The sequence below is a fragment of the Mytilus edulis genome, unplaced genomic scaffold (assembly GCF_963676685.1).
Source record: "Mytilus edulis unplaced genomic scaffold, xbMytEdul2.2 SCAFFOLD_208, whole genome shotgun sequence".
NCBI lineage: Eukaryota > Metazoa > Mollusca > Bivalvia > Mytilida > Mytilidae > Mytilus > Mytilus edulis.
Window position 1 is genome coordinate 1 of NW_027269259.1, and position 60,707 is coordinate 60,707.

A 60,707-nucleotide genomic window follows, 5' to 3' on the forward strand; every position below is an offset into this window, starting at 1 on the left:
AGTTCCCTTTTAAAGGAAAGCATGTATTTAGCCAATCAAAGTAGTAATATGATGCTTTGGCTAAAACCCACGAAAGTGCAAATTCTGTAGCTAGTAAATAGGTAAGGTTGAAATCAAACATACATACATATACATATAGTAACCGCTTGGTGCATTCGTGAAAGAAAAAAAATATCTACATGAAAAGAAATTAACCTTAAAACTTTTTTTTATTAGTATTTTAATTTTTGAAGAGTGTAAAAGGTGGCAAAAATTTGCGCCGCCCGGGAATCGAACCCGGGTCGCAAGAATGGGAATCTTGCATGATACCACTACACCAGCGGCGCTTCAATATGAAGAAGTGAATTTTATCTATTTCTATATATACGGGTACCCTGTGATACTGCAACTTGTCTACTGTTCACCACAAAATAAATCAACTTGTCATATACATCTAACATTCTTGCAACAGACCTGTAGTTGAATCGAGAAAAACTGTTACGGGCAATAGGAACAAAAATTTGTTAAAAGCAAGAAGTTTTGCGTAAAAAGGTGGCAAAATCTGCCCCCAGTGAGAGTCGAACTCACGACCCCTGGTTTACGAGACCAGTGCTCTAACCACTGAGCTATAGGGGCTTTGACGCATCTTTCGCTTAATGTAGTATATGTTCATCAGGCAAAATTTCTCTCTAAATTTGATGTAAAAAGCCAAATTCAGGATAGAATACTAGAAAACTCATTTTGTTCAGTTCCCTTTTAAAGGAAAGCATGTATTTAGCCAATCAAAGTAGTAATATGATGCTTTGGCTAAAACCCACGAAAGTGCAAATTCTGTAGCTAGTAAATAGGTAAGGTTGAAATCAAACATACATACATATACATATAGTAACCGCTTGGTGCATTCGTGAAAGAAAAAAATATCTACATGAAAAGAAATTAACCTTAAAACTTTTTTTTATTAGTATTTTAATTTTTGAAGAGTGTAAAAGGTGGCAAAAATTTGCGCCGCCCGGGAATCGAACCCGGGTCGCAAGAATGGGAATCTTGCATGATACCACTACACCAGCGGCGCTTCAATATGAAGAAGTGAATTTTATCTATTTCTATATATACGGGTACCCTGTGATACTGCAACTTGTCTACTGTTCACCACAAAATAAATCAACTTGTCATATACATCTAACATTCTTGCAACAGACCTGTAGTTGAATCGAGAAAAACTGTTACGGGCAATAGGAACAAAAATTTGTTAAAAGCAAGAAGTTTTGCGTAAAAAGGTGGCAAAATCTGCCCCCAGTGAGAGTCGAACTCACGACCCCTGGTTTACGAGACCAGTGCTCTAACCACTGAGCTATAGGGGCTTTGACGCATCTTTCGCTTAATGTAGTATATGTTCATCAGGCAAAATTTCTCTCTAAATTTGATGTAAAAAGCCAAATTCAGGATAGAATACTAGAAAACTCATTTTGTTCAGTTCCCTTTTAAAGGAAAGCATGTATTTAGCCAATCAAAGTAGTAATATGATGCTTTGGCTAAAACCCACGAAAGTGCAAATTCTGTAGCTAGTAAATAGGTAAGGTTGAAATCAAACATACATACATATACATATAGTAACCGCTTGGTGCATTCGTGAAAGAAAAAAATATCTACATGAAAAGAAATTAACCTTAAAACTTTTTTTTATTAGTATTTTAATTTTTGAAGAGTGTAAAAGGTGGCAAAAATTTGCGCCGCCCGGGAATCGAACCCGGGTCGCAAGAATGGGAATCTTGCATGATACCACTACACCAGCGGGGCTTCAATATGAAGAAGTGAATTTTATCTATTTCTATATATACGGGTACCCTGTGATACTGCAACTTGTCTACTGTTCACCACAAAATAAATCAACTTGTCATATACATCTAACATTCTTGCAACAGACCTGTAGTTGAATCGAGAAAAACTGTTACGGGCAATAGGAACAAAAATTTGTTAAAAGCAAGAAGTTTTGCGTAAAAAGGTGGCAAAATCTGCCCCCAGTGAGAGTCGAACTCACGACCCCTGGTTTACGAGACCAGTGCTCTAACCACTGAGCTATAGGGGCTTTGACGCATCTTTCGCTTAATGTAGTATATGTTCATCAGGCAAAATTTCTCTCTAAATTTGATGTAAAAAGCCAAATTCAGGATAGAATACTAGAAAACTCATTTTGTTCAGTTCCCTTTTAAAGGAAAGCATGTATTTAGCCAATCAAAGTAGTAATATGATGCTTTGGCTAAAACCCACGAAAGTGCAAATTCTGTAGCTAGTAAATAGGTAAGGTTGAAATCAAACATACATACATATACATATAGTAACCGCTTGGTGCATTCGTGAAAGAAAAAAATATCTACATGAAAAGAAATTAACCTTAAAACTTTTTTTTATTAGTATTTTAATTTTTGAAGAGTGTAAAAGGTGGCAAAAATTTGCGCCGCCCGGGAATCGAACCCGGGTCGCAAGAATGGGAATCTTGCATAATACCACTACACCAGCGGCGCTTCAATATGAAGAAGTGAATTTTATCTATTTCTATATATACGGGTACCCTGTGATACTGCAACTTGTCTACTGTTCACCACAAAATAAATCAACTTGTCATATACATCTAACATTCTTGCAACAGACCTGTAGTTGAATCGAGAAAAACTGTTACGGGCAATAGGAACAAAAATTTGTTAAAAGCAAGAAGTTTTGCGTAAAAAGGTGGCAAAATCTGCCCCCAGTGAGAGTCGAACTCACGACCCCTGGTTTACGAGACCAGTGCTCTAACCACTGAGCTATAGGGGCTTTGACGCATCTTTCGCTTAATGTAGTATATGTTCATCAGGCAAAATTTCTCTCTAAATTTGATGTAAAAAGCCAAATTCAGGATAGAATACTAGAAAACTCATTTTGTTCAGTTCCCTTTTAAAGGAAAGCATGTATTTAGCCAATCAAAGTAGTAATATGATGCTTTGGCTAAAACCCACGAAAGTGCAAATTCTGTAGCTAGTAAATAGGTAAGGTTGAAATCAAACATACATACATATACATATAGTAACCGCTTGGTGCATTCGTGAAAGAAAAAAATATCTACATGAAAAGAAATTAACCTTAAAACTTTTTTTTATTAGTATTTTAATTTTTGAAGAGTGTAAAAGGTGGCAAAAATTTGCGCCGCCCGGGAATCGAACCCGGGTCGCAAGAATGGGAATCTTGCATGATACCACTACACCAGCGGCGCTTCAATATGAAGAAGTGAATTTTATCTATTTCTATATATACGGGTACCCTGTGATACTGCAACTTGTCTACTGTTCACCACAAAATAAATCAACTTGTCATATACATCTAACATTCTTGCAACAGACCTGTAGTTGAATCGAGAAAAACTGTTACGGGCAATAGGAACAAAAATTTGTTAAAAGCAAGAAGTTTTGCGTAAAAAAGGTGGCAAAATCTGCCCCCAGTGAGAGTCGAACTCACGACCCCTGGTTTACGAGACCAGTGCTCTAACCACTGAGCTATAGGGGCTTTGACGCATCTTTCGCTTAATGTAGTATATGTTCATCAGGCAAAATTTCTCTCTAAATTTGATGTAAAAAGCCAAATTCAGGATAGAATACTAGAAAACGCATTTTGTTCAGTTCCCTTTTAAAGGAAAGCATGTATTTAGCCAATCAAAGTAGTAATATGATGCTTTGGCTAAAACCCACGAAAGTGCAAATTCTGTAGCTAGTAAATAGGTAAGGTTGAAATCAAACATACATACATATACATATAGTAACCGCTTGGTGCATTCGTGAAAGAAAAAAATATCTACATGAAAAGAAATTAACCTTAAAACTTTTTTTTATTAGTATTTTAATTTTTGAAGAGTGTAAAAGGTGGCAAAAATTTGCGCCGCCCGGGAATCGAACCCGGGTCGCAAGAATGGGAATCTTGCATGATACCACTACACCAGCGGCGCTTCAATATGAAGAAGTGAATTTTATCTATTTCTATATATACGGGTACCCTGTGATACTGCAACTTGTCTACTGTTCACCACAAAATAAATCAACTTGTCATATACATCTAACATTCTTGCAACAGACCTGTAGTTGAATCGAGAAAAACTGTTACGGGCAATAGGAACAAAAATTTGTTAAAAGCAAGAAGTTTTGCGTAAAAAGGTGGGCAAAATCTGCCCCCAGTGAGAGTCGAACTCACGACCCCTGGTTTACGAGACCAGTGCTCTAACCACTGAGCTATAGGGGCTTTGACGCATCTTTCGCTTAATGTAGTATATGTTCATCAGGCAAAATTTCTCTCTAAATTTGATGTAAAAAGCCAAATTCAGGATAGAATACTAGAAAACTCATTTTGTTCAGTTCCCTTTTAAAGGAAAGCATGTATTTAGCCAATCAAAGTAGTAATATGATGCTTTGGCTAAAACCCACGAAAGTGCAAATTCTGTAGCTAGTAAATAGGTAAGGTTGAAATCAAACATACATACATATACATATAGTAACCGCTTGGTGCATTCGTGAAAGAAAAAAATATCTACATGAAAAGAAATTAACCTTAAAACTTTTTTTTATTAGTATTTTAATTTTTGAAGAGTGTAAAAGGTGGCAAAAATTTGCGCCGCCCGGGAATCGAACCCGGGTCGCAAGAATGGGAATCTTGCATGATACCACTACACCAGCGGCGCTTCAATATGAAGAAGTGAATTTTATCTATTTCTATATATACGGGTACCCTGTGATACTGCAACTTGTCTACTGTTCACCACAAAATAAATCAACTTGTCATATACATCTAACATTCTTGCAACAGACCTGTAGTTGAATCGAGAAAAACTGTTACGGGCAATAGGAACAAAAATTTGTTAAAAGCAAGAAGTTTTGCGTAAAAAGGTGGCAAAATCTGCCCCCAGTGAGAGTCGAACTCACGACCCCTGGTTTACGAGACCAGTGCTCTAACCACTGAGCTATAGGGGCTTTGACGCATCTTTCGCTTAATGTAGTATATGTTCATCAGGCAAAATTTCTCTCTAAATTTGATGTAAAAAGCCAAATTCAGGATAGAATACTAGAAAACTCATTTTGTTCAGTTCCCTTTTAAAGGAAAGCATGTATTTAGCCAATCAAAGTAGTAATATGATGCTTTGGCTAAAACCCACGAAAGTGCAAATTCTGTAGCTAGTAAATAGGTAAGGTTGAAATCAAACATACATACATATACATATAGTAACCGCTTGGTGCATTCGTGAAAGAAAAAAATATCTACATGAAAAGAAATTAACCTTAAAACTTTTTTTTATTAGTATTTTAATTTTTGAAGAGTGTAAAAGGTGGCAAAAATTTGCGCCGCCCGGGAATCGAACCCGGGTCGCAAGAATGGGAATCTTGCATGATACCACTACACCAGCGGGGCTTCAATATGAAGAAGTGAATTTTATCTATTTCTATATATACGGGTACCCTGTGATACTGCAACTTGTCTACTGTTCACCACAAAATAAATCAACTTGTCATATACATCTAACATTCTTGCAACAGACCTGTAGTTGAATCGAGAAAAACTGTTACGGGCAATAGGAACAAAAAATTTGTTAAAAGCAAGAAGTTTTGCGTAAAAAGGTGGCAAAATCTGCCCCCAGTGAGAGTCGAACTCACGACCCCTGGTTTACGAGACCAGTGCTCTAACCACTGAGCTATAGGGGCTTTGACGCATCTTTCGCTTAATGTAGTATATGTTCATCAGGCAAAATTTCTCTCTAAATTTGATGTAAAAAGCCAAATTCAGGATAGAATACTAGAAAACTCATTTTGTTCAGTTCCCTTTTAAAGGAAAGCATGTATTTAGCCAATCAAAGTAGTAATATGATGCTTTGGCTAAAACCCACGAAAGTGCAAATTCTGTAGCTAGTAAATAGGTAAGGTTGAAATCAAACATACATACATATACATATAGTAACCGCTTGGTGCATTCGTGAAAGAAAAAAATATCTACATGAAAAGAAATTAACCTTAAAACTTTTTTTTATTAGTATTTTAATTTTTGAAGAGTGTAAAAGGTGGCAAAAATTTGCGCCGCCCGGGAATCGAACCCGGGTCGCAAGAATGGGAATCTTGCATAATACCACTACACCAGCGGCGCTTCAATATGAAGAAGTGAATTTTATCTATTTCTATATATACGGGTACCCTGTGATACTGCAACTTGTCTACTGTTCACCACAAAATAAATCAACTTGTCATATACATCTAACATTCTTGCAACAGACCTGTAGTTGAATCGAGAAAAACTGTTACGGGCAATAGGAACAAAAATTTGTTAAAAGCAAGAAGTTTTGCGTAAAAAGGTGGCAAAATCTGCCCCCAGTGAGAGTCGAACTCACGACCCCTGGTTTACGAGACCAGTGCTCTAACCACTGAGCTATAGGGGCTTTGACGCATCTTTCGCTTAATGTAGTATATGTTCATCAGGCAAAATTTCTCTCTAAATTTGATGTAAAAAGCCAAATTCAGGATAGAATACTAGAAAACTCATTTTGTTCAGTTCCCTTTTAAAGGAAAGCATGTATTTAGCCAATCAAAGTAGTAATATGATGCTTTGGCTAAAACCCACGAAAGTGCAAATTCTGTAGCTAGTAAATAGGTAAGGTTGAAATCAAACATACATACATTATACATATAGTAACCGCTTGGTGCATTCGTGAAAGAAAAAAATATCTACATGAAAAGAAATTAACCTTAAAACTTTTTTTTATTAGTATTTTAATTTTTGAAGAGTGTAAAAGGTGGCAAAAATTTGCGCCGCCCGGGAATCGAACCCGGGTCGCAAGAATGGGAATCTTGCATGATACCACTACACCAGCGGCGCTTCAATATGAAGAAGTGAATTTTATCTATTTCTATATATACGGGTACCCTGTGATACTGCAACTTGTCTACTGTTCACCACAAAATAAATCAACTTGTCATATACATCTAACATTCTTGCAACAGACCTGTAGTTGAATCGAGAAAAACTGTTACGGGCAATAGGAACAAAAATTTGTTAAAAGCAAGAAGTTTTGCGTAAAAAGGTGGCAAAATCTGCCCCCAGTGAGAGTCGAACTCACGACCCCTGGTTTACGAGACCAGTGCTCTAACCACTGAGCTATAGGGGCTTTGACGCATCTTTCGCTTAATGTAGTATATGTTCATCAGGCAAAATTTCTCTCTAAATTTGATGTAAAAAGCCAAATTCAGGATAGAATACTAGAAAACGCATTTTGTTCAGTTCCCTTTTAAAGGAAAGCATGTATTTAGCCAATCAAAGTAGTAATATGATGCTTTGGCTAAAACCCACGAAAGTGCAAATTCTGTAGCTAGTAAATAGGTAAGGTTGAAATCAAACATACATACATATACATATAGTAACCGCTTGGTGCATTCGTGAAAGAAAAAAATATCTACATGAAAAGAAATTAACCTTAAAACTTTTTTTTATTAGTATTTTAATTTTTGAAGAGTGTAAAAGGTGGCAAAAATTTGCGCCGCCCGGGAATCGAACCCGGGTCGCAAGAATGGGAATCTTGCATGATACCACTACACCAGCGGCGCTTCAATATGAAGAAGTGAATTTTATCTATTTCTATATATACGGGTACCCTGTGATACTGCAACTTGTCTACTGTTCACCACAAAATAAATCAACTTGTCATATACATCTAACATTCTTGCAACAGACCTGTAGTTGAATCGAGAAAAACTGTTACGGGCAATAGGAACAAAAATTTGTTAAAAGCAAGAAGTTTTGCGTAAAAAGGTGGCAAAATCTGCCCCCAGTGAGAGTCGAACTCACGACCCCTGGTTTACGAGACCAGTGCTCTAACCACTGAGCTATAGGGGCTTTGACGCATCTTTCGCTTAATGTAGTATATGTTCATCAGGCAAAATTTCTCTCTAAATTTGATGTAAAAAGCCAAATTCAGGATAGAATACTAGAAAACTCATTTTGTTCAGTTCCCTTTTAAAGGAAAGCATGTATTTAGCCAATCAAAGTAGTAATATGATGCTTTGGCTAAAACCCACGAAAGTGCAAATTCTGTAGCTAGTAAATAGGTAAGGTTGAAATCAAACATACATACATATACATATAGTAACCGCTTGGTGCATTCGTGAAAGAAAAAAATATCTACATGAAAAGAAATTAACCTTAAAACTTTTTTTTATTAGTATTTTAATTTTTGAAGAGTGTAAAAGGTGGCAAAAATTTGCGCCGCCCGGGAATCGAACCCGGGTCGCAAGAATGGGAATCTTGCATGATACCACTACACCAGCGGCGCTTCAATATGAAGAAGTGAATTTTATCTATTTCTATATATACGGGTACCCTGTGATACTGCAACTTGTCTACTGTTCACCACAAAATAAATCAACTTGTCATATACATCTAACATTCTTGCAACAGACCTGTAGTTGAATCGAGAAAAACTGTTACGGGCAATAGGAACAAAAATTTGTTAAAAGCAAGAAGTTTTGCGTAAAAAGGTGGCAAAATCTGCCCCCAGTGAGAGTCGAACTCACGACCCCTGGTTTACGAGACCAGTGCTCTAACCACTGAGCTATAGGGGCTTTGACGCATCTTTCGCTTAATGTAGTATATGTTCATCAGGCAAAATTTCTCTCTAAATTTGATGTAAAAAGCCAAATTCAGGATAGAATACTAGAAAACTCATTTTGTTCAGTTCCCTTTTAAAGGAAAGCATGTATTTAGCCAATCAAAGTAGTAATATGATGCTTTGGCTAAAACCCACGAAAGTGCAAATTCTGTAGCTAGTAAATAGGTAAGGTTGAAATCAAACATACATACATATACATATAGTAACCGCTTGGTGATTCGTGAAAGAAAAAAATATCTACATGAAAAGAAATTAACCTTAAAACTTTTTTTTATTAGTATTTTAATTTTTGAAGAGTGTAAAAGGTGGCAAAAATTTGCGCCGCCCGGGAATCGAACCCGGGTCGCAAGAATGGGAATCTTGCATGATACCACTACACCAGCGGGGCTTCAATATGAAGAAGTGAATTTTATCTATTTCTATATATACGGGTACCCTGTGATACTGCAACTTGTCTACTGTTCACCACAAAATAAATCAACTTGTCATATACATCTAACATTCTTGCAACAGACCTGTAGTTGAATCGAGAAAAACTGTTACGGGCAATAGGAACAAAAATTTGTTAAAAGCAAGAAGTTTTGCGTAAAAAGGTGGCAAAATCTGCCCCCAGTGAGAGTCGAACTCACGACCCCTGGTTTACGAGACCAGTGCTCTAACCACTGAGCTATAGGGGCTTTGACGCATCTTTCGCTTAATGTAGTATATGTTCATCAGGCAAAATTTCTCTCTAAATTTGATGTAAAAAGCCAAATTCAGGATAGAATACTAGAAAACTCATTTTGTTCAGTTCCCTTTTAAAGGAAAGCATGTATTTAGCCAATCAAAGTAGTAATATGATGCTTTGGCTAAAACCCACGAAAGTGCAAATTCTGTAGCTAGTAAATAGGTAAGGTTGAAATCAAACATACATACATATACATATAGTAACCGCTTGGTGCATTCGTGAAAGAAAAAAATATCTACATGAAAAGAAATTAACCTTAAAACTTTTTTTTATTAGTATTTTAATTTTTGAAGAGTGTAAAAGGTGGCAAAAATTTGCGCCGCCCGGGAATCGAACCCGGGTCGCAAGAATGGGAATCTTGCATAATACCACTACACCAGCGGCGCTTCAATATGAAGAAGTGAATTTTATCTATTTCTATATATACGGGTACCCTGTGATACTGCAACTTGTCTACTGTTCACCACAAAATAAATCAACTTGTCATATACATCTAACATTCTTGCAACAGACCTGTAGTTGAATCGAGAAAAACTGTTACGGGCAATAGGAACAAAAATTTGTTAAAAGCAAGAAGTTTTGCGTAAAAAGGTGGCAAAATCTGCCCCCAGTGAGAGTCGAACTCACGACCCCTGGTTTACGAGACCAGTGCTCTAACCACTGAGCTATAGGGGCTTTGACGCATCTTTCGCTTAATGTAGTATATGTTCATCAGGCAAAATTTCTCTCTAAATTTGATGTAAAAAGCCAAATTCAGGATAGAATACTAGAAAACTCATTTTGTTCAGTTCCCTTTTAAAGGAAAGCATGTATTTAGCCAATCAAAGTAGTAATATGATGCTTTGGCTAAAACCCACGAAAGTGCAAATTCTGTAGCTAGTAAATAGGTAAGGTTGAAATCAAACATACATACATATACATATAGTAACCGCTTGGTGCATTCGTGAAAGAAAAAAATATCTACATGAAAAGAAATTAACCTTAAAACTTTTTTTTATTAGTATTTTAATTTTTGAAGAGTGTAAAAGGTGGCAAAAATTTGCGCCGCCCGGGAATCGAACCCGGGTCGCAAGAATGGGAATCTTGCATGATACCACTACACCAGCGGCGCTTCAATATGAAGAAGTGAATTTTATCTATTTCTATATATACGGGTACCCTGTGATACTGCAACTTGTCTACTGTTCACCACAAAATAAATCAACTTGTCATATACATCTAACATTCTTGCAACAGACCTGTAGTTGAATCGAGAAAAACTGTTACGGGCAATAGGAACAAAAATTTGTTAAAAGCAAGAAGTTTTGCGTAAAAAGGTGGCAAAATCTGCCCCCAGTGAGAGTCGAACTCACGACCCCTGGTTTACGAGACCAGTGCTCTAACCACTGAGCTATAGGGGCTTTGACGCATCTTTCGCTTAATGTAGTATATGTTCATCAGGCAAAATTTCTCTCTAAATTTGATGTAAAAAGCCAAATTCAGGATAGAATACTAGAAAACGCATTTTGTTCAGTTCCCTTTTAAAGGAAAGCATGTATTTAGCCAATCAAAGTAGTAATATGATGCTTTGGCTAAAACCCACGAAAGTGCAAATTCTGTAGCTAGTAAATAGGTAAGGTTGAAATCAAACATACATACATATACATATAGTAACCGCTTGGTGCATTCGTGAAAGAAAAAAATATCTACATGAAAAGAAATTAACCTTAAAACTTTTTTTTATTAGTATTTTAATTTTTGAAGAGTGTAAAAGGTGGCAAAAATTTGCGCCGCCCGGGAATCGAACCCGGGTCGCAAGAATGGGAATCTTGCATGATACCACTACACCAGCGGCGCTTCAATATGAAGAAGTGAATTTTATCTATTTCTATATATACGGGTACCCTGTGATACTGCAACTTGTCTACTGTTCACCACAAAATAAATCAACTTGTCATATACATCTAACATTCTTGCAACAGACCTGTAGTTGAATCGAGAAAAACTGTTACGGGCAATAGGAACAAAAATTTGTTAAAAGCAAGAAGTTTTGCGTAAAAAGGTGGCAAAATCTGCCCCCAGTGAGAGTCGAACTCACGACCCCTGGTTTACGAGACCAGTGCTCTAACCACTGAGCTATAGGGGCTTTGACGCATCTTTCGCTTAATGTAGTATATGTTCATCAGGCAAAATTTCTCTCTAAATTTGATGTAAAAAGCCAAATTCAGGATAGAATACTAGAAAACTCATTTTGTTCAGTTCCCTTTTAAAGGAAAGCATGTATTTAGCCAATCAAAGTAGTAATATGATGCTTTGGCTAAAACCCACGAAAGTGCAAATTCTGTAGCTAGTAAATAGGTAAGGTTGAAATCAAACATACATACATATACATATAGTAACCGCTTGGTGCATTCGTGAAAGAAAAAAATATCTACATGAAAAGAAATTAACCTTAAAACTTTTTTTTATTAGTATTTTAATTTTTGAAGAGTGTAAAAGGTGGCAAAAATTTGCGCCGCCCGGGAATCGAACCCGGGTCGCAAGAATGGGAATCTTGCATGATACCACTACACCAGCGGCGCTTCAATATGAAGAAGTGAATTTTATCTATTTCTATATATACGGGTACCCTGTGATACTGCAACTTGTCTACTGTTCACCACAAAATAAATCAACTTGTCATATACATCTAACATTCTTGCAACAGACCTGTAGTTGAATCGAGAAAAACTGTTACGGGCAATAGGAACAAAAATTTGTTAAAAGCAAGAAGTTTTGCGTAAAAAGGTGGCAAAATCTGCCCCCAGTGAGAGTCGAACTCACGACCCCTGGTTTACGAGACCAGTGCTCTAACCACTGAGCTATAGGGGCTTTGACGCATCTTTCGCTTAATGTAGTATATGTTCATCAGGCAAAATTTCTCTCTAAATTTGATGTAAAAAGCCAAATTCAGGATAGAATACTAGAAAACTCATTTTGTTCAGTTCCCTTTTAAAGGAAAGCATGTATTTAGCCAATCAAAGTAGTAATATGATGCTTTGGCTAAAACCCACGAAAGTGCAAATTCTGTAGCTAGTAAATAGGTAAGGTTGAAATCAAACATACATACATATACATATAGTAACCGCTTGGTGCATTCGTGAAAGAAAAAAATATCTACATGAAAAGAAATTAACCTTAAAACTTTTTTTTATTAGTATTTTAATTTTTGAAGAGTGTAAAAGGTGGCAAAAATTTGCGCCGCCCGGGAATCGAACCCGGGTCGCAAGAATGGGAATCTTGCATGATACCACTACACCAGCGGCGCTTCAATATGAAGAAGTGAATTTTATCTATTTCTATATATACGGGTACCCTGTGATACTGCAACTTGTCTACTGTTCACCACAAAATAAATCAACTTGTCATATACATCTAACATTCTTGCAACAGACCTGTAGTTGAATCGAGAAAAACTGTTACGGGCAATAGGAACAAAAATTTGTTAAAAGCAAGAAGTTTTGCGTAAAAAGGTGGCAAAATCTGCCCCCAGTGAGAGTCGAACTCACGACCCCTGGTTTACGAGACCAGTGCTCTAACCACTGAGCTATAGGGGCTTTGACGCATCTTTCGCTTAATGTAGTATATGTTCATCAGGCAAAATTTCTCTCTAAATTTGATGTAAAAAGCCAAATTCAGGATAGAATACTAGAAAACTCATTTTGTTCAGTTCCCTTTTAAAGGAAAGCATGTATTTAGCCAATCAAAGTAGTAATATGATGCTTTGGCTAAAACCCACGAAAGTGCAAATTCTGTAGCTAGTAAATAGGTAAGGTTGAAATCAAACATACATACATATACATATAGTAACCGCTTGGTGCATTCGTGAAAGAAAAAAATATCTACATGAAAAGAAATTAACCTTAAAACTTTATTAGTATTTTAATTTTTGAAGAGTGTAAAAGGTGGCAAAAATTTGCGCCGCCCGGGAATCGAACCCGGGTCGCAAGATGATACCACTACACCAGCGGCGCTTCAATATGAAGAAGTGAATTTTATCTATTTCTATATATACGGGTACCCTGTGATACTGCAACTTGTCTACTGTTCACCACAAAATAAATCAACTTGTCATATACATCTAACATTCTTGCAACAGACCTGTAGTTGAATCGAGAAAAACTGTTACGGGCAATAGGAACAAAAATTTGTTAAAAGCAAGAAGTTTTGCGTAAAAAGGTGGCAAAATCTGCCCCCAGTGAGAGTCGAACTCACGACCCCTGGTTTACGAGACCAGTGCTCTAACCACTGAGCTATAGGGGCTTTGACGCATCTTTCGCTTAATGTAGTATATGTTCATCAGGCAAAATTTCTCTCTAAATTTGATGTAAAAAGCCAAATTCAGGATAGAATACTAGAAAACTCATTTTGTTCAGTTCCCTTTTAAAGGAAAGCATGTATTTAGCCAATCAAAGTAGTAATATGATGCTTTGGCTAAAACCCACGAAAGTGCAAATTCTGTAGCTAGTAAATAGGTAAGGTTGAAATCAAACATACATACATATACATATAGTAACCGCTTGGTGCATTCGTGAAAGAAAAAAATATCTACATGAAAAGAAATTAACCTTAAAACTTTTTTTTATTAGTATTTTAATTTTTGAAGAGTGTAAAAGGTGGCAAAAATTTGCGCCGCCCGGGAATCGAACCCGGGTCGCAAGAATGGGAATCTTGCATGATACCACTACACCAGCGGGGCTTCAATATGAAGAAGTGAATTTTATCTATTTCTATATATACGGGTACCCTGTGATACTGCAACTTGTCTACTGTTCACCACAAAATAAATCAACTTGTCATATACATCTAACATTCTTGCAACAGACCTGTAGTTGAATCGAGAAAAACTGTTACGGGCAATAGGAACAAAAATTTGTTAAAAGCAAGAAGTTTTGCGTAAAAAGGTGGCAAAATCTGCCCCCAGTGAGAGTCGAACTCACGACCCCTGGTTTACGAGACCAGTGCTCTAACCACTGAGCTATAGGGGCTTTGACGCATCTTTCGCTTAATGTAGTATATGTTCATCAGGCAAAATTTCTCTCTAAATTTGATGTAAAAAGCCAAATTCAGGATAGAATACTAGAAAACTCATTTTGTTCAGTTCCCTTTTAAAGGAAAGCATGTATTTAGCCAATCAAAGTAGTAATATGATGCTTTGGCTAAAACCCACGAAAGTGCAAATTCTGTAGCTAGTAAATAGGTAAGGTTGAAATCAAACATACATACATATACATATAGTAACCGCTTGGTGCATTCGTGAAAGAAAAAAATATCTACATGAAAAGAAATTAACCTTAAAACTTTTTTTTATTAGTATTTTAATTTTTGAAGAGTGTAAAAGGTGGCAAAAATTTGCGCCGCCCGGGAATCGAACCCGGGTCGCAAGAATGGGAATCTTGCATAATACCACTACACCAGCGGCGCTTCAATATGAAGAAGTGAATTTTATCTATTTCTATATATACGGGTACCCTGTGATACTGCAACTTGTCTACTGTTCACCACAAAATAAATCAACTTGTCATATACATCTAACATTCTTGCAACAGACCTGTAGTTGAATCGAGAAAAACTGTTACGGGCAATAGGAACAAAAATTTGTTAAAAGCAAGAAGTTTTGCGTAAAAAGGTGGCAAAATCTGCCCCCAGTGAGAGTCGAACTCACGACCCCTGGTTTACGAGACCAGTGCTCTAACCACTGAGCTATAGGGGCTTTGACGCATCTTTCGCTTAATGTAGTATATGTTCATCAGGCAAAATTTCTCTCTAAATTTGATGTAAAAAGCCAAATTCAGGATAGAATACTAGAAAACTCATTTTGTTCAGTTCCCTTTTAAAGGAAAGCATGTATTTAGCCAATCAAAGTAGTAATATGATGCTTTGGCTAAAACCCACGAAAGTGCAAATTCTGTAGCTAGTAAATAGGTAAGGTTGAAATCAAACATACATACATATACATATAGTAACCGCTTGGTGCATTCGTGAAAGAAAAAAATATCTACATGAAAAGAAATTAACCTTAAAACTTTTTTTTATTAGTATTTTAATTTTTGAAGAGTGTAAAAGGTGGCAAAAATTTGCGCCGCCCGGGAATCGAACCCGGGTCGCAAGAATGGGAATCTTGCATGATACCACTACACCAGCGGCGCTTCAATATGAAGAAGTGAATTTTATCTATTTCTATATATACGGGTACCCTGTGATACTGCAACTTGTCTACTGTTCACCACAAAATAAATCAACTTGTCATATACATCTAACATTCTTGCAACAGACCTGTAGTTGAATCGAGAAAAACTGTTACGGGCAATAGGAACAAAAATTTGTTAAAAGCAAGAAGTTTTGCGTAAAAAGGTGGCAAAATCTGCCCCCAGTGAGAGTCGAACTCACGACCCCTGGTTTACGAGACCAGTGCTCTAACCACTGAGCTATAGGGGCTTTGACGCATCTTTCGCTTAATGTAGTATATGTTCATCAGGCAAAATTTCTCTCTAAATTTGATGTAAAAAGCCAAATTCAGGATAGAATACTAGAAAACTCATTTTGTTCAGTTCCCTTTTAAAGGAAAGCATGTATTTAGCCAATCAAAGTAGTAATATGATGCTTTGGCTAAAACCCACGAAAGTGCAAATTCTGTAGCTAGTAAATAGGTAAGGTTGAAATCAAACATACATACATATACATATAGTAACCGCTTGGTGCATTCGTGAAAGAAAAAAATATCTACATGAAAAGAAATTAACCTTAAAACTTTTTTTTATTAGTATTTTAATTTTTGAAGAGTGTAAAAGGTGGCAAAAATTTGCGCCGCCCGGGAATCGAACCCGGGTCGCAAGAATGGGAATCTTGCATGATACCACTACACCAGCGGCGCTTCAATATGAAGAAGTGAATTTTATCTATTTCTATATATACGGGTACCCTGTGATACTGCAACTTGTCTACTGTTCACCACAAAATAAATCAACTTGTCATATACATCTAACATTCTTGCAACAGACCTGTAGTTGAATCGAGAAAAACTGTTACGGGCAATAGGAACAAAAATTTGTTAAAAGCAAGAAGTTTTGCGTAAAAAGGTGGCAAAATCTGCCCCCAGTGAGAGTCGAACTCACGACCCCTGGTTTACGAGACCAGTGCTCTAACCACTGAGCTATAGGGGCTTTGACGCATCTTTCGCTTAATGTAGTATATGTTCATCAGGCAAAATTTCTCTCTAAATTTGATGTAAAAAGCCAAATTCAGGATAGAATACTAGAAAACTCATTTTGTTCAGTTCCCTTTTAAAGGAAAGCATGTATTTAGCCAATCAAAGTAGTAATATGATGCTTTGGCTAAAACCCACGAAAGTGCAAATTCTGTAGCTAGTAAATAGGTAAGGTTGAAATCAAACATACATACATATACATATAGTAACCGCTTGGTGCATTCGTGAAAGAAAAAAATATCTACATGAAAAGAAATTAACCTTAAAACTTTTTTTTATTAGTATTTTAATTTTTGAAGAGTGTAAAAGGTGGCAAAAATTTGCGCCGCCCGGGAATCGAACCCGGGTCGCAAGAATGGGAATCTTGCATGATACCACTACACCAGCGGCGCTTCAATATGAAGAAGTGAATTTTATCTATTTCTATATATACGGGTACCCTGTGATACTGCAACTTGTCTACTGTTCACCACAAAATAAATCAACTTGTCATATACATCTAACATTCTTGCAACAGACCTGTAGTTGAATCGAGAAAAACTGTTACGGGCAATAGGAACAAAAATTTGTTAAAAGCAAGAAGTTTTGCGTAAAAAGGTGGCAAAATCTGCCCCCAGTGAGAGTCGAACTCACGACCCCTGGTTTACGAGACCAGTGCTCTAACCACTGAGCTATAGGGGCTTTGACGCATCTTTCGCTTAATGTAGTATATGTTCATCAGGCAAAATTTCTCTCTAAATTTGATGTAAAAAGCCAAATTCAGGATAGAATACTAGAAAACTCATTTTGTTCAGTTCCCTTTTAAAGGAAAGCATGTATTTAGCCAATCAAAGTAGTAATATGATGCTTTGGCTAAAACCCACGAAAGTGCAAATTCTGTAGCTAGTAAATAGGTAAGGTTGAAATCAAACATACATACATATACATATAGTAACCGCTTGGTGCATTCGTGAAAGAAAAAAATATCTACATGAAAAGAAATTAACCTTAAAACTTTTTTTTATTAGTATTTTAATTTTTGAAGAGTGTAAAAGGTGGCAAAAATTTGCGCCGCCCGGGAATCGAACCCGGGTCGCAAGAATGGGAATCTTGCATGATACCACTACACCAGCGGCGCTTCAATATGAAGAAGTGAATTTTATCTATTTCTATATATACGGGTACCCTGTGATACTGCAACTTGTCTACTGTTCACCACAAAATAAATCAACTTGTCATATACATCTAACATTCTTGCAACAGACCTGTAGTTGAATCGAGAAAAACTGTTACGGGCAATAGGAACAAAAATTTGTTAAAAGCAAGAAGTTTTGCGTAAAAAGGTGACAAAATCTGCCCCCAGTGAGAGTCGAACTCACGACCCCTGGTTTACGAGACCAGTGCTCTAACCACTGAGCTATAGGGGCTTTGACGCATCTTTCGCTTAATGTAGTATATGTTCATCAGGCAAAATTTCTCTCTAAATTTGATGTAAAAAGCCAAATTCAGGATAGAATACTAGAAAACTCATTTTGTTCAGTTCCCTTTTAAAGGAAAGCATGTATTTAGCCAATCAAAGTAGTAATATGATGCTTTGGCTAAAACCCACGAAAGTGCAAATTCTGTAGCTAGTAAATAGGTAAGGTTGAAATCAAACATACATACATATACATATAGTAACCGCTTGGTGCATTCGTGAAAGAAAAAAATATCTACATGAAAAGAAATTAACCTTAAAACTTTTTTTTATTAGTATTTTAATTTTTGAAGAGTGTAAAAGGTGGCAAAAATTTGCGCCGCCCGGGAATCGAACCCGGGTCGCAAGAATGGGAATCTTGCATGATACCACTACACCAGCGGCGCTTCAATATGAAGAAGTGAATTTTATCTATTTCTATATATACGGGTACCCTGTGATACTGCAACTTGTCTACTGTTCACCACAAAATAAATCAACTTGTCATATACATCTAACATTCTTGCAACAGACCTGTAGTTGAATCGAGAAAAACTGTTACGGGCAATAGGAACAAAAATTTGTTAAAAGCAAGAAGTTTTGCGTAAAAAGGTGGCAAAATCTGCCCCCAGTGAGAGTCGAACTCACGACCCCTGGTTTACGAGACCAGTGCTCTAACCACTGAGCTATAGGGGCTTTGACGCATCTTTCGCTTAATGTAGTATATGTTCATCAGGCAAAATTTCTCTCTAAATTTGATGTAAAAAGCCAAATTCAGGATAGAATACTAGAAAACTCATTTTGTTCAGTTCCCTTTTAAAGGAAAGCATGTATTTAGCCAATCAAAGTAGTAATATGATGCTTTGGCTAAAACCCACGAAAGTGCAAATTCTGTAGCTAGTAAATAGGTAAGGTTGAAATCAAACATACATACATATACATATAGTAACCGCTTGGTGCATTCGTGAAAGAAAAAAATATCTACATGAAAAGAAATTAACCTTAAAACTTTTTTTTATTAGTATTTTAATTTTTGAAGAGTGTAAAAGGTGGCAAAAATTTGCGCCGCCCGGGAATCGAACCCGGGTCGCAAGAATGGGAATCTTGCATGATACCACTACACCAGCGGCGCTTCAATATGAAGAAGTGAATTTTATCTATTTCTATATATACGGGTACCCTGTGATACTGCAACTTGTCTACTGTTCACCACAAAATAAATCAACTTGTCATATACATCTAACATTCTTGCAACAGACCTGTAGTTGAATCGAGAAAAACTGTTACGGGCAATAGGAACAAAAATTTGTTAAAAGCAAGAAGTTTTGCGTAAAAAGGTGGCAAAATCTGCCCCCAGTGAGAGTCGAACTCACGACCCCTGGTTTACGAGACCAGTGCTCTAACCACTGAGCTATAGGGGCTTTGACGCATCTTTCGCTTAATGTAGTATATGTTCATCAGGCAAAATTTCTCTCTAAATTTGATGTAAAAAGCCAAATTCAGGATAGAATACTAGAAAACTCATTTTGTTCAGTTCCCTTTTAAAGGAAAGCATGTATTTAGCCAATCAAAGTAGTAATATGATGCTTTGGCTAAAACCCACGAAAGTGCAAATTCTGTAGCTAGTAAATAGGTAAGGTTGAAATCAAACATACATACATATACATATAGTAACCGCTTGGTGCATTCGTGAAAGAAAAAAATATCTACATGAAAAGAAATTAACCTTAAAACTTTTTTTTATTAGTATTTTAATTTTTGAAGAGTGTAAAAGGTGGCAAAAATTTGCGCCGCCCGGGAATCGAACCCGGGTCGCAAGAATGGGAATCTTGCATGATACCACTACACCAGCGGCGCTTCAATATGAAGAAGTGAATTTTATCTATTTCTATATATACGGGTACCCTGTGATACTGCAACTTGTCTACTGTTCACCACAAAATAAATCAACTTGTCATATACATCTAACATTCTTGCAACAGACCTGTAGTTGAATCGAGAAAAACTGTTACGGGCAATAGGAACAAAAATTTGTTAAAAGCAAGAAGTTTTGCGTAAAAAGGTGGCAAAATCTGCCCCCAGTGAGAGTCGAACTCACGACCCCTGGTTTACGAGACCAGTGCTCTAACCACTGAGCTATAGGGGCTTTGACGCATCTTTCGCTTAATGTAGTATATGTTCATCAGGCAAAATTTCTCTCTAAATTTGATGTAAAAAGCCAAATTCAGGATAGAATACTAGAAAACTCATTTTGTTCAGTTCCCTTTTAAAGGAAAGCATGTATTTAGCCAATCAAAGTAGTAATATGATGCTTTGGCTAAAACCCACGAAAGTGCAAATTCTGTAGCTAGTAAATAGGTAAGGTTGAAATCAAACATACATACATATACATATAGTAACCGCTTGGTGCATTCGTGAAAGAAAAAAATATCTACATGAAAAGAAATTAACCTTAAAACTTTTTTTTATTAGTATTTTAATTTTTGAAGAGTGTAAAAGGTGGCAAAAATTTGCGCCGCCCGGGAATCGAACCCGGGTCGCAAGAATGGGAATCTTGCATGATACCACTACACCAGCGGCGCTTCAATATGAAGAAGTGAATTTTATCTATTTCTATATATACGGGTACCCTGTGATACTGCAACTTGTCTACTGTTCACCACAAAATAAATCAACTTGTCATATACATCTAACATTCTTGCAACAGACCTGTAGTTGAATCGAGAAAAACTGTTACGGGCAATAGGAACAAAAATTTGTTAAAAGCAAGAAGTTTTGCGTAAAAAGGTGGCAAAATCTGCCCCCAGTGAGAGTCGAACTCACGACCCCTGGTTTACGAGACCAGTGCTCTAACCACTGAGCTATAGGGGCTTTGACGCATCTTTCGCTTAATGTAGTATATGTTCATCAGGCAAAATTTCTCTCTAAATTTGATGTAAAAAGCCAAATTCAGGATAGAATACTAGAAAACTCATTTTGTTCAGTTCCCTTTTAAAGGAAAGCATGTATTTAGCCAATCAAAGTAGTAATATGATGCTTTGGCTAAAACCCACGAAAGTGCAAATTCTGTAGCTAGTAAATAGGTAAGGTTGAAATCAAACATACATACATATACATATAGTAACCGCTTGGTGCATTCGTGAAAGAAAAAAATATCTACATGAAAAGAAATTAACCTTAAAACTTTTTTTTATTAGTATTTTAATTTTTGAAGAGTGTAAAAGGTGGCAAAAATTTGCGCCGCCCGGGAATCGAACCCGGGTCGCAAGAATGGGAATCTTGCATGATACCACTACACCAGCGGCGCTTCAATATGAAGAAGTGAATTTTATCTATTTCTATATATACGGGTACCCTGTGATACTGCAACTTGTCTACTGTTCACCACAAAATAAATCAACTTGTCATATACATCTAACATTCTTGCAACAGACCTGTAGTTGAATCGAGAAAAACTGTTACGGGCAATAGGAACAAAAATTTGTTAAAAGCAAGAAGTTTTGCGTAAAAAGGTGGCAAAATCTGCCCCCAGTGAGAGTCGAACTCACGACCCCTGGTTTACGAGACCAGTGCTCTAACCACTGAGCTATAGGGGCTTTGACGCATCTTTCGCTTAATGTAGTATATGTTCATCAGGCAAAATTTCTCTCTAAATTTGATGTAAAAAGCCAAATTCAGGATAGAATACTAGAAAACTCATTTTGTTCAGTTCCCTTTTAAAGGAAAGCATGTATTTAGCCAATCAAAGTAGTAATATGATGCTTTGGCTAAAACCCACGAAAGTGCAAATTCTGTAGCTAGTAAATAGGTAAGGTTGAAATCAAACATACATACATATACATATAGTAACCGCTTGGTGCATTCGTGAAAGAAAAAAATATCTACATGAAAAGAAATTAACCTTAAAACTTTTTTTTATTAGTATTTTAATTTTTGAAGAGTGTAAAAGGTGGCAAAAATTTGCGCCGCCCGGGAATGGAACCCGGGTAGCAAGAATGGGAATCTTGCATGATACCACTACACCAGCGGCGCTTCAATATGAAGAAGTGAATTTTATCTATTTCTATATATACGGGTACCCTGTGATACTGCAACTTGTCTACTGTTCACCACAAAATAAATCAACTTGTCATATACATCTAACATTCTTGCAACAGACCTGTAGTTGAATCGAGAAAAACTGTTACGGGCAATAGGAACAAAAATTTGTTAAAAGCAAGAAGTTTTGCGTAAAAAGGTGGCAAAATCTGCCCCCAGTGAGAGTCGAACTCACGACCCCTGGTTTACGAGACCAGTGCTCTAACCACTGAGCTATAGGGGCTTTGACGCATCTTTCGCTTAATGTAGTATATGTTCATCAGGCAAAATTTCTCTCTAAATTTGATGTAAAAAGCCAAATTCAGGATAGAATACTAGAAAACTCATTTTGTTCAGTTCCCTTTTAAAGGAAAGCATGTATTTAGCCAATCAAAGTAGTAATATGATGCTTTGGCTAAAACCCACGAAAGTGCAAATTCTGTAGCTAGTAAATAGGTAAGGTTGAAATCAAACATACATGCATATACATATAGTAACCGCTTGGTGCATTCGTGAAAGAAAAAAATATCTACATGAAAAGAAATTAACCTTAAAACTTTTTTTTATTAGTATTTTAATTTTTGAAGAGTGTAAAAGGTGGCAAAAATTTGCGCCGCCCGGGAATCGAACCCGGGTCGCAAGAATGGGAATCTTGCATGATACCACTACACCAGCGGCGCTTCAATATGAAGAAGTGAATTTTATCTATTTCTATATATACGGGTACCCTGTGATACTGCAACTTGTCTACTGTTCACCACAAAATAAATCAACTTGTCATATACATCTAACATTCTTGCAACAGACCTGTAGTTGAATCGAGAAAAACTGTTACGGGCAATAGGAACAAAAATTTGTTAAAAGCAAGAAGTTTTGCGTAAAAAGGTGGCAAAATCTGCCCCCAGTGAGAGTCGAACTCACGACCCCTGGTTTACGAGACCAGTGCTCTAACCACTGAGCTATAGGGGCTTTGACGCATCTTTCGCTTAATGTAGTATATGTTCATCAGGCAAAATTTCTCTCTAAATTTGATGTAAAAAGCCAAATTCAGGATAGAATACTAGAAAACTCATTTTGTTCAGTTCCCTTTTAAAGGAAAGCATGTATTTAGCCAATCAAAGTAGTAATATGATGCTTTGGCTAAAACCCACGAAAGTGCAAATTCTGTAGCTAGTAAATAGGTAAGGTTGAAATCAAACATACATACATATACATATAGTAACCGCTTGGTGCATTCGTGAAAGAAAAAAATATCTACATGAAAAGAAATTAACCTTAAAACTTTTTTTTATTAGTATTTTAATTTTTGAAGAGTGTAAAAGGTGGCAAAAATTTGCGCCGCCCGGGAATGGAACCCGGGTAGCAAGAATGGGAATCTTGCATGATACCACTACACCAGCGGCGCTTCAATATGAAGAAGTGAATTTTATCTATTTCTATATATACGGGTACCCTGTGATACTGCAACTTGTCTACTGTTCACCACAAAATAAATCAACTTGTCATATACATCTAACATTCTTGCAACAGACCTGTAGTTGAATCGAGAAAAACTGTTACGGGCAATAGGAACAAAAATTTGTTAAAAGCAAGAAGTTTTGCGTAAAAAGGTGGCAAAATCTGCCCCCAGTGAGAGTCGAACTCACGACCCCTGGTTTACGAGACCAGTGCTCTAACCACTGAGCTATAGGGGCTTTGACGCATCTTTCGCTTAATGTAGTATATGTTCATCAGGCAAAATTTCTCTCTAAATTTGATGTAAAAAGCCAAATTCAGGATAGAATACTAGAAAACTCATTTTGTTCAGTTCCCTTTTAAAGGAAAGCATGTATTTAGCCAATCAAAGTAGTAATATGATGCTTTGGCTAAAACCCACGAAAGTGCAAATTCTGTAGCTAGTAAATAGGTAAGGTTGAAATCAAACACACATACATATACATATAGTAACCGCTTGGTGCATTCGTGAAAGAAAAAAATATCTACATGAAAAGAAATTAACCTTAAAACTTTTTTTTATTAGTATTTTAATTTTTGAAGAGTGTAAAAGGTGGCAAAAATTTGCGCCGCCCGGGAATCGAACCCGGGTCGCAAGAATGGGAATCTTGCATGATACCACTACACCAGCGGCGCTTCAATATGAAGAAGTGAATTTTATCTATTTCTATATATACGGGTACCCTGTGATACTGCAACTTGTCTACTGTTCACCACAAAATAAATCAACTTGTCATATACATCTAACATTCTTGCAACAGACCTGTAGTTGAATCGAGAAAAACTGTTACGGGCAATAGGAACAAAAATTTGTTAAAAGCAAGAAGTTTTGCGTAAAAAGGTGGCAAAATCTGCCCCCAGTGAGAGTCGAACTCACGACCCCTGGTTTACGAGACCAGTGCTCTAACCACTGAGCTATAGGGGCTTTGACGCATCTTTCGCTTAATGTAGTATATGTTCATCAGGCAAAATTTCTCTCTAAATTTGATGTAAAAAGCCAAATTCAGGATAGAATACTAGAAAACTCATTTTGTTCAGTTCCCTTTTAAAGGAAAGCATGTATTTAGCCAATCAAAGTAGTAATATGATGCTTTGGCTAAAACCCACGAAAGTGCAAATTCTGTAGCTAGTAAATAGGTAAGGTTGAAATCAAACATACATACATATACATATAGTAACCGCTTGGTGCATTCGTGAAAGAAAAAAATATCTACATGAAAAGAAATTAACCTTAAAACTTTTTTTTATTAGTATTTTAATTTTTGAAGAGTGTAAAAGGTGGCAAAAATTTGCGCCGCCCGGGAATCGAACCCGGGTCGCAAGAATGGGAATCTTGCATGATACCACTACACCAGCGGCGCTTCAATATGAAGAAGTGAATTTTATCTATTTCTATATATACGGGTACCCTGTGATACTGCAACTTGTCTACTGTTCACCACAAAATAAATCAACTTGTCATATACATCTAACATTCTTGCAACAGACCTGTAGTTGAATCGAGAAAAACTGTTACGGGCAATAGGAACAAAAATTTGTTAAAAGCAAGAAGTTTTGCGTAAAAAGGTGGCAAAATCTGCCCCCAGTGAGAGTCGAACTCACGACCCCTGGTTTACGAGACCAGTGCTCTAACCACTGAGCTATAGGGGCTTTGACGCATCTTTCGCTTAATGTAGTATATGTTCATCAGGCAAAATTTCTCTCTAAATTTGATGTAAAAAGCCAAATTCAGGATAGAATACTAGAAAACTCATTTTGTTCAGTTCCCTTTTAAAGGAAAGCATGTATTTAGCCAATCAAAGTAGTAATATGATGCTTTGGCTAAAACCCACGAAAGTGCAAATTCTGTAGCTAGTAAATAGGTAAGGTTGAAATCAAACATACATACATATACATATAGTAACCGCTTGGTGCATTCGTGAAAGAAAAAAATATCTACATGAAAAGAAATTAACCTTAAAACTTTTTTTTATTAGTATTTTAATTTTTGAAGAGTGTAAAAGGTGGCAAAAATTTGCGCCGCCCGGGAATCGAACCCGGGTCGCAAGAATGGGAATCTTGCATGATACCACTACACCAGCGGCGCTTCAATATGAAGAAGTGAATTTTATCTATTTCTATATATACGGGTACCCTGTGATACTGCAACTTGTCTACTGTTCACCACAAAATAAATCAACTTGTCATATACATCTAACATTCTTGCAACAGACCTGTAGTTGAATCGAGAAAAACTGTTACGGGCAATAGGAACAAAAATTTGTTAAAAGCAAGAAGTTTTGCGTAAAAAGGTGGCAAAATCTGCCCCCAGTGAGAGTCGAACTCACGACCCCTGGTTTACGAGACCAGTGCTCTAACCACTGAGCTATAGGGGCTTTGACGCATCTTTCGCTTAATGTAGTATATGTTCATCAGGCAAAATTTCTCTCTAAATTTGATGTAAAAAGCCAAATTCAGGATAGAATACTAGAAAACTCATTTTGTTCAGTTCCCTTTTAAAGGAAAGCATGTATTTAGCCAATCAAAGTAGTAATATGATGCTTTGGCTAAAACCCACGAAAGTGCAAATTCTGTAGCTAGTAAATAGGTAAGGTTGAAATCAAACATACATACATATACATATAGTAACCGCTTGGTGCATTCGTGAAAGAAAAAAATATCTACATGAAAAGAAATTAACCTTAAAACTTTTTTTTATTAGTATTTTAATTTTTGAAGAGTGTAAAAGGTGGCAAAAATTTGCGCCGCCCGGGAATCGAACCCGGGTCGCAAGAATGGGAATCTTGCATGATACCACTACACCAGCGGCGCTTCAATATGAAGAAGTGAATTTTATCTATTTCTATATATACGGGTACCCTGTGATACTGCAACTTGTCTACTGTTCACCACAAAATAAATCAACTTGTCATATACATCTAACATTCTTGCAACAGACCTGTAGTTGAATCGAGAAAAACTGTTACGGGCAATAGGAACAAAAATTTGTTAAAAGCAAGAAGTTTTGCGTAAAAAGGTGGCAAAATCTGCCCCCAGTGAGAGTCGAACTCACGACCCCTGGTTTACGAGACCAGTGCTCTAACCACTGAGCTATAGGGGCTTTGACGCATCTTTCGCTTAATGTAGTATATGTTCATCAGGCAAAATTTCTCTCTAAATTTGATGTAAAAAGCCAAATTCAGGATAGAATACTAGAAAACTCATTTTGTTCAGTTCCCTTTTAAAGGAAAGCATGTATTTAGCCAATCAAAGTAGTAATATGATGCTTTGGCTAAAACCCACGAAAGTGCAAATTCTGTAGCTAGTAAATAGGTAAGGTTGAAATCAAACATACATACATATACATATAGTAACCGCTTGGTGCATTCGTGAAAGAAAAAAATATCTACATGAAAAGAAATTAACCTTAAAACTTTTTTTTATTAGTATTTTAATTTTTGAAGAGTGTAAAAGGTGGCAAAAATTTGCGCCGCCCGGGAATCGAACCCGGGTCGCAAGAATGGGAATCTTGCATGATACCACTACACCAGCGGCGCTTCAATACGAAGAAGTGAATTTTATCTATTTCTATATATACGGGTACCCTGTGATACTGCAACTTGTCTACTGTTCACCACAAAATAAATCAACTTGTCATATACATCTAACATTCTTGCAACAGACCTGTAGTTGAATCGAGAAAAACTGTTACGGGCAATAGGAACAAAAATTTGTTAAAAGCAAGAAGTTTTGCGTAAAAAGGTGGCAAAATCTGCCCCCAGTGAGAGTCGAACTCACGACCCCTGGTTTACGAGACCAGTGCTCTAACCACTGAGCTATAGGGGCTTTGACGCATCTTTCGCTTAATGTAGTATATGTTCATCAGGCAAAATTTCTCTCTAAATTTGATGTAAAAAGCCAAATTCAGGATAGAATACTAGAAAACTCATTTTGTTCAGTTCCCTTTTAAAGGAAAGCATGTATTTAGCCAATCAAAGTAGTAATATGATGCTTTGGCTAAAACCCACGAAAGTGCAAATTCTGTAGCTAGTAAATAGGTAAGGTTGAAATCAAACATACATACATATACATATAGTAACCGCTTGGTGCATTCGTGAAAGAAAAAAATATCTACATGAAAAGAAATTAACTTTAAAACTTTTTTTTATTAGTATTTTAATTTTTGAAGAGTGTAAAAGGTGGCAAAAATTTGCGCCGCCCGGGAAGCGAACCCGGGTCGCAAGAATGGGAATCTTGCATGATACCACTACACCAGCGGCGCTTCAATATGAAGAAGTGAATTTTATCTATTTCTATATATACGGGTACCCTGTGATACTGCAACTTGTCTACTGTTCACCACAAAATAAATCAACTTGTCATATACATCTAACATTCTTGCAACAGACCTGTAGTTGAATCGAGAAAAACTGTTACGGGCAATAGGAACAAAAAATTGTTAAAAGCAAGAAGTTTTGCGTAAAAAGGTGGCAAAATCTGCCCCCAGTGAGAGTCGAACTCACGACCCCTGGTTTACGAGACCAGTGCTCTAACCACTGAGCTATAGGGGCTTTGACGCATCTTTCGCTTAATGTAGTATATGTTCATCAGGCAAAATTTCTCTCTAAATTTGATGTAAAAAGCCAAATTCAGGATAGAATACTAGAAAACTCATTTTGTTCAGTTCCCTTTTAAAGGAAAGCATGTATTTAGCCAATCAAAGTAGTAATATGATGCTTTGGCTAAAACCCACGAAAGTGCAAATTCTGTAGCTAGTAAATAGGTAAGGTTGAAATCAAACATACATACATATACATATAGTAACCGCTTGGTGCATTCGTGAAAGAAAAAAATATCTACATGAAAAGAAATTAACCTTAAAACTTTTTTTTATTAGTATTTTAATTTTTGAAGAGTGTAAAAGGTGGCAAAAATTTGCGCCGCCCGGGAATCGAACCCGGGTCGCAAGAATGGGAATCTTGCATGATACCACTACACCAGCGGCGCTTCAATATGAAGAAGTGAATTTTATCTATTTCTATATATACGGGTACCCTGTGATACTGCAACTTGTCTACTGTTCACCACAAAATAAATCAACTTGTCATATACATCTAACATTCTTGCAACAGACCTGTAGTTGAATCGAGAAAAACTGTTACGGGCAATAGGAACAAAAATTTGTTAAAAGCAAGAAGTTTTGCGTAAAAAGGTGGCAAAATCTGCCCCCAGTGAGAGTCGAACTCACGACCCCTGGTTTACGAGACCAGTGCTCTAACCACTGAGCTATAGGGGCTTTGACGCATCCTTCGCTTAATGTAGTATATGTTCATCAGGCAAAATTTCTCTCTAAATTTGATGTAAAAAGCCAAATTCAGGATAGAATACTAGAAAACTCATTTTGTTCAGTTCCCTTTTAAAGGAAAGCATGTATTTAGCCAATCAAAGTAGTAATATGATGCTTTGGCTAAAACCCACGAAAGTGCAAATTCTGTAGCTAGTAAATAGGTAAGGTTGAAATCAAACATACATACATATACATATAGTAACCGCTTGGTGCATTCGTGAAAGAAAAAAATATCTACATGAAAAGAAATTAACCTTAAAACTTTTTTTTATTAGTATTTTAATTTTTGAAGAGTGTAAAAGGTGGCAAAAATTTGCGCCGCCCGGGAATCGAACCCGGGTCGCAAGAATGGGAATCTTGCATGATACCACTACACCAGCGGCGCTTCAATATGAAGAAGTGAATTTTATCTATTTCTATATATACGGGTACCCTGTGATACTGCAACTTGTCTACTGTTCACCACAAAATAAATCAACTTGTCATATACATCTAACATTCTTGCAACAGACCTGTAGTTGAATCGAGAAAAACTGTTACGGGCAATAGGAACAAAAATTTGTTAAAAGCAAGAAGTTTTGCGTAAAAAGGTGGCAAAATCTGCCCCCAGTGAGAGTCGAACTCACGACCCCTGGTTTACGAGACCAGTGCTCTAACCACTGAGCTATAGGGGCTTTGACGCATCTTTCGCTTAATGTAGTATATGTTCATCAGGCAAAATTTCTCTCTAAATTTGATGTAAAAAGCCAAATTCAGGATAGAATACTAGAAAACTCATTTTGTTCAGTTCCCTTTTAAAGGAAAGCATGTATTTAGCCAATCAAAGTAGTAATATGATGCTTTGGCTAAAACCCACGAAAGTGCAAATTCTGTAGCTAGTAAATAGGTAAGGTTGAAATCAAACATACATACATATACATATAGTAACCGCTTGGTGCATTCGTGAAAGAAAAAAATATCTACATGAAAAGAAATTAACCTTAAAACTTTTTTTTATTAGTATTTTAATTTTTGAAGAGTGTAAAAGGTGGCAAAAATTTGCGCCGCCCGGGAATCGAACCCGGGTCGCAAGAATGGGAATCTTGCATGATACCACTACACCAGCGGCGCTTCAATACGAAGAAGTGAATTTTATCTATTTCTATATATACGGGTACCCTGTGATACTGCAACTTGTCTACTGTTCACCACAAAATAAATCAACTTGTCATATACATCTAACATTCTTGCAACAGACCTGTAGTTGAATCGAGAAAAACTGTTACGGGCAATAGGAACAAAAATTTGTTAAAAGCAAGAAGTTTTGCGTAAAAAGGTGGCAAAATCTGCCCCCAGTGAGAGTCGAACTCACGACCCCTGGTTTACGAGACCAGTGCTCTAACCACTGAGCTATAGGGGCTTTGACGCATCTTTCGCTTAATGTAGTATATGTTCATCAGGCAAAATTTCTCTCTAAATTTGATGTAAAAAGCCAAATTCAGGATAGAATACTAGAAAACTCATTTTGTTCAGTTCCCTTTTAAAGGAAAGCATGTATTTAGCCAATCAAAGTAGTAATATGATGCTTTGGCTAAAACCCACGAAAGTGCAAATTCTGTAGCTAGTAAATAGGTAAGGTTGAAATCAAACATACATACATATACATATAGTAACCGCTTGGTGCATTCGTGAAAGAAAAAAATATCTACATGAAAAGAAATTAACTTTAAAACTTTTTTTTATTAGTATTTTAATTTTTGAAGAGTGTAAAAGGTGGCAAAAATTTGCGCCGCCCGGGAAGCGAACCCGGGTCGCAAGAATGGGAATCTTGCATGATACCACTACACCAGCGGCGCTTCAATATGAAGAAGTGAATTTTATCTATTTCTATATATACGGGTACCCTGTGATACTGCAACTTGTCTACTGTTCACCACAAAATAAATCAACTTGTCATATACATCTAACATTCTTGCAACAGACCTGTAGTTGAATCGAGAAAAACTGTTACGGGCAATAGGAACAAAAATTTGTTAAAAGCAAGAAGTTTTGCGTAAAAAGGTGGCAAAATCTGCCCCCAGTGAGAGTCGAACTCACGACCCCTGGTTTACGAGACCAGTGCTCTAACCACTGAGCTATAGGGGCTTTGACGCATCTTTCGCTTAATGTAGTATATGTTCATCAGGCAAAATTTCTCTCTAAATTTGATGTAAAAAGCCAAATTCAGGATAGAATACTAGAAAACTCATTTTGTTCAGTTCCCTTTTAAAGGAAAGCATGTATTTAGCCAATCAAAGTAGTAATATGATGCTTTGGCTAAAACCCACGAAAGTGCAAATTCTGTAGCTAGTAAATAGGTAAGGTTGAAATCAAACATACATACATATACATATAGTAACCGCTTGGTGCATTCGTGAAAGAAAAAAATATCTACATGAAAAGAAATTAACCTTAAAACTTTTTTTTATTAGTATTTTAATTTTTGAAGAGTGTAAAAGGTGGCAAAAATTTGCGCCGCCCGGGAATCGAACCCGGGTCGCAAGAATGGGAATCTTGCATGATACCACTACACCAGCGGCGCTTCAATATGAAGAAGTGAATTTTATCTATTTCTATATATACGGGTACCCTGTGATACTGCAACTTGTCTACTGTTCACCACAAAATAAATCAACTTGTCATATACATCTAACATTCTTGCAACAGACCTGTAGTTGAATCGAGAAAAACTGTTACGGGCAATAGGAACAAAAATTTGTTAAAAGCAAGAAGTTTTGCGTAAAAAGGTGGCAAAATCTGCCCCCAGTGAGAGTCGAACTCACGACCCCTGGTTTACGAGACCAGTGCTCTAACCACTGAGCTATAGGGGCTTTGACGCATCTTTCGCTTAATGTAGTATATGTTCATCAGGCAAAATTTCTCTCTAAATTTGATGTAAAAAGCCAAATTCAGGATAGAATACTAGAAAACTCATTTTGTTCAGTTCCCTTTTAAAGGAAAGCATGTATTTAGCCAATCAAAGTAGTAATATGATGCTTTGGCTAAAACCCACGAAAGTGCAAATTCTGTAGCTAGTAAATAGGTAAGGTTGAAATCAAACATACATACATATACATATAGTAACCGCTTGGTGCATTCGTGAAAGAAAAAAATATCTACATGAAAAGAAATTAACCTTAAAACTTTTTTTTATTAGTATTTTAATTTTTGAAGAGTGTAAAAGGTGGCAAAAATTTGCGCCGCCCGGGAATCGAACCCGGGTCGCAAGAATGGGAATCTTGCATGATACCACTACACCAGCGGCGCTTCAATATGAAGAAGTGAATTTTATCTATTTCTATATATACGGGTACCCTGTGATACTGCAACTTGTCTACTGTTCACCACAAAATAAATCAACTTGTCATATACATCTAACATTCTTGCAACAGACCTGTAGTTGAATCGAGAAAAACTGTTACGGGCAATAGGAACAAAAATTTGTTAAAAGCAAGAAGTTTTGCGTAAAAAGGTGGCAAAATCTGCCCCCAGTGAGAGTCGAACTCACGACCCCTGGTTTACGAGACCAGTGCTCTAACCACTGAGCTATAGGGGCTTTGACGCATCTTTCGCTTAATGTAGTATATGTTCATCAGGCAAAATTTCTCTCTAAATTTGATGTAAAAAGCCAAATTCAGGATAGAATACTAGAAAACTCATTTTGTTCAGTTCCCTTTTAAAGGAAAGCATGTATTTAGCCAATCAAAGTAGTAATATGATGCTTTGGCTAAAACCCACGAAAGTGCAAATTCTGTAGCTAGTAAATAGGTAAGGTTGAAATCAAACATACATACATATACATATAGTAACCGCTTGGTGCATTCGTGAAAGAAAAAAATATCTACATGAAAAGAAATTAACCTTAAAACTTTTTTTTATTAGTATTTTAATTTTTGAAGAGTGTAAAAGGTGGCAAAAATTTGCGCCGCCCGGGAATCGAACCCGGGTCGCAAGAATGGGAATCTTGCATGATACCACTACACCAGCGGCGCTTCAATATGAAGAAGTGAATTTTATCTATTTCTATATATACGGGTACCCTGTGATACTGCAACTTGTCTACTGTTCACCACAAAATAAATCAACTTGTCATATACATCTAACATTCTTGCAACAGACCTGTAGTTGAATCGAGAAAAACTGTTACGGGCAATAGGAACAAAAATTTGTTAAAAGCAAGAAGTTTTGCGTAAAAAGGTGGCAAAATCTGCCCCCAGTGAGAGTCGAACTCACGACCCCTGGTTTACGAGACCAGTGCTCTAACCACTGAGCTATAGGGGCTTTGACGCATCTTTCGCTTAATGTAGCATATGTTCATCAGGCAAAATTTCTCTCTAAATTTGATGTAAAAAGCCAAATTCAGGATAGAATACTAGAAAACTCATTTTGTTCAGTTCCCTTTTAAAGGAAAGCATGTATTTAGCCAATCAAAGTAGTAATATGATGCTTTGGCTAAAACCCACGAAAGTGCAAATTCTGTAGCTAGTAAATAGGTAAGGTTGAAATCAAACATACATACATATACATATAGTAACCGCTTGGTGCATTCGTGAAAGAAAAAAATATCTACATGAAAAGAAATTAACCTTAAAACTTTTTTTTATTAGTATTTTAATTTTTGAAGAGTGTAAAAGGTGGCAAAAATTTGCGCCGCCCGGGAATCGAACCCGGGTCGCAAGAATGGGAATCTTGCATGATACCACTACACCAGCGGCGCTTCAATATGAAGAAGTGAATTTTATCTATTTCTATATATACGGGTACCCTGTGATACTGCAACTTGTCTACTGTTCACCACAAAATAAATCAACTTGTCATATACATCTAACATTCTTGCAACAGACCTGTAGTTGAATCGAGAAAAACTGTTACGGGCAATAGGAACAAAAATTTGTTAAAAGCAAGAAGTTTTGCGTAAAAAGGTGGCAAAATCTGCCCCCAGTGAGAGTCGAACTCACGACCCCTGGTTTACGAGACCAGTGCTCTAACCACTGAGCTATAGGGGCTTTGACGCATCTTTCGCTTAATGTAGTATATGTTCATCAGGCAAAATTTCTCTCTAAATTTGATGTAAAAAGCCAAATTCAGGATAGAATACTAGAAAACTCATTTTGTTCAGTTCCCTTTTAAAGGAAAGCATGTATTTAGCCAATCAAAGTAGTAATATGATGCTTTGGCTAAAACCCACGAAAGTGCAAATTCTGTAGCTAGTAAATAGGTAAGGTTGAAATCAAACATACATACATATACATATAGTAACCGCTTGGTGCATTCGTGAAAGAAAAAAATATCTACATGAAAAGAAATTAACCTTAAAACTTTTTTTTATTAGTATTTTAATTTTTGAAGAGTGTAAAAGGTGGCAAAAATTTGCGCCGCCCGGGAATCGAACCCGGGTCGCAAGAATGGGAATCTTGCATGATACCACTACACCAGCGGCGCTTCAATATGAAGAAGTGAATTTTATCTATTTCTATATATACGGGTACCCTGTGATACTGCAACTTGTCTACTGTTCACCACAAAATAAATCAACTTGTCATATACATCTAACATTCTTGCAACAGACCTGTAGTTGAATCGAGAAAAACTGTTACGGGCAATAGGAACAAAAATTTGTTAAAAGCAAGAAGTTTTGCGTAAAAAGGTGGCAAAATCTGCCCCCAGTGAGAGTCGAACTCACGACCCCTGGTTTACGAGACCAGTGCTCTAACCACTGAGCTATAGGGGCTTTGACGCATCTTTCGCTTAATGTAGTATATGTTCATCAGGCAAAATTTCTCTCTAAATTTGATGTAAAAAGCCAAATTCAGGATAGAATACTAGAAAACTCATTTTGTTCAGTTCCCTTTTAAAGGAAAGCATGTATTTAGCCAATCAAAGTAGTAATATGATGCTTTGGCTAAAACCCACGAAAGTGCAAATTCTGTAGCTAGTAAATAGGTAAGGTTGAAATCAAACATACATACATATACATATAGTAACCGCTTGGTGCATTCGTGAAAGAAAAAAATATCTACATGAAAAGAAATTAACCTTAAAACTTTTTTTTATTAGTATTTTAATTTTTGAAGAGTGTAAAAGGTGGCAAAAATTTGCGCCGCCCGGGAATCGAACCCGGGTCGCAAGAATGGGAATCTTGCATGATACCACTACACCAGCGGCGCTTCAATATGAAGAAGTGAATTTTATCTATTTCTATATATACGGGTACCCTGTGATACTGCAACTTGTCTACTGTTCACCACAAAATAAATCAACTTGTCATATACATCTAACATTCTTGCAACAGACCTGTAGTTGAATCGAGAAAAACTGTTACGGGCAATAGGAACAAAAATTTGTTAAAAGCAAGAAGTTTTGCGTAAAAAGGTGGCAAAATCTGCCCCCAGTGAGAGTCGAACTCACGACCCCTGGTTTACGAGACCAGTGCTCTAACCACTGAGCTATAGGGGCTTTGACGCATCTTTCGCTTAATGTAGTATATGTTCATCAGGCAAAATTTCTCTCTAAATTTGATGTAAAAAGCCAAATTCAGGATAGAATACTAGAAAACTCATTTTGTTCAGTTCCCTTTTAAAGGAAAGCATGTATTTAGCCAATCAAAGTAGTAATATGATGCTTTGGCTAAAACCCACGAAAGTGCAAATTCTGTAGCTAGTAAATAGGTAAGGTTGAAATCAAACATACATACATATACATATAGTAACCGCTTGGTGCATTCGTGAAAGAAAAAAATATCTACATGAAAAGAAATTAACCTTAAAACTTTTTTTTATTAGTATTTTAATTTTTGAAGAGTGTAAAAGGTGGCAAAAATTTGCGCCGCCCGGGAATCGAACCCGGGTCGCAAGAATGGGAATCTTGCATGATACCACTACACCAGCGGCGCTTCAATATGAAGAAGTGAATTTTATCTATTTCTATATATACGGGTACCCTGTGATACTGCAACTTGTCTACTGTTCACCACAAAATAAATCAACTTGTCATATACATCTAACATTCTTGCAACAGACCTGTAGTTGAATCGAGAAAAACTGTTACGGGCAATAGGAACAAAAATTTGTTAAAAGCAAGAAGTTTTGCGTAAAAAGGTGGCAAAATCTGCCCCCAGTGAGAGTCGAACTCACGACCCCTGGTTTACGAGACCAGTGCTCTAACCACTGAGCTATAGGGGCTTTGACGCATCTTTCGCTTAATGTAGTATATGTTCATCAGGCAAAATTTCTCTCTAAATTTGATGTAAAAAGCCAAATTCAGGATAGAATACTAGAAAACTCATTTTGTTCAGTTCCCTTTTAAAGGAAAGCATGTATTTAGCCAATCAAAGTAGTAATATGATGCTTTGGCTAAAACCCACGAAAGTGCAAATTCTGTAGCTAGTAAATAGGTAAGGTTGAAATCAAACATACATACATATACATATAGTAACCGCTTGGTGCATTCGTGAAAGAAAAAAATATCTACATGAAAAGAAATTAACCTTAAAACTTTTTTTTATTAGTATTTTAATTTTTGAAGAGTGTAAAAGGTGGCAAAAATTTGCGCCGCCCGGGAATCGAACCCGGGTCGCAACAATGGAAATCTTGCATGATACCACTACACCAGCGGCGCTTCAATATGAAGAAGTGAATTTTATCTATTTCTATATATACGGGTACCCTGTGATACTGCAACTTGTCTACTGTTCACCACAAAATAAATCAACTTGTCATATACATCTAACATTCTTGCAACAGACCTGTAGTTGAATCGAGAAAAACTGTTACGGGCAATAGGAACAAAAATTTGTTAAAAGCAAGAAGTTTTGCGTAAAAAGGTGGCAAAATCTGCCCCCAGTGAGAGTCGAACTCACGACCCCTGGTTTACGAGACCAGTGCTCTAACCACTGAGCTATAGGGGCTTTGACGCATCTTTCGCTTAATGTAGTATATGTTCATCAGGCAAAATTTCTCTCTAAATTTGATGTAAAAAGCCAAATTCAGGATAGAATACTAGAAAACTCATTTTGTTCAGTTCCCTTTTAAAGGAAAGCATGTATTTAGCCAATCAAAGTAGTAATATGATGCTTTGGCTAAAACCCACGAAAGTGCAAATTCTGTAGCTAGTAAATAGGTAAGGTTGAAATCAAACATACATACATATACATATAGTAACCGCTTGGTGCATTCGTGAAAGAAAAAAATATCTACATGAAAAGAAATTAACCTTAAAACTTTTTTTTATTAGTATTTTAATTTTTGAAGAGTGTAAAAGGTGGCAAAAATTTGCGCCGCCCGGGAATCGAACCCGGGTCGCAAGAATGGGAATCTTGCATGATACCACTACACCAGCGGCGCTTCAATATGAAGAAGTGAATTTTATCTATTTCTATATATACGGGTACCCTGTGATACTGCAACTTGTCTACTGTTCACCACAAAATAAATCAACTTGTCATATACATCTAACATTCTTGCAACAGACCTGTAGTTGAATCGAGAAAAACTGTTACGGGCAATAGGAACAAAAATTTGTTAAAAGCAAGAAGTTTTGCGTAAAAAGGTGGCAAAATCTGCCCCCAGTGAGAGTCGAACTCACGACCCCTGGTTTACGAGACCAGTGCTCTAACCACTGAGCTATAGGGGCTTTGACGCATCTTTCGCTTAATGTAGTATATGTTCATCAGGCAAAATTTCTCTCTAAATTTGATGTAAAAAGCCAAATTCAGGATAGAATACTAGAAAACTCATTTTGTTCAGTTCCCTTTTAAAGGAAAGCATGTATTTAGCCAATCAAAGTAGTAATATGATGCTTTGGCTAAAACCCACGAAAGTGCAAATTCTGTAGCTAGTAAATAGGTAAGGTTGAAATCAAACATACATACATATACATATAGTAACCGCTTGGTGCATTCGTGAAAGAAAAAAATATCTACATGAAAAGAAATTAACCTTAAAACTTTTTTTTATTAGTATTTTAATTTTTGAAGAGTGTAAAAGGTGGCAAAAATTTGCGCCGCCCGGGAATCGAACCCGGGTCGCAAGAATGGGAATCTTGCATGATACCACTACACCAGCGGCGCTTCAATATGAAGAAGTGAATTTTATCTATTTCTATATATACGGGTACCCTGTGATACTGCAACTTGTCTACTGTTCACCACAAAATAAATCAACTTGTCATATACATCTAACATTCTTGCAACAGACCTGTAGTTGAATCGAGAAAAACTGTTACGGGCAATAGGAACAAAAATTTGTTAAAAGCAAGAAGTTTTGCGTAAAAAGGTGGCAAAATCTGCCCCCAGTGAGAGTCGAACTCACGACCCCTGGTTTACGAGACCAGTGCTCTAACCACTGAGCTATAGGGGCTTTGACGCATCTTTCGCTTAATGTAGTATATGTTCATCAGGCAAAATTTCTCTCTAAATTTGATGTAAAAAGCCAAATTCAGGATAGAATACTAGAAAACTCATTTTGTTCAGTTCCCTTTTAAAGGAAAGCATGTATTTAGCCAATCAAAGTAGTAATATGATGCTTTGGCTAAAACCCACGAAAGTGCAAATTCTGTAGCTAGTAAATAGGTAAGGTTGAAATCAAACATACATACATATACATATAGTAACCGCTTGGTGCATTCGTGAAAGAAAAAAATATCTACATGAAAAGAAATTAACCTTAAAACTTTTTTTTATTAGTATTTTAATTTTTGAAGAGTGTAAAAGGTGGCAAAAATTTGCGCCGCCCGGGAATCGAACCCGGGTCGCAAGAATGGGAATCTTGCATGATACCACTACACCAGCGGCGCTTCAATATGAAGAAGTGAATTTTATCTATTTCTATATATACGGGTACCCTGTGATACTGCAACTTGTCTACTGTTCACCACAAAATAAATCAACTTGTCATATACATCTAACATTCTTGCAACAGACCTGTAGTTGAATCGAGAAAAACTGTTACGGGCAATAGGAACAAAAATTTGTTAAAAGCAAGAAGTTTTGCGTAAAAAGGTGGCAAAATCTGCCCCCAGTGAGAGTCGAACTCACGACCCCTGGTTTACGAGACCAGTGCTCTAACCACTGAGCTATAGGGGCTTTGACGCATCTTTCGCTTAATGTAGTATATGTTCATCAGGCAAAATTTCTCTCTAAATTTGATGTAAAAAGCCAAATTCAGGATAGAATACTAGAAAACTCATTTTGTTCAGTTCCCTTTTAAAGGAAAGCATGTATTTAGCCAATCAAAGTAGTAATATGATGCTTTGGCTAAAACCCACGAAAGTGCAAATTCTGTAGCTAGTAAATAGGTAAGGTTGAAATCAAACATACATACATATACATATAGTAACCGCTTGGTGCATTCGTGAAAGAAAAAAATATCTACATGAAAAGAAATTAACCTTAAAACTTTTTTTTATTAGTATTTTAATTTTTGAAGAGTGTAAAAGGTGGCAAAAATTTGCGCCGCCCGGGAATCGAACCCGGGTCGCAAGAATGGGAATCTTGCATGATACCACTACACCAGCGGCGCTTCAATATGAAGAAGTGAATTTTATCTATTTCTATATATACGGGTACCCTGTGATACTGCAACTTGTCTACTGTTCACCACAAAATAAATCAACTTGTCATATACATCTAACATTCTTGCAACAGACCTGTAGTTGAATCGAGAAAAACTGTTACGGGCAATAGGAACAAAAATTTGTTAAAAGCAAGAAGTTTTGCGTAAAAAGGTGGCAAAATCTGCCCCCAGTGAGAGTCGAACTCACGACCCCTGGTTTACGAGACCAGTGCTCTAACCACTGAGCTATAGGGGCTTTGACGCATCTTTCGCTTAATGTAGTATATGTTCATCAGGCAAAATTTCTCTCTAAATTTGATGTAAAAAGCCAAATTCAGGATAGAATACTAGAAAACTCATTTTGTTCAGTTCCCTTTTAAAGGAAAGCATGTATTTAGCCAATCAAAGTAGTAATATGATGCTTTGGCTAAAACCCACGAAAGTGCAAATTCTGTAGCTAGTAAATAGGTAAGGTTGAAATCAAACATACATACATATACATATAGTAACCGCTTGGTGCATTCGTGAAAGAAAAAAATATCTACATGAAAAGAAATTAACCTTAAAACTTTTTTTTATTAGTATTTTAATTTTTGAAGAGTGTAAAAGGTGGCAAAAATTTGCGCCGCCCGGGAATCGAACCCGGGTCGCAAGAATGGGAATCTTGCATGATACCACTACACCAGCGGCGCTTCAATATGAAGAAGTGAATTTTATCTATTTCTATATATACGGGTACCCTGTGATACTGCAACTTGTCTACTGTTCACCACAAAATAAATCAACTTGTCATATACATCTAACATTCTTGCAACAGACCTGTAGTTGAATCGAGAAAAACTGTTACGGGCAATAGGAACAAAAATTTGTTAAAAGCAAGAAGTTTTGCGTAAAAAGGTGGCAAAATCTGCCCCCAGTGAGAGTCGAACTCACGACCCCTGGTTTACGAGACCAGTGCTCTAACCACTGAGCTATAGGGGCTTTGACGCATCTTTCGCTTAATGTAGTATATGTTCATCAGGCAAAATTTCTCTCTAAATTTGATGTAAAAAGCCAAATTCAGGATAGAATACTAGAAAACTCATTTTGTTCAGTTCCCTTTTAAAGGAAAGCATGTATTTAGCCAATCAAAGTAGTAATATGATGCTTTGGCTAAAACCCACGAAAGTGCAAATTCTGTAGCTAGTAAATAGGTAAGGTTGAAATCAAACATACATACATATACATATAGTAACCGCTTGGTGCATTCGTGAAAGAAAAAAATATCTACATGAAAAGAAATTAACCTTAAAACTTTTTTTTATTAGTATTTTAATTTTTGAAGAGTGTAAAAGGTGGCAAAAATTTGCGCCGCCCGGGAATCGAACCCGGGTCGCAAGAATGGGAATCTTGCATGATACCACTACACCAGCGGCGCTTCAATATGAAGAAGTGAATTTTATCTATTTCTATATATACGGGTACCCTGTGATACTGCAACTTGTCTACTGTTCACCACAAAATAAATCAACTTGTCATATACATCTAACATTCTTGCAACAGACCTGTAGTTGAATCGAGAAAAACTGTTACGGGCAATAGGAACAAAAATTTGTTAAAAGCAAGAAGTTTTGCGTAAAAAGGTGGCAAAATCTGCCCCCAGTGAGAGTCGAACTCACGACCCCTGGTTTACGAGACCAGTGCTCTAACCACTGAGCTATAGGGGCTTTGACGCATCTTTCGCTTAATGTAGTATATGTTCATCAGGCAAAATTTCTCTCTAAATTTGATGTAAAAAGCCAAATTCAGGATAGAATACTAGAAAACTCATTTTGTTCAGTTCCCTTTTAAAGGAAAGCATGTATTTAGCCAATCAAAGTAGTAATATGATGCTTTGGCTAAAACCCACGAAAGTGCAAATTCTGTAGCTAGTAAATAGGTAAGGTTGAAATCAAACATACATACATATACATATAGTAACCGCTTGGTGCATTCGTGAAAGAAAAAAATATCTACATGAAAAGAAATTAACCTTAAAACTTTTTTTTATTAGTATTTTAATTTTTGAAGAGTGTAAAAGGTGGCAAAAATTTGCGCCGCCCGGGAATCGAACCCGGGTCGCAAGAATGGGAATCTTGCATGATACCACTACACCAGCGGCGCTTCAATATGAAGAAGTGAATTTTATCTATTTCTATATATACGGGTACCCTGTGATACTGCAACTTGTCTACTGTTCACCACAAAATAAATCAACTTGTCATATACATCTAACATTCTTGCAACAGACCTGTAGTTGAATCGAGAAAAACTGTTACGGGCAATAGGAACAAAAATTTGTTAAAAGCAAGAAGTTTTGCGTAAAAAGGTGGCAAAATCTGCCCCCAGTGAGAGTCGAACTCACGACCCCTGGTTTACGAGACCAGTGCTCTAACCACTGAGCTATAGGGGCTTTGACGCATCTTTCGCTTAATGTAGTATATGTTCATCAGGCAAAATTTCTCTCTAAATTTGATGTAAAAAGCCAAATTCAGGATAGAATACTAGAAAACTCATTTTGTTCAGTTCCCTTTTAAAGGAAAGCATGTATTTAGCCAATCAAAGTAGTAATATGATGCTTTGGCTAAAACCCACGAAAGTGCAAATTCTGTAGCTAGTAAATAGGTAAGGTTGAAATCAAACATACATACATATACATATAGTAACCGCTTGGTGCATTCGTGAAAGAAAAAAATATCTACATGAAAAGAAATTAACCTTAAAACTTTTTTTTATTAGTATTTTAATTTTTGAAGAGTGTAAAAGGTGGCAAAAATTTGCGCCGCCCGGGAATCGAACCCGGGTCGCAAGAATGGGAATCTTGCATGATACCACTACACCAGCGGCGCTTCAATATGAAGAAGTGAATTTTATCTATTTCTATATATACGGGTACCCTGTGATACTGCAACTTGTCTACTGTTCACCACAAAATAAATCAACTTGTCATATACATCTAACATTCTTGCAACAGACCTGTAGTTGAATCGAGAAAAACTGTTACGGGCAATAGGAACAAAAATTTGTTAAAAGCAAGAAGTTTTGCGTAAAAAGGTGGCAAAATCTGCCCCCAGTGAGAGTCGAACTCACGACCCCTGGTTTACGAGACCAGTGCTCTAACCACTGAGCTATAGGGGCTTTGACGCATCTTTCGCTTAATGTAGTATATGTTCATCAGGCAAAATTTCTCTCTAAATTTGATGTAAAAAGCCAAATTCAGGATAGAATACTAGAAAACTCATTTTGTTCAGTTCCCTTTTAAAGGAAAGCATGTATTTAGCCAATCAAAGTAGTAATATGATGCTTTGGCTAAAACCCACGAAAGTGCAAATTCTGTAGCTAGTAAATAGGTAAGGTTGAAATCAAACATACATACATATACATATAGTAACCGCTTGGTGCATTCGTGAAAGAAAAAAATATCTACATGAAAAGAAATTAACCTTAAAACTTTTTTTTATTAGTATTTTAATTTTTGAAGAGTGTAAAAGGTGGCAAAAATTTGCGCCGCCCGGGAATCGAACCCGGGTCGCAAGAATGGGAATCTTGCATGATACCACTACACCAGCGGCGCTTCAATATGAAGAAGTGAATTTTATCTATTTCTATATATACGGGTACCCTGTGATACTGCAACTTGTCTACTGTTCACCACAAAATAAATCAACTTGTCATATACATCTAACATTCTTGCAACAGACCTGTAGTTGAATCGAGAAAAACTGTTACGGGCAATAGGAACAAAAATTTGTTAAAAGCAAGAAGTTTTGCGTAAAAAGGTGGCAAAATCTGCCCCCAGTGAGAGTCGAACTCACGACCCCTGGTTTACGAGACCAGTGCTCTAACCACTGAGCTATAGGGGCTTTGACGCATCTTTCGCTTAATGTAGTATATGTTCATCAGGCAAAATTTCTCTCTAAATTTGATGTAAAAAGCCAAATTCAGGATAGAATACTAGAAAACTCATTTTGTTCAGTTCCCTTTTAAAGGAAAGCATGTATTTAGCCAATCAAAGTAGTAATATGATGCTTTGGCTAAAACCCACGAAAGTGCAAATTCTGTAGCTAGTAAATAGGTAAGGTTGAAATCAAACATACATACATATACATATAGTAACCGCTTGGTGCATTCGTGAAAGAAAAAAATATCTACATGAAAAGAAATTAACCTTAAAACTTTTTTTTATTAGTATTTTAATTTTTGAAGAGTGTAAAAGGTGGCAAAAATTTGCGCCGCCCGGGAATCGAACCCGGGTCGCAAGAATGGGAATCTTGCATGATACCACTACACCAGCGGCGCTTCAATATGAAGAAGTGAATTTTATCTATTTCTATATATACGGGTACCCTGTGATACTGCAACTTGTCTACTGTTCACCACAAAATAAATCAACTTGTCATATACATCTAACATTCTTGCAACAGACCTGTAGTTGAATCGAGAAAAACTGTTACGGGCAATAGGAACAAAAATTTGTTAAAAGCAAGAAGTTTTGCGTAAAAAGGTGGCAAAATCTGCCCCCAGTGAGAGTCGAACTCACGACCCCTGGTTTACGAGACCAGTGCTCTAACCACTGAGCTATAGGGGCTTTGACGCATCTTTCGCTTAATGTAGTATATGTTCATCAGGCAAAATTTCTCTCTAAATTTGATGTAAAAAGCCAAATTCAGGATAGAATACTAGAAAACTCATTTTGTTCAGTTCCCTTTTAAAGGAAAGCATGTATTTAGCCAATCAAAGTAGTAATATGATGCTTTGGCTAAAACCCACGAAAGTGCAAATTCTGTAGCTAGTAAATAGGTAAGGTTGAAATCAAACATACATACATATACATATAGTAACCGCTTGGTGCATTCGTGAAAGAAAAAAATATCTACATGAAAAGAAATTAACCTTAAAACTTTTTTTTATTAGTATTTTAATTTTTGAAGAGTGTAAAAGGTGGCAAAAATTTGCGCCGCCCGGGAATCGAACCCGGGTCGCAAGAATGGGAATCTTGCATGATACCACTACACCAGCGGCGCTTCAATATGAAGAAGTGAATTTTATCTATTTCTATATATACGGGTACCCTGTGATACTGCAACTTGTCTACTGTTCACCACAAAATAAATCAACTTGTCATATACATCTAACATTCTTGCAACAGACCTGTAGTTGAATCGAGAAAAACTGTTACGGGCAATAGGAACAAAAATTTGTTAAAAGCAAGAAGTTTTGCGTAAAAAGGTGGCAAAATCTGCCCCCAGTGAGAGTCGAACTCACGACCCCTGGTTTACGAGACCAGTGCTCTAACCACTGAGCTATAGGGGCTTTGACGCATCTTTCGCTTAATGTAGTATATGTTCATCAGGCAAAATTTCTCTCTAAATTTGATGTAAAAAGCCAAATTCAGGATAGAATACTAGAAAACTCATTTTGTTCAGTTCCCTTTTAAAGGAAAGCATGTATTTAGCCAATCAAAGTAGTAATATGATGCTTTGGCTAAAACCCACGAAAGTGCAAATTCTGTAGCTAGTAAATAGGTAAGGTTGAAATCAAACATACATACATATACATATAGTAACCGCTTGGTGCATTCGTGAAAGAAAAAAATATCTACATGAAAAGAAATTAACCTTAAAACTTTTTTTTATTAGTATTTTAATTTTTGAAGAGTGTAAAAGGTGGCAAAAATTTGCGCCGCCCGGGAATCGAACCCGGGTCGCAAGAATGGGAATCTTGCATGATACCACTACACCAGCGGCGCTTCAATATGAAGAAGTGAATTTTATCTATTTCTATATATACGGGTACCCTGTGATACTGCAACTTGTCTACTGTTCACCACAAAATAAATCAACTTGTCATATACATCTAACATTCTTGCAACAGACCTGTAGTTGAATCGAGAAAAACTGTTACGGGCAATAGGAACAAAAATTTGTTAAAAGCAAGAAGTTTTGCGTAAAAAGGTGGCAAAATCTGCCCCCAGTGAGAGTCGAACTCACGACCCCTGGTTTACGAGACCAGTGCTCTAACCACTGAGCTATAGGGGCTTTGACGCATCTTTCGCTTAATGTAGTATATGTTCATCAGGCAAAATTTCTCTCTAAATTTGATGTAAAAAGCCAAATTCAGGATAGAATACTAGAAAACTCATTTTGTTCAGTTCCCTTTTAAAGGAAAGCATGTATTTAGCCAATCAAAGTAGTAATATGATGCTTTGGCTAAAACCCACGAAAGTGCAAATTCTGTAGCTAGTAAATAGGTAAGGTTGAAATCAAACATACATACATATACATATAGTAACCGCTTGGTGCATTCGTGAAAGAAAAAAATATCTACATGAAAAGAAATTAACCTTAAAACTTTTTTTTATTAGTATTTTAATTTTTGAAGAGTGTAAAAGGTGGCAAAAATTTGCGCCGCCCGGGAATCGAACCCGGGTCGCAAGAATGGGAATCTTGCATGATACCACTACACCAGCGGCGCTTCAATATGAAGAAGTGAATTTTATCTATTTCTATATATACGGGTACCCTGTGATACTGCAACTTGTCTACTGTTCACCACAAAATAAATCAACTTGTCATATACATCTAACATTCTTGCAACAGACCTGTAGTTGAATCGAGAAAAACTGTTACGGGCAATAGGAACAAAAATTTGTTAAAAGCAAGAAGTTTTGCGTAAAAAGGTGGCAAAATCTGCCCCCAGTGAGAGTCGAACTCACGACCCCTGGTTTACGAGACCAGTGCTCTAACCACTGAGCTATAGGGGCTTTGACGCATCTTTCGCTTAATGTAGTATATGTTCATCAGGCAAAATTTCTCTCTAAATTTGATGTAAAAAGCCAAATTCAGGATAGAATACTAGAAAACTCATTTTGTTCAGTTCCCTTTTAAAGGAAAGCATGTATTTAGCCAATCAAAGTAGTAATATGATGCTTTGGCTAAAACCCACGAAAGTGCAAATTCTGTAGCTAGTAAATAGGTAAGGTTGAAATCAAACATACATACATATACATATAGTAACCGCTTGGTGCATTCGTGAAAGAAAAAAATATCTACATGAAAAGAAATTAACCTTAAAACTTTTTTTTATTAGTATTTTAATTTTTGAAGAGTGTAAAAGGTGGCAAAAATTTGCGCCGCCCGGGAATCGAACCCGGGTCGCAAGAATGGGAATCTTGCATGATACCACTACACCAGCGGCGCTTCAATATGAAGAAGTGAATTTTATCTATTTCTATATATACGGGTACCCTGTGATACTGCAACTTGTCTACTGTTCACCACAAAATAAATCAACTTGTCATATACATCTAACATTCTTGCAACAGACCTGTAGTTGAATCGAGAAAAACTGTTACGGGCAATAGGAACAAAAATTTGTTAAAAGCAAGAAGTTTTGCGTAAAAAGGTGGCAAAATCTGCCCCCAGTGAGAGTCGAACTCACGACCCCTGGTTTACGAGACCAGTGCTCTAACCACTGAGCTATAGGGGCTTTGACGCATCTTTCGCTTAATGTAGTATATGTTCATCAGGCAAAATTTCTCTCTAAATTTGATGTAAAAAGCCAAATTCAGGATAGAATACTAGAAAACTCATTTTGTTCAGTTCCCTTTTAAAGGAAAGCATGTATTTAGCCAATCAAAGTAGTAATATGATGCTTTGGCTAAAACCCACGAAAGTGCAAATTCTGTAGCTAGTAAATAGGTAAGGTTGAAATCAAACATACATACATATACATATAGTAACCGCTTGGTGCATTCGTGAAAGAAAAAAATATCTACATGAAAAGAAATTAACCTTAAAACTTTTTTTTATTAGTATTTTAATTTTTGAAGAGTGTAAAAGGTGGCAAAAATTTGCGCCGCCCGGGAATCGAACCCGGGTCGCAAGAATGGGAATCTTGCATGATACCACTACACCAGCGGCGCTTCAATATGAAGAAGTGAATTTTATCTATTTCTATATATACGGGTACCCTGTGATACTGCAACTTGTCTACTGTTCACCACAAAATAAATCAACTTGTCATATACATCTAACATTCTTGCAACAGACCTGTAGTTGAATCGAGAAAAACTGTTACGGGCAATAGGAACAAAAATTTGTTAAAAGCAAGAAGTTTTGCGTAAAAAGGTGGCAAAATCTGCCCCCAGTGAGAGTCGAACTCACGACCCCTGGTTTACGAGACCAGTGCTCTAACCACTGAGCTATAGGGGCTTTGACGCATCTTTCGCTTAATGTAGTATATGTTCATCAGGCAAAATTTCTCTCTAAATTTGATGTAAAAAGCCAAATTCAGGATAGAATACTAGAAAACTCATTTTGTTCAGTTCCCTTTTAAAGGAAAGCATGTATTTAGCCAATCAAAGTAGTAATATGATGCTTTGGCTAAAACCCACGAAAGTGCAAATTCTGTAGCTAGTAAATAGGTAAGGTTGAAATCAAACATACATACATATACATATAGTAACCGCTTGGTGCATTCGTGAAAGAAAAAAATATCTACATGAAAAGAAATTAACCTTAAAACTTTTTTTTATTAGTATTTTAATTTTTGAAGAGTGTAAAAGGTGGCAAAAATTTGCGCCGCCCGGGAATCGAACCCGGGTCGCAAGAATGGGAATCTTGCATGATACCACTACACCAGCGGGGCTTCAATATGAAGAAGTGAATTTTATCTATTTCTATATATACGGGTACCCTGTGATACTGCAACTTGTCTACTGTTCACCACAAAATAAATCAACTTGTCATATACATCTAACATTCTTGCAACAGACCTGTAGTTGAATCGAGAAAAACTGTTACGGGCAATAGGAACAAAAATTTGTTAAAAGCAAGAAGTTTTGCGTAAAAAGGTGGCAAAATCTGCCCCCAGTGAGAGTCGAACTCACGACCCCTGGTTTACGAGACCAGTGCTCTAACCACTGAGCTATAGGGGCTTTGACGCATCTTTCGCTTAATGTAGTATATGTTCATCAGGCAAAATTTCTCTCTAAATTTGATGTAAAAAGCCAAATTCAGGATAGAATACTAGAAAACTCATTTTGTTCAGTTCCCTTTTAAAGGAAAGCATGTATTTAGCCAATCAAAGTAGTAATATGATGCTTTGGCTAAAACCCACGAAAGTGCAAATTCTGTAGCTAGTAAATAGGTAAGGTTGAAATCAAACATACATACATATACATATAGTAACCGCTTGGTGCATTCGTGAAAGAAAAAAATATCTACATGAAAAGAAATTAACCTTAAAACTTTTTTTTATTAGTATTTTAATTTTTGAAGAGTGTAAAAGGTGGCAAAAATTTGCGCCGCCCGGGAATCGAACCCGGGTCGCAAGAATGGGAATCTTGCATAATACCACTACACCAGCGGCGCTTCAATATGAAGAAGTGAATTTTATCTATTTCTATATATACGGGTACCCTGTGATACTGCAACTTGTCTACTGTTCACCACAAAATAAATCAACTTGTCATATACATCTAACATTCTTGCAACAGACCTGTAGTTGAATCGAGAAAAACTGTTACGGGCAATAGGAACAAAAATTTGTTAAAAGCAAGAAGTTTTGCGTAAAAAGGTGGCAAAATCTGCCCCCAGTGAGAGTCGAACTCACGACCCCTGGTTTACGAGACCAGTGCTCTAACCACTGAGCTATAGGGGCTTTGACGCATCTTTCGCTTAATGTAGTATATGTTCATCAGGCAAAATTTCTCTCTAAATTTGATGTAAAAAGCCAAATTCAGGATAGAATACTAGAAAACTCATTTTGTTCAGTTCCCTTTTAAAGGAAAGCATGTATTTAGCCAATCAAAGTAGTAATATGATGCTTTGGCTAAAACCCACGAAAGTGCAAATTCTGTAGCTAGTAAATAGGTAAGGTTGAAATCAAACATACATACATATACATATAGTAACCGCTTGGTGCATTCGTGAAAGAAAAAAATATCTACATGAAAAGAAATTAACCTTAAAACTTTTTTTTATTAGTATTTTAATTTTTGAAGAGTGTAAAAGGTGGCAAAAATTTGCGCCGCCCGGGAATCGAACCCGGGTCGCAAGAATGGGAATCTTGCATGATACCACTACACCAGCGGCGCTTCAATATGAAGAAGTGAATTTTATCTATTTCTATATATACGGGTACCCTGTGATACTGCAACTTGTCTACTGTTCACCACAAAATAAATCAACTTGTCATATACATCTAACATTCTTGCAACAGACCTGTAGTTGAATCGAGAAAAACTGTTACGGGCAATAGGAACAAAAATTTGTTAAAAGCAAGAAGTTTTGCGTAAAAAGGTGGCAAAATCTGCCCCCAGTGAGAGTCGAACTCACGACCCCTGGTTTACGAGACCAGTGCTCTAACCACTGAGCTATAGGGGCTTTGACGCATCTTTCGCTTAATGTAGTATATGTTCATCAGGCAAAATTTCTCTCTAAATTTGATGTAAAAAGCCAAATTCAGGATAGAATACTAGAAAACGCATTTTGTTCAGTTCCCTTTTAAAGGAAAGCATGTATTTAGCCAATCAAAGTAGTAATATGATGCTTTGGCTAAAACCCACGAAAGTGCAAATTCTGTAGCTAGTAAATAGGTAAGGTTGAAATCAAACATACATACATATACATATAGTAACCGCTTGGTGCATTCGTGAAAGAAAAAAATATCTACATGAAAAGAAATTAACCTTAAAACTTTTTTTTATTAGTATTTTAATTTTTGAAGAGTGTAAAAGGTGGCAAAAATTTGCGCCGCCCGGGAATCGAACCCGGGTCGCAAGAATGGGAATCTTGCATGATACCACTACACCAGCGGCGCTTCAATATGAAGAAGTGAATTTTATCTATTTCTATATATACGGGTACCCTGTGATACTGCAACTTGTCTACTGTTCACCACAAAATAAATCAACTTGTCATATACATCTAACATTCTTGCAACAGACCTGTAGTTGAATCGAGAAAAACTGTTACGGGCAATAGGAACAAAAATTTGTTAAAAGCAAGAAGTTTTGCGTAAAAAGGTGGCAAAATCTGCCCCCAGTGAGAGTCGAACTCACGACCCCTGGTTTACGAGACCAGTGCTCTAACCACTGAGCTATAGGGGCTTTGACGCATCTTTCGCTTAATGTAGTATATGTTCATCAGGCAAAATTTCTCTCTAAATTTGATGTAAAAAGCCAAATTCAGGATAGAATACTAGAAAACTCATTTTGTTCAGTTCCCTTTTAAAGGAAAGCATGTATTTAGCCAATCAAAGTAGTAATATGATGCTTTGGCTAAAACCCACGAAAGTGCAAATTCTGTAGCTAGTAAATAGGTAAGGTTGAAATCAAACATACATACATATACATATAGTAACCGCTTGGTGCATTCGTGAAAGAAAAAAATATCTACATGAAAAGAAATTAACCTTAAAACTTTTTTTTATTAGTATTTTAATTTTTGAAGAGTGTAAAAGGTGGCAAAAATTTGCGCCGCCCGGGAATCGAACCCGGGTCGCAAGAATGGGAATCTTGCATGATACCACTACACCAGCGGCGCTTCAATATGAAGAAGTGAATTTTATCTATTTCTATATATACGGGTACCCTGTGATACTGCAACTTGTCTACTGTTCACCACAAAATAAATCAACTTGTCATATACATCTAACATTCTTGCAACAGACCTGTAGTTGAATCGAGAAAAACTGTTACGGGCAATAGGAACAAAAATTTGTTAAAAGCAAGAAGTTTTGCGTAAAAAGGTGGCAAAATCTGCCCCCAGTGAGAGTCGAACTCACGACCCCTGGTTTACGAGACCAGTGCTCTAACCACTGAGCTATAGGGGCTTTGACGCATCTTTCGCTTAATGTAGTATATGTTCATCAGGCAAAATTTCTCTCTAAATTTGATGTAAAAAGCCAAATTCAGGATAGAATACTAGAAAACTCATTTTGTTCAGTTCCCTTTTAAAGGAAAGCATGTATTTAGCCAATCAAAGTAGTAATATGATGCTTTGGCTAAAACCCACGAAAGTGCAAATTCTGTAGCTAGTAAATAGGTAAGGTTGAAATCAAACATACATACATATACATATAGTAACCGCTTGGTGCATTCGTGAAAGAAAAAAATATCTACATGAAAAGAAATTAACCTTAAAACTTTTTTTTATTAGTATTTTAATTTTTGAAGAGTGTAAAAGGTGGCAAAAATTTGCGCCGCCCGGGAATCGAACCCGGGTCGCAAGAATGGGAATCTTGCATGATACCACTACACCAGCGGGGCTTCAATATGAAGAAGTGAATTTTATCTATTTCTATATATACGGGTACCCTGTGATACTGCAACTTGTCTACTGTTCACCACAAAATAAATCAACTTGTCATATACATCTAACATTCTTGCAACAGACCTGTAGTTGAATCGAGAAAAACTGTTACGGGCAATAGGAACAAAAATTTGTTAAAAGCAAGAAGTTTTGCGTAAAAAGGTGGCAAAATCTGCCCCCAGTGAGAGTCGAACTCACGACCCCTGGTTTACGAGACCAGTGCTCTAACCACTGAGCTATAGGGGCTTTGACGCATCTTTCGCTTAATGTAGTATATGTTCATCAGGCAAAATTTCTCTCTAAATTTGATGTAAAAAGCCAAATTCAGGATAGAATACTAGAAAACTCATTTTGTTCAGTTCCCTTTTAAAGGAAAGCATGTATTTAGCCAATCAAAGTAGTAATATGATGCTTTGGCTAAAACCCACGAAAGTGCAAATTCTGTAGCTAGTAAATAGGTAAGGTTGAAATCAAACATACATACATATACATATAGTAACCGCTTGGTGCATTCGTGAAAGAAAAAAATATCTACATGAAAAGAAATTAACCTTAAAACTTTTTTTTATTAGTATTTTAATTTTTGAAGAGTGTAAAAGGTGGCAAAAATTTGCGCCGCCCGGGAATCGAACCCGGGTCGCAAGAATGGGAATCTTGCATAATACCACTACACCAGCGGCGCTTCAATATGAAGAAGTGAATTTTATCTATTTCTATATATACGGGTACCCTGTGATACTGCAACTTGTCTACTGTTCACCACAAAATAAATCAACTTGTCATATACATCTAACATTCTTGCAACAGACCTGTAGTTGAATCGAGAAAAACTGTTACGGGCAATAGGAACAAAAATTTGTTAAAAGCAAGAAGTTTTGCGTAAAAAGGTGGCAAAATCTGCCCCCAGTGAGAGTCGAACTCACGACCCCTGGTTTACGAGACCAGTGCTCTAACCACTGAGCTATAGGGGCTTTGACGCATCTTTCGCTTAATGTAGTATATGTTCATCAGGCAAAATTTCTCTCTAAATTTGATGTAAAAAGCCAAATTCAGGATAGAATACTAGAAAACTCATTTTGTTCAGTTCCCTTTTAAAGGAAAGCATGTATTTAGCCAATCAAAGTAGTAATATGATGCTTTGGCTAAAACCCACGAAAGTGCAAATTCTGTAGCTAGTAAATAGGTAAGGTTGAAATCAAACATACATACATTATACATATAGTAACCGCTTGGTGCATTCGTGAAAGAAAAAAATATCTACATGAAAAGAAATTAACCTTAAAACTTTTTTTTATTAGTATTTTAATTTTTGAAGAGTGTAAAAGGTGGCAAAAATTTGCGCCGCCCGGGAATCGAACCCGGGTCGCAAGAATGGGAATCTTGCATGATACCACTACACCAGCGGCGCTTCAATATGAAGAAGTGAATTTTATCTATTTCTATATATACGGGTACCCTGTGATACTGCAACTTGTCTACTGTTCACCACAAAATAAATCAACTTGTCATATACATCTAACATTCTTGCAACAGACCTGTAGTTGAATCGAGAAAAACTGTTACGGGCAATAGGAACAAAAATTTGTTAAAAGCAAGAAGTTTTGCGTAAAAAGGTGGCAAAATCTGCCCCCAGTGAGAGTCGAACTCACGACCCCTGGTTTACGAGACCAGTGCTCTAACCACTGAGCTATAGGGGCTTTGACGCATCTTTCGCTTAATGTAGTATATGTTCATCAGGCAAAATTTCTCTCTAAATTTGATGTAAAAAGCCAAATTCAGGATAGAATACTAGAAAACGCATTTTGTTCAGTTCCCTTTTAAAGGAAAGCATGTATTTAGCCAATCAAAGTAGTAATATGATGCTTTGGCTAAAACCCACGAAAGTGCAAATTCTGTAGCTAGTAAATAGGTAAGGTTGAAATCAAACATACATACATATACATATAGTAACCGCTTGGTGCATTCGTGAAAGAAAAAAATATCTACATGAAAAGAAATTAACCTTAAAACTTTTTTTTATTAGTATTTTAATTTTTGAAGAGTGTAAAAGGTGGCAAAAATTTGCGCCGCCCGGGAATCGAACCCGGGTCGCAAGAATGGGAATCTTGCATGATACCACTACACCAGCGGCGCTTCAATATGAAGAAGTGAATTTTATCTATTTCTATATATACGGGTACCCTGTGATACTGCAACTTGTCTACTGTTCACCACAAAATAAATCAACTTGTCATATACATCTAACATTCTTGCAACAGACCTGTAGTTGAATCGAGAAAAACTGTTACGGGCAATAGGAACAAAAATTTGTTAAAAGCAAGAAGTTTTGCGTAAAAAGGTGGCAAAATCTGCCCCCAGTGAGAGTCGAACTCACGACCCCTGGTTTACGAGACCAGTGCTCTAACCACTGAGCTATAGGGGCTTTGACGCATCTTTCGCTTAATGTAGTATATGTTCATCAGGCAAAATTTCTCTCTAAATTTGATGTAAAAAGCCAAATTCAGGATAGAATACTAGAAAACTCATTTTGTTCAGTTCCCTTTTAAAGGAAAGCATGTATTTAGCCAATCAAAGTAGTAATATGATGCTTTGGCTAAAACCCACGAAAGTGCAAATTCTGTAGCTAGTAAATAGGTAAGGTTGAAATCAAACATACATACATATACATATAGTAACCGCTTGGTGCATTCGTGAAAGAAAAAAATATCTACATGAAAAGAAATTAACCTTAAAACTTTTTTTTATTAGTATTTTAATTTTTGAAGAGTGTAAAAGGTGGCAAAAATTTGCGCCGCCCGGGAATCGAACCCGGGTCGCAAGAATGGGAATCTTGCATGATACCACTACACCAGCGGCGCTTCAATATGAAGAAGTGAATTTTATCTATTTCTATATATACGGGTACCCTGTGATACTGCAACTTGTCTACTGTTCACCACAAAATAAATCAACTTGTCATATACATCTAACATTCTTGCAACAGACCTGTAGTTGAATCGAGAAAAACTGTTACGGGCAATAGGAACAAAAATTTGTTAAAAGCAAGAAGTTTTGCGTAAAAAGGTGGCAAAATCTGCCCCCAGTGAGAGTCGAACTCACGACCCCTGGTTTACGAGACCAGTGCTCTAACCACTGAGCTATAGGGGCTTTGACGCATCTTTCGCTTAATGTAGTATATGTTCATCAGGCAAAATTTCTCTCTAAATTTGATGTAAAAAGCCAAATTCAGGATAGAATACTAGAAAACTCATTTTGTTCAGTTCCCTTTTAAAGGAAAGCATGTATTTAGCCAATCAAAGTAGTAATATGATGCTTTGGCTAAAACCCACGAAAGTGCAAATTCTGTAGCTAGTAAATAGGTAAGGTTGAAATCAAACATACATACATATACATATAGTAACCGCTTGGTGATTCGTGAAAGAAAAAAATATCTACATGAAAAGAAATTAACCTTAAAACTTTTTTTTATTAGTATTTTAATTTTTGAAGAGTGTAAAAGGTGGCAAAAATTTGCGCCGCCCGGGAATCGAACCCGGGTCGCAAGAATGGGAATCTTGCATGATACCACTACACCAGCGGGGCTTCAATATGAAGAAGTGAATTTTATCTATTTCTATATATACGGGTACCCTGTGATACTGCAACTTGTCTACTGTTCACCACAAAATAAATCAACTTGTCATATACATCTAACATTCTTGCAACAGACCTGTAGTTGAATCGAGAAAAACTGTTACGGGCAATAGGAACAAAAATTTGTTAAAAGCAAGAAGTTTTGCGTAAAAAGGTGGCAAAATCTGCCCCCAGTGAGAGTCGAACTCACGACCCCTGGTTTACGAGACCAGTGCTCTAACCACTGAGCTATAGGGGCTTTGACGCATCTTTCGCTTAATGTAGTATATGTTCATCAGGCAAAATTTCTCTCTAAATTTGATGTAAAAAGCCAAATTCAGGATAGAATACTAGAAAACTCATTTTGTTCAGTTCCCTTTTAAAGGAAAGCATGTATTTAGCCAATCAAAGTAGTAATATGATGCTTTGGCTAAAACCCACGAAAGTGCAAATTCTGTAGCTAGTAAATAGGTAAGGTTGAAATCAAACATACATACATATACATATAGTAACCGCTTGGTGCATTCGTGAAAGAAAAAAATATCTACATGAAAAGAAATTAACCTTAAAACTTTTTTTTATTAGTATTTTAATTTTTGAAGAGTGTAAAAGGTGGCAAAAATTTGCGCCGCCCGGGAATCGAACCCGGGTCGCAAGAATGGGAATCTTGCATAATACCACTACACCAGCGGCGCTTCAATATGAAGAAGTGAATTTTATCTATTTCTATATATACGGGTACCCTGTGATACTGCAACTTGTCTACTGTTCACCACAAAATAAATCAACTTGTCATATACATCTAACATTCTTGCAACAGACCTGTAGTTGAATCGAGAAAAACTGTTACGGGCAATAGGAACAAAAATTTGTTAAAAGCAAGAAGTTTTGCGTAAAAAGGTGGCAAAATCTGCCCCCAGTGAGAGTCGAACTCACGACCCCTGGTTTACGAGACCAGTGCTCTAACCACTGAGCTATAGGGGCTTTGACGCATCTTTCGCTTAATGTAGTATATGTTCATCAGGCAAAATTTCTCTCTAAATTTGATGTAAAAAGCCAAATTCAGGATAGAATACTAGAAAACTCATTTTGTTCAGTTCCCTTTTAAAGGAAAGCATGTATTTAGCCAATCAAAGTAGTAATATGATGCTTTGGCTAAAACCCACGAAAGTGCAAATTCTGTAGCTAGTAAATAGGTAAGGTTGAAATCAAACATACATACATATACATATAGTAACCGCTTGGTGCATTCGTGAAAGAAAAAAATATCTACATGAAAAGAAATTAACCTTAAAACTTTTTTTTATTAGTATTTTAATTTTTGAAGAGTGTAAAAGGTGGCAAAAATTTGCGCCGCCCGGGAATCGAACCCGGGTCGCAAGAATGGGAATCTTGCATGATACCACTACACCAGCGGCGCTTCAATATGAAGAAGTGAATTTTATCTATTTCTATATATACGGGTACCCTGTGATACTGCAACTTGTCTACTGTTCACCACAAAATAAATCAACTTGTCATATACATCTAACATTCTTGCAACAGACCTGTAGTTGAATCGAGAAAAACTGTTACGGGCAATAGGAACAAAAATTTGTTAAAAGCAAGAAGTTTTGCGTAAAAAGGTGGCAAAATCTGCCCCCAGTGAGAGTCGAACTCACGACCCCTGGTTTACGAGACCAGTGCTCTAACCACTGAGCTATAGGGGCTTTGACGCATCTTTCGCTTAATGTAGTATATGTTCATCAGGCAAAATTTCTCTCTAAATTTGATGTAAAAAGCCAAATTCAGGATAGAATACTAGAAAACGCATTTTGTTCAGTTCCCTTTTAAAGGAAAGCATGTATTTAGCCAATCAAAGTAGTAATATGATGCTTTGGCTAAAACCCACGAAAGTGCAAATTCTGTAGCTAGTAAATAGGTAAGGTTGAAATCAAACATACATACATATACATATAGTAACCGCTTGGTGCATTCGTGAAAGAAAAAAATATCTACATGAAAAGAAATTAACCTTAAAACTTTTTTTTATTAGTATTTTAATTTTTGAAGAGTGTAAAAGGTGGCAAAAATTTGCGCCGCCCGGGAATCGAACCCGGGTCGCAAGAATGGGAATCTTGCATGATACCACTACACCAGCGGCGCTTCAATATGAAGAAGTGAATTTTATCTATTTCTATATATACGGGTACCCTGTGATACTGCAACTTGTCTACTGTTCACCACAAAATAAATCAACTTGTCATATACATCTAACATTCTTGCAACAGACCTGTAGTTGAATCGAGAAAAACTGTTACGGGCAATAGGAACAAAAATTTGTTAAAAGCAAGAAGTTTTGCGTAAAAAGGTGGCAAAATCTGCCCCCAGTGAGAGTCGAACTCACGACCCCTGGTTTACGAGACCAGTGCTCTAACCACTGAGCTATAGGGGCTTTGACGCATCTTTCGCTTAATGTAGTATATGTTCATCAGGCAAAATTTCTCTCTAAATTTGATGTAAAAAGCCAAATTCAGGATAGAATACTAGAAAACTCATTTTGTTCAGTTCCCTTTTAAAGGAAAGCATGTATTTAGCCAATCAAAGTAGTAATATGATGCTTTGGCTAAAACCCACGAAAGTGCAAATTCTGTAGCTAGTAAATAGGTAAGGTTGAAATCAAACATACATACATATACATATAGTAACCGCTTGGTGCATTCGTGAAAGAAAAAAATATCTACATGAAAAGAAATTAACCTTAAAACTTTTTTTTATTAGTATTTTAATTTTTGAAGAGTGTAAAAGGTGGCAAAAATTTGCGCCGCCCGGGAATCGAACCCGGGTCGCAAGAATGGGAATCTTGCATGATACCACTACACCAGCGGCGCTTCAATATGAAGAAGTGAATTTTATCTATTTCTATATATACGGGTACCCTGTGATACTGCAACTTGTCTACTGTTCACCACAAAATAAATCAACTTGTCATATACATCTAACATTCTTGCAACAGACCTGTAGTTGAATCGAGAAAAACTGTTACGGGCAATAGGAACAAAAATTTGTTAAAAGCAAGAAGTTTTGCGTAAAAAGGTGGCAAAATCTGCCCCCAGTGAGAGTCGAACTCACGACCCCTGGTTTACGAGACCAGTGCTCTAACCACTGAGCTATAGGGGCTTTGACGCATCTTTCGCTTAATGTAGTATATGTTCATCAGGCAAAATTTCTCTCTAAATTTGATGTAAAAAGCCAAATTCAGGATAGAATACTAGAAAACTCATTTTGTTCAGTTCCCTTTTAAAGGAAAGCATGTATTTAGCCAATCAAAGTAGTAATATGATGCTTTGGCTAAAACCCACGAAAGTGCAAATTCTGTAGCTAGTAAATAGGTAAGGTTGAAATCAAACATACATACATATACATATAGTAACCGCTTGGTGCATTCGTGAAAGAAAAAAATATCTACATGAAAAGAAATTAACCTTAAAACTTTTTTTTATTAGTATTTTAATTTTTGAAGAGTGTAAAAGGTGGCAAAAATTTGCGCCGCCCGGGAATCGAACCCGGGTCGCAAGAATGGGAATCTTGCATGATACCACTACACCAGCGGCGCTTCAATATGAAGAAGTGAATTTTATCTATTTCTATATATACGGGTACCCTGTGATACTGCAACTTGTCTACTGTTCACCACAAAATAAATCAACTTGTCATATACATCTAACATTCTTGCAACAGACCTGTAGTTGAATCGAGAAAAACTGTTACGGGCAATAGGAACAAAAATTTGTTAAAAGCAAGAAGTTTTGCGTAAAAAGGTGGCAAAATCTGCCCCCAGTGAGAGTCGAACTCACGACCCCTGGTTTACGAGACCAGTGCTCTAACCACTGAGCTATAGGGGCTTTGACGCATCTTTCGCTTAATGTAGTATATGTTCATCAGGCAAAATTTCTCTCTAAATTTGATGTAAAAAGCCAAATTCAGGATAGAATACTAGAAAACTCATTTTGTTCAGTTCCCTTTTAAAGGAAAGCATGTATTTAGCCAATCAAAGTAGTAATATGATGCTTTGGCTAAAACCCACGAAAGTGCAAATTCTGTAGCTAGTAAATAGGTAAGGTTGAAATCAAACATACATACATATACATATAGTAACCGCTTGGTGCATTCGTGAAAGAAAAAAATATCTACATGAAAAGAAATTAACCTTAAAACTTTATTAGTATTTTAATTTTTGAAGAGTGTAAAAGGTGGCAAAAATTTGCGCCGCCCGGGAATCGAACCCGGGTCGCAAGATGATACCACTACACCAGCGGCGCTTCAATATGAAGAAGTGAATTTTATCTATTTCTATATATACGGGTACCCTGTGATACTGCAACTTGTCTACTGTTCACCACAAAATAAATCAACTTGTCATATACATCTAACATTCTTGCAACAGACCTGTAGTTGAATCGAGAAAAACTGTTACGGGCAATAGGAACAAAAATTTGTTAAAAGCAAGAAGTTTTGCGTAAAAAGGTGGCAAAATCTGCCCCCAGTGAGAGTCGAACTCACGACCCCTGGTTTACGAGACCAGTGCTCTAACCACTGAGCTATAGGGGCTTTGACGCATCTTTCGCTTAATGTAGTATATGTTCATCAGGCAAAATTTCTCTCTAAATTTGATGTAAAAAGCCAAATTCAGGATAGAATACTAGAAAACTCATTTTGTTCAGTTCCCTTTTAAAGGAAAGCATGTATTTAGCCAATCAAAGTAGTAATATGATGCTTTGGCTAAAACCCACGAAAGTGCAAATTCTGTAGCTAGTAAATAGGTAAGGTTGAAATCAAACATACATACATATACATATAGTAACCGCTTGGTGCATTCGTGAAAGAAAAAAATATCTACATGAAAAGAAATTAACCTTAAAACTTTTTTTTATTAGTATTTTAATTTTTGAAGAGTGTAAAAGGTGGCAAAAATTTGCGCCGCCCGGGAATCGAACCCGGGTCGCAAGAATGGGAATCTTGCATGATACCACTACACCAGCGGGGCTTCAATATGAAGAAGTGAATTTTATCTATTTCTATATATACGGGTACCCTGTGATACTGCAACTTGTCTACTGTTCACCACAAAATAAATCAACTTGTCATATACATCTAACATTCTTGCAACAGACCTGTAGTTGAATCGAGAAAAACTGTTACGGGCAATAGGAACAAAAATTTGTTAAAAGCAAGAAGTTTTGCGTAAAAAGGTGGCAAAATCTGCCCCAGTGAGAGTCGAACTCACG

At 36.7% G+C, this 60,707-nt stretch overlaps 86 non-coding genes across 86 annotated transcripts; all 86 read right to left on the reverse strand.

Moving 5' to 3' along the window:
* Window positions 1-255: 255 nt before the first annotated feature.
* On the reverse strand, window positions 256-326 carry Trnag-ccc (transfer RNA glycine (anticodon CCC)). The gene has a single exon. It is a non-coding gene; the product is annotated as a tRNA-Gly (tRNA).
* Window positions 327-542: 216 nt separating this feature from the next.
* Trnat-cgu (transfer RNA threonine (anticodon CGU)) lies at window positions 543-615 on the reverse strand. Its single transcript has one exon. It is a non-coding gene; the product is annotated as a tRNA-Thr (tRNA).
* A 365-nt stretch (window positions 616-980) lies between these two features.
* Window positions 981-1,051, reverse strand: Trnag-ccc (transfer RNA glycine (anticodon CCC)). The gene has a single exon. It is a non-coding gene; the product is annotated as a tRNA-Gly (tRNA).
* Window positions 1,052-1,267: 216 nt separating this feature from the next.
* On the reverse strand, window positions 1,268-1,340 carry Trnat-cgu (transfer RNA threonine (anticodon CGU)). Its single transcript has one exon. It is a non-coding gene; the product is annotated as a tRNA-Thr (tRNA).
* A 652-nt stretch (window positions 1,341-1,992) lies between these two features.
* On the reverse strand, window positions 1,993-2,065 carry Trnat-cgu (transfer RNA threonine (anticodon CGU)). Its single transcript has one exon. It is a non-coding gene; the product is annotated as a tRNA-Thr (tRNA).
* A 652-nt stretch (window positions 2,066-2,717) lies between these two features.
* On the reverse strand, window positions 2,718-2,790 carry Trnat-cgu (transfer RNA threonine (anticodon CGU)). Its single transcript has one exon. It is a non-coding gene; the product is annotated as a tRNA-Thr (tRNA).
* A 365-nt stretch (window positions 2,791-3,155) lies between these two features.
* Window positions 3,156-3,226, reverse strand: Trnag-ccc (transfer RNA glycine (anticodon CCC)). The gene has a single exon. It is a non-coding gene; the product is annotated as a tRNA-Gly (tRNA).
* A 217-nt stretch (window positions 3,227-3,443) lies between these two features.
* Window positions 3,444-3,516, reverse strand: Trnat-cgu (transfer RNA threonine (anticodon CGU)). The gene has a single exon. It is a non-coding gene; the product is annotated as a tRNA-Thr (tRNA).
* A 365-nt stretch (window positions 3,517-3,881) lies between these two features.
* Window positions 3,882-3,952, reverse strand: Trnag-ccc (transfer RNA glycine (anticodon CCC)). The gene has a single exon. It is a non-coding gene; the product is annotated as a tRNA-Gly (tRNA).
* Window positions 3,953-4,169: 217 nt separating this feature from the next.
* Window positions 4,170-4,242, reverse strand: Trnat-cgu (transfer RNA threonine (anticodon CGU)). The gene has a single exon. It is a non-coding gene; the product is annotated as a tRNA-Thr (tRNA).
* Window positions 4,243-4,607: 365 nt separating this feature from the next.
* On the reverse strand, window positions 4,608-4,678 carry Trnag-ccc (transfer RNA glycine (anticodon CCC)). The gene has a single exon. It is a non-coding gene; the product is annotated as a tRNA-Gly (tRNA).
* Window positions 4,679-4,894: 216 nt separating this feature from the next.
* On the reverse strand, window positions 4,895-4,967 carry Trnat-cgu (transfer RNA threonine (anticodon CGU)). The gene has a single exon. It is a non-coding gene; the product is annotated as a tRNA-Thr (tRNA).
* Window positions 4,968-5,620: 653 nt separating this feature from the next.
* On the reverse strand, window positions 5,621-5,693 carry Trnat-cgu (transfer RNA threonine (anticodon CGU)). Its single transcript has one exon. It is a non-coding gene; the product is annotated as a tRNA-Thr (tRNA).
* Window positions 5,694-6,345: 652 nt separating this feature from the next.
* Window positions 6,346-6,418, reverse strand: Trnat-cgu (transfer RNA threonine (anticodon CGU)). Its single transcript has one exon. It is a non-coding gene; the product is annotated as a tRNA-Thr (tRNA).
* A 366-nt stretch (window positions 6,419-6,784) lies between these two features.
* Trnag-ccc (transfer RNA glycine (anticodon CCC)) lies at window positions 6,785-6,855 on the reverse strand. The gene has a single exon. It is a non-coding gene; the product is annotated as a tRNA-Gly (tRNA).
* A 216-nt stretch (window positions 6,856-7,071) lies between these two features.
* On the reverse strand, window positions 7,072-7,144 carry Trnat-cgu (transfer RNA threonine (anticodon CGU)). Its single transcript has one exon. It is a non-coding gene; the product is annotated as a tRNA-Thr (tRNA).
* A 365-nt stretch (window positions 7,145-7,509) lies between these two features.
* On the reverse strand, window positions 7,510-7,580 carry Trnag-ccc (transfer RNA glycine (anticodon CCC)). Its single transcript has one exon. It is a non-coding gene; the product is annotated as a tRNA-Gly (tRNA).
* Window positions 7,581-7,796: 216 nt separating this feature from the next.
* On the reverse strand, window positions 7,797-7,869 carry Trnat-cgu (transfer RNA threonine (anticodon CGU)). The gene has a single exon. It is a non-coding gene; the product is annotated as a tRNA-Thr (tRNA).
* Window positions 7,870-8,234: 365 nt separating this feature from the next.
* Window positions 8,235-8,305, reverse strand: Trnag-ccc (transfer RNA glycine (anticodon CCC)). Its single transcript has one exon. It is a non-coding gene; the product is annotated as a tRNA-Gly (tRNA).
* A 216-nt stretch (window positions 8,306-8,521) lies between these two features.
* Trnat-cgu (transfer RNA threonine (anticodon CGU)) lies at window positions 8,522-8,594 on the reverse strand. Its single transcript has one exon. It is a non-coding gene; the product is annotated as a tRNA-Thr (tRNA).
* Window positions 8,595-9,245: 651 nt separating this feature from the next.
* On the reverse strand, window positions 9,246-9,318 carry Trnat-cgu (transfer RNA threonine (anticodon CGU)). Its single transcript has one exon. It is a non-coding gene; the product is annotated as a tRNA-Thr (tRNA).
* A 652-nt stretch (window positions 9,319-9,970) lies between these two features.
* On the reverse strand, window positions 9,971-10,043 carry Trnat-cgu (transfer RNA threonine (anticodon CGU)). Its single transcript has one exon. It is a non-coding gene; the product is annotated as a tRNA-Thr (tRNA).
* Window positions 10,044-10,408: 365 nt separating this feature from the next.
* Window positions 10,409-10,479, reverse strand: Trnag-ccc (transfer RNA glycine (anticodon CCC)). Its single transcript has one exon. It is a non-coding gene; the product is annotated as a tRNA-Gly (tRNA).
* A 216-nt stretch (window positions 10,480-10,695) lies between these two features.
* On the reverse strand, window positions 10,696-10,768 carry Trnat-cgu (transfer RNA threonine (anticodon CGU)). Its single transcript has one exon. It is a non-coding gene; the product is annotated as a tRNA-Thr (tRNA).
* Window positions 10,769-11,133: 365 nt separating this feature from the next.
* Window positions 11,134-11,204, reverse strand: Trnag-ccc (transfer RNA glycine (anticodon CCC)). Its single transcript has one exon. It is a non-coding gene; the product is annotated as a tRNA-Gly (tRNA).
* A 216-nt stretch (window positions 11,205-11,420) lies between these two features.
* Trnat-cgu (transfer RNA threonine (anticodon CGU)) lies at window positions 11,421-11,493 on the reverse strand. The gene has a single exon. It is a non-coding gene; the product is annotated as a tRNA-Thr (tRNA).
* Window positions 11,494-11,858: 365 nt separating this feature from the next.
* Trnag-ccc (transfer RNA glycine (anticodon CCC)) lies at window positions 11,859-11,929 on the reverse strand. Its single transcript has one exon. It is a non-coding gene; the product is annotated as a tRNA-Gly (tRNA).
* A 216-nt stretch (window positions 11,930-12,145) lies between these two features.
* On the reverse strand, window positions 12,146-12,218 carry Trnat-cgu (transfer RNA threonine (anticodon CGU)). Its single transcript has one exon. It is a non-coding gene; the product is annotated as a tRNA-Thr (tRNA).
* Window positions 12,219-12,583: 365 nt separating this feature from the next.
* Window positions 12,584-12,654, reverse strand: Trnag-ccc (transfer RNA glycine (anticodon CCC)). The gene has a single exon. It is a non-coding gene; the product is annotated as a tRNA-Gly (tRNA).
* A 216-nt stretch (window positions 12,655-12,870) lies between these two features.
* Trnat-cgu (transfer RNA threonine (anticodon CGU)) lies at window positions 12,871-12,943 on the reverse strand. Its single transcript has one exon. It is a non-coding gene; the product is annotated as a tRNA-Thr (tRNA).
* Window positions 12,944-13,576: 633 nt separating this feature from the next.
* On the reverse strand, window positions 13,577-13,649 carry Trnat-cgu (transfer RNA threonine (anticodon CGU)). Its single transcript has one exon. It is a non-coding gene; the product is annotated as a tRNA-Thr (tRNA).
* A 652-nt stretch (window positions 13,650-14,301) lies between these two features.
* On the reverse strand, window positions 14,302-14,374 carry Trnat-cgu (transfer RNA threonine (anticodon CGU)). The gene has a single exon. It is a non-coding gene; the product is annotated as a tRNA-Thr (tRNA).
* Window positions 14,375-15,026: 652 nt separating this feature from the next.
* On the reverse strand, window positions 15,027-15,099 carry Trnat-cgu (transfer RNA threonine (anticodon CGU)). The gene has a single exon. It is a non-coding gene; the product is annotated as a tRNA-Thr (tRNA).
* Window positions 15,100-15,464: 365 nt separating this feature from the next.
* On the reverse strand, window positions 15,465-15,535 carry Trnag-ccc (transfer RNA glycine (anticodon CCC)). The gene has a single exon. It is a non-coding gene; the product is annotated as a tRNA-Gly (tRNA).
* A 216-nt stretch (window positions 15,536-15,751) lies between these two features.
* On the reverse strand, window positions 15,752-15,824 carry Trnat-cgu (transfer RNA threonine (anticodon CGU)). Its single transcript has one exon. It is a non-coding gene; the product is annotated as a tRNA-Thr (tRNA).
* A 365-nt stretch (window positions 15,825-16,189) lies between these two features.
* Window positions 16,190-16,260, reverse strand: Trnag-ccc (transfer RNA glycine (anticodon CCC)). Its single transcript has one exon. It is a non-coding gene; the product is annotated as a tRNA-Gly (tRNA).
* A 216-nt stretch (window positions 16,261-16,476) lies between these two features.
* Trnat-cgu (transfer RNA threonine (anticodon CGU)) lies at window positions 16,477-16,549 on the reverse strand. The gene has a single exon. It is a non-coding gene; the product is annotated as a tRNA-Thr (tRNA).
* Window positions 16,550-16,914: 365 nt separating this feature from the next.
* Window positions 16,915-16,985, reverse strand: Trnag-ccc (transfer RNA glycine (anticodon CCC)). Its single transcript has one exon. It is a non-coding gene; the product is annotated as a tRNA-Gly (tRNA).
* Window positions 16,986-17,201: 216 nt separating this feature from the next.
* On the reverse strand, window positions 17,202-17,274 carry Trnat-cgu (transfer RNA threonine (anticodon CGU)). The gene has a single exon. It is a non-coding gene; the product is annotated as a tRNA-Thr (tRNA).
* Window positions 17,275-17,639: 365 nt separating this feature from the next.
* Window positions 17,640-17,710, reverse strand: Trnag-ccc (transfer RNA glycine (anticodon CCC)). The gene has a single exon. It is a non-coding gene; the product is annotated as a tRNA-Gly (tRNA).
* Window positions 17,711-17,926: 216 nt separating this feature from the next.
* On the reverse strand, window positions 17,927-17,999 carry Trnat-cgu (transfer RNA threonine (anticodon CGU)). Its single transcript has one exon. It is a non-coding gene; the product is annotated as a tRNA-Thr (tRNA).
* Window positions 18,000-18,364: 365 nt separating this feature from the next.
* Window positions 18,365-18,435, reverse strand: Trnag-ccc (transfer RNA glycine (anticodon CCC)). Its single transcript has one exon. It is a non-coding gene; the product is annotated as a tRNA-Gly (tRNA).
* A 216-nt stretch (window positions 18,436-18,651) lies between these two features.
* Trnat-cgu (transfer RNA threonine (anticodon CGU)) lies at window positions 18,652-18,724 on the reverse strand. The gene has a single exon. It is a non-coding gene; the product is annotated as a tRNA-Thr (tRNA).
* A 365-nt stretch (window positions 18,725-19,089) lies between these two features.
* Window positions 19,090-19,160, reverse strand: Trnag-ccc (transfer RNA glycine (anticodon CCC)). The gene has a single exon. It is a non-coding gene; the product is annotated as a tRNA-Gly (tRNA).
* A 216-nt stretch (window positions 19,161-19,376) lies between these two features.
* On the reverse strand, window positions 19,377-19,449 carry Trnat-cgu (transfer RNA threonine (anticodon CGU)). Its single transcript has one exon. It is a non-coding gene; the product is annotated as a tRNA-Thr (tRNA).
* A 365-nt stretch (window positions 19,450-19,814) lies between these two features.
* Window positions 19,815-19,885, reverse strand: Trnag-ccc (transfer RNA glycine (anticodon CCC)). Its single transcript has one exon. It is a non-coding gene; the product is annotated as a tRNA-Gly (tRNA).
* Window positions 19,886-20,101: 216 nt separating this feature from the next.
* Window positions 20,102-20,174, reverse strand: Trnat-cgu (transfer RNA threonine (anticodon CGU)). The gene has a single exon. It is a non-coding gene; the product is annotated as a tRNA-Thr (tRNA).
* A 365-nt stretch (window positions 20,175-20,539) lies between these two features.
* On the reverse strand, window positions 20,540-20,610 carry Trnag-ccc (transfer RNA glycine (anticodon CCC)). The gene has a single exon. It is a non-coding gene; the product is annotated as a tRNA-Gly (tRNA).
* Window positions 20,611-20,826: 216 nt separating this feature from the next.
* Trnat-cgu (transfer RNA threonine (anticodon CGU)) lies at window positions 20,827-20,899 on the reverse strand. The gene has a single exon. It is a non-coding gene; the product is annotated as a tRNA-Thr (tRNA).
* A 365-nt stretch (window positions 20,900-21,264) lies between these two features.
* Window positions 21,265-21,335, reverse strand: Trnag-ccc (transfer RNA glycine (anticodon CCC)). The gene has a single exon. It is a non-coding gene; the product is annotated as a tRNA-Gly (tRNA).
* Window positions 21,336-21,551: 216 nt separating this feature from the next.
* Trnat-cgu (transfer RNA threonine (anticodon CGU)) lies at window positions 21,552-21,624 on the reverse strand. The gene has a single exon. It is a non-coding gene; the product is annotated as a tRNA-Thr (tRNA).
* Window positions 21,625-22,276: 652 nt separating this feature from the next.
* Window positions 22,277-22,349, reverse strand: Trnat-cgu (transfer RNA threonine (anticodon CGU)). Its single transcript has one exon. It is a non-coding gene; the product is annotated as a tRNA-Thr (tRNA).
* A 365-nt stretch (window positions 22,350-22,714) lies between these two features.
* Trnag-ccc (transfer RNA glycine (anticodon CCC)) lies at window positions 22,715-22,785 on the reverse strand. The gene has a single exon. It is a non-coding gene; the product is annotated as a tRNA-Gly (tRNA).
* Window positions 22,786-23,001: 216 nt separating this feature from the next.
* On the reverse strand, window positions 23,002-23,074 carry Trnat-cgu (transfer RNA threonine (anticodon CGU)). Its single transcript has one exon. It is a non-coding gene; the product is annotated as a tRNA-Thr (tRNA).
* Window positions 23,075-23,726: 652 nt separating this feature from the next.
* Window positions 23,727-23,799, reverse strand: Trnat-cgu (transfer RNA threonine (anticodon CGU)). The gene has a single exon. It is a non-coding gene; the product is annotated as a tRNA-Thr (tRNA).
* Window positions 23,800-24,164: 365 nt separating this feature from the next.
* On the reverse strand, window positions 24,165-24,235 carry Trnag-ccc (transfer RNA glycine (anticodon CCC)). The gene has a single exon. It is a non-coding gene; the product is annotated as a tRNA-Gly (tRNA).
* A 216-nt stretch (window positions 24,236-24,451) lies between these two features.
* On the reverse strand, window positions 24,452-24,524 carry Trnat-cgu (transfer RNA threonine (anticodon CGU)). Its single transcript has one exon. It is a non-coding gene; the product is annotated as a tRNA-Thr (tRNA).
* Window positions 24,525-24,889: 365 nt separating this feature from the next.
* Trnag-ccc (transfer RNA glycine (anticodon CCC)) lies at window positions 24,890-24,960 on the reverse strand. The gene has a single exon. It is a non-coding gene; the product is annotated as a tRNA-Gly (tRNA).
* Window positions 24,961-25,176: 216 nt separating this feature from the next.
* Trnat-cgu (transfer RNA threonine (anticodon CGU)) lies at window positions 25,177-25,249 on the reverse strand. The gene has a single exon. It is a non-coding gene; the product is annotated as a tRNA-Thr (tRNA).
* Window positions 25,250-25,614: 365 nt separating this feature from the next.
* On the reverse strand, window positions 25,615-25,685 carry Trnag-ccc (transfer RNA glycine (anticodon CCC)). Its single transcript has one exon. It is a non-coding gene; the product is annotated as a tRNA-Gly (tRNA).
* Window positions 25,686-26,339: 654 nt separating this feature from the next.
* On the reverse strand, window positions 26,340-26,410 carry Trnag-ccc (transfer RNA glycine (anticodon CCC)). Its single transcript has one exon. It is a non-coding gene; the product is annotated as a tRNA-Gly (tRNA).
* A 654-nt stretch (window positions 26,411-27,064) lies between these two features.
* On the reverse strand, window positions 27,065-27,135 carry Trnag-ccc (transfer RNA glycine (anticodon CCC)). Its single transcript has one exon. It is a non-coding gene; the product is annotated as a tRNA-Gly (tRNA).
* Window positions 27,136-28,514: 1,379 nt separating this feature from the next.
* On the reverse strand, window positions 28,515-28,585 carry Trnag-ccc (transfer RNA glycine (anticodon CCC)). Its single transcript has one exon. It is a non-coding gene; the product is annotated as a tRNA-Gly (tRNA).
* Window positions 28,586-29,239: 654 nt separating this feature from the next.
* Window positions 29,240-29,310, reverse strand: Trnag-ccc (transfer RNA glycine (anticodon CCC)). The gene has a single exon. It is a non-coding gene; the product is annotated as a tRNA-Gly (tRNA).
* A 654-nt stretch (window positions 29,311-29,964) lies between these two features.
* Trnag-ccc (transfer RNA glycine (anticodon CCC)) lies at window positions 29,965-30,035 on the reverse strand. Its single transcript has one exon. It is a non-coding gene; the product is annotated as a tRNA-Gly (tRNA).
* A 1,379-nt stretch (window positions 30,036-31,414) lies between these two features.
* On the reverse strand, window positions 31,415-31,485 carry Trnag-ccc (transfer RNA glycine (anticodon CCC)). The gene has a single exon. It is a non-coding gene; the product is annotated as a tRNA-Gly (tRNA).
* A 654-nt stretch (window positions 31,486-32,139) lies between these two features.
* Trnag-ccc (transfer RNA glycine (anticodon CCC)) lies at window positions 32,140-32,210 on the reverse strand. The gene has a single exon. It is a non-coding gene; the product is annotated as a tRNA-Gly (tRNA).
* A 654-nt stretch (window positions 32,211-32,864) lies between these two features.
* Window positions 32,865-32,935, reverse strand: Trnag-ccc (transfer RNA glycine (anticodon CCC)). The gene has a single exon. It is a non-coding gene; the product is annotated as a tRNA-Gly (tRNA).
* Window positions 32,936-33,589: 654 nt separating this feature from the next.
* On the reverse strand, window positions 33,590-33,660 carry Trnag-ccc (transfer RNA glycine (anticodon CCC)). The gene has a single exon. It is a non-coding gene; the product is annotated as a tRNA-Gly (tRNA).
* Window positions 33,661-34,314: 654 nt separating this feature from the next.
* Trnag-ccc (transfer RNA glycine (anticodon CCC)) lies at window positions 34,315-34,385 on the reverse strand. The gene has a single exon. It is a non-coding gene; the product is annotated as a tRNA-Gly (tRNA).
* Window positions 34,386-35,039: 654 nt separating this feature from the next.
* Trnag-ccc (transfer RNA glycine (anticodon CCC)) lies at window positions 35,040-35,110 on the reverse strand. The gene has a single exon. It is a non-coding gene; the product is annotated as a tRNA-Gly (tRNA).
* Window positions 35,111-35,764: 654 nt separating this feature from the next.
* Trnag-ccc (transfer RNA glycine (anticodon CCC)) lies at window positions 35,765-35,835 on the reverse strand. The gene has a single exon. It is a non-coding gene; the product is annotated as a tRNA-Gly (tRNA).
* A 654-nt stretch (window positions 35,836-36,489) lies between these two features.
* Trnag-ucc (transfer RNA glycine (anticodon UCC)) lies at window positions 36,490-36,560 on the reverse strand. Its single transcript has one exon. It is a non-coding gene; the product is annotated as a tRNA-Gly (tRNA).
* A 654-nt stretch (window positions 36,561-37,214) lies between these two features.
* Window positions 37,215-37,285, reverse strand: Trnag-ccc (transfer RNA glycine (anticodon CCC)). Its single transcript has one exon. It is a non-coding gene; the product is annotated as a tRNA-Gly (tRNA).
* A 654-nt stretch (window positions 37,286-37,939) lies between these two features.
* Window positions 37,940-38,010, reverse strand: Trnag-ccc (transfer RNA glycine (anticodon CCC)). Its single transcript has one exon. It is a non-coding gene; the product is annotated as a tRNA-Gly (tRNA).
* Window positions 38,011-38,664: 654 nt separating this feature from the next.
* Window positions 38,665-38,735, reverse strand: Trnag-ccc (transfer RNA glycine (anticodon CCC)). The gene has a single exon. It is a non-coding gene; the product is annotated as a tRNA-Gly (tRNA).
* Window positions 38,736-39,389: 654 nt separating this feature from the next.
* Window positions 39,390-39,460, reverse strand: Trnag-ccc (transfer RNA glycine (anticodon CCC)). Its single transcript has one exon. It is a non-coding gene; the product is annotated as a tRNA-Gly (tRNA).
* A 654-nt stretch (window positions 39,461-40,114) lies between these two features.
* On the reverse strand, window positions 40,115-40,185 carry Trnag-ccc (transfer RNA glycine (anticodon CCC)). Its single transcript has one exon. It is a non-coding gene; the product is annotated as a tRNA-Gly (tRNA).
* A 654-nt stretch (window positions 40,186-40,839) lies between these two features.
* On the reverse strand, window positions 40,840-40,910 carry Trnag-ccc (transfer RNA glycine (anticodon CCC)). The gene has a single exon. It is a non-coding gene; the product is annotated as a tRNA-Gly (tRNA).
* Window positions 40,911-41,564: 654 nt separating this feature from the next.
* Trnag-ccc (transfer RNA glycine (anticodon CCC)) lies at window positions 41,565-41,635 on the reverse strand. Its single transcript has one exon. It is a non-coding gene; the product is annotated as a tRNA-Gly (tRNA).
* Window positions 41,636-42,289: 654 nt separating this feature from the next.
* Window positions 42,290-42,360, reverse strand: Trnag-ccc (transfer RNA glycine (anticodon CCC)). Its single transcript has one exon. It is a non-coding gene; the product is annotated as a tRNA-Gly (tRNA).
* A 654-nt stretch (window positions 42,361-43,014) lies between these two features.
* On the reverse strand, window positions 43,015-43,085 carry Trnag-ccc (transfer RNA glycine (anticodon CCC)). Its single transcript has one exon. It is a non-coding gene; the product is annotated as a tRNA-Gly (tRNA).
* Window positions 43,086-43,739: 654 nt separating this feature from the next.
* On the reverse strand, window positions 43,740-43,810 carry Trnag-ccc (transfer RNA glycine (anticodon CCC)). Its single transcript has one exon. It is a non-coding gene; the product is annotated as a tRNA-Gly (tRNA).
* Window positions 43,811-44,464: 654 nt separating this feature from the next.
* Window positions 44,465-44,535, reverse strand: Trnag-ccc (transfer RNA glycine (anticodon CCC)). The gene has a single exon. It is a non-coding gene; the product is annotated as a tRNA-Gly (tRNA).
* A 654-nt stretch (window positions 44,536-45,189) lies between these two features.
* On the reverse strand, window positions 45,190-45,260 carry Trnag-ccc (transfer RNA glycine (anticodon CCC)). Its single transcript has one exon. It is a non-coding gene; the product is annotated as a tRNA-Gly (tRNA).
* A 654-nt stretch (window positions 45,261-45,914) lies between these two features.
* Window positions 45,915-45,985, reverse strand: Trnag-ccc (transfer RNA glycine (anticodon CCC)). Its single transcript has one exon. It is a non-coding gene; the product is annotated as a tRNA-Gly (tRNA).
* Window positions 45,986-60,707: the final 14,722 nt, after the last annotated feature.